The sequence below is a fragment of the Megalobrama amblycephala genome, linkage group LG1, assembly GCF_018812025.1.
Source record: "Megalobrama amblycephala isolate DHTTF-2021 linkage group LG1, ASM1881202v1, whole genome shotgun sequence".
NCBI lineage: Eukaryota > Metazoa > Chordata > Actinopteri > Cypriniformes > Xenocyprididae > Megalobrama > Megalobrama amblycephala.
The window spans coordinates 68,482,595-68,536,939 of record NC_063044.1 but is presented as its reverse complement, the minus strand read 5'-3'; the positions used below and the strand labels follow the sequence as shown (position 1 = coordinate 68,536,939).

The window sequence follows — 54,345 nt, the reverse complement described above, 5'->3', positions numbered from 1 at the left end:
AATGGCTAAAGACTCAGCTGCTCGGATAGAGCATGTCAGGTCATTCCACCAGCCAGGAACAGACCCCGGAGAAAGGTCCGTGAGAGTGATTTTGTGCCCCTTTGGGATGGCACCACAAGGCGCCATTGACTTGCAGAACGCAAGCTTCTGGAGGGCGCATAAGTCTAAAGTAGTGAGTTAAGGTATAGCGGTGCAGAGCCAGCGGTCGTTCTGTAGGCAAACATCAGAGCCTTGAATTGGATGCAAGCAGCTACTGGCAGCCAATGCAGACTGATGAAGAGAGGAGTGACGTGCGCTCTCTTCGGCTCGTTGAAGACCAGTCTTGCTGCAGCGTTCTGGATCAGTTGTAGAGGCTTGACAGTGCATGCTGGAAGGCCAGCCAAGAGAGCATTACAATAGTCCAGTCTTGATAGAACAAGAGCTTGGACGAGAATTTGTGTGGAATGTTCCGATAGGAAGGGTCTAATCTTCCTGATGTTGTACAAGGCAAATCTGCAGGGCCGGGCTGTTGTCGCAACATGATCTGTGAATCTTAAATAATCATCCATCACCACTCCAAGGTTCCTGGCTGTCCTGGAAGGAGTAATGGTTGATGACCCAAGTTGAACTGAAAGGTTGTGATGAAGTGTTGGGTTGGCACCGACCACAAGCAGTTCCGTTTTTGCAAGGTTGAGCTGAAGTGAAGTTATGCTGTGTCATCAGCATAACAGTGTTAGGAAAAACCATGTTCCTGAATGACAGATCCTAGTGATGACATGTAGATGGAAAAGAGAAATGGTCCAAGCACTGAGCCCTGAGGTACCCCAGTAGCAAGATGATGTGACTTGGACACTTCACCTCTCCAGGATACCCTGAAGGACCTACCTGAGAGGTAAGACTCGAACCACTGGAGTGCAGTTCCCGAGATGCCCTTCGACATGAGGGTTGACAGGAGGATCTGGTGGTTGACTGTGTCAAAAGCAGCAGACAGATCTAGCAAGATGAGTACTGATGATTTTGAAGTCGCTCGTGCCAGTCTCAGGGCTTCAGTGACTGAGAGCAAGGCAGTCTCAGTTGAGTGGCCACTCTTGAAGCCAGACTGGTGGTTGTCAAGGAGGTTGTTCTGTGTGAGATAAGTAGACAATTGGTGAGTGGGGATAGGGTCTAGCGGACAGGTAGACCCTAACAAGGTTGGACAAGATGAGCCTAACAAGGTTAATTGTTATAGGAACACACAAGGGTAACTTACAATGAAAGAGCTTTTACCCAAAGAAACTTTGTGTTAAAGAGGTCATATAATGCTTTTTAACTTTTTCATCTTTAGTTAGTCTATAATGTTGCTGTTTGAGCATAAAAAAGATCTGCAAGGTTACAAAGCTCAAAATCCACTCCAAAGGGAGATATTTTATTTAACAGAATCCACAGAATCAAGAACTACAACGGCTCATTTGGGCTACTATGTGTTTTTTTTTTTTGGATCTTGTGAAGTCAAAATGTCATTTAAATAATCTCCACCCACAGAATTTGCAAAAAAGGCGGTGAGGCCTGGTTGAGCTGTGTTAGAGAAGATGAAGAGTGTTGTCATTGTTTTTTCCACCCCAGAAAAAAGTTTGTCCTAAGGTAGATGAACTTAGAGTGGTTAAGATGTATTTTTAACACTATTCCTGAACATTATAACCCTAACGTTTGTCTGTTCTGCAAATGTTTACGGAGAACAGCTTCCAGAACCTAAGCGAATACAATGCAGGCTACGCACAAAAGCTTCTCCTGAAAGACGTTGCTGTTCCCATGTTGTTGGGACAGTCTGTTGTTTATGGATCACAACTTGTAAGTATGTCATATTATTTGTAGTGGGGTTTTCTGTTGACATATAGGGCAAGAGGAGAGTTTCACTACTTAGGACACTCACCTATTGTAAAGATTCGTCTGAAGGCCCAGTGAGGAGAACATAATTAGTCTTCATTTTGCTTCTACTATCGGGTAATGTCCACCCCAACCCGGTCAACTTCAAACACCTGACGAACTTAAATTTTCAAATGGATTACAATTTTTTCATCTGAATGTGCACAGTCTGATAAATAAAATGGATTCTTTAAGTGTTTGGGACGATTTGACCAATAAAGATATAATGGTCTTTACTGAGACTGGTTAAAGCATCAGTAACAAACAACATAGTTAACATCGATGCATACAATGTCTTAATTAAGAATAATAATTAATTCCTTACATTTATATAGCACTTTTCTGGGTACTCAAAGCGTTTTGCATATTGAAGGGGGAATCTCCTCAACCCCCACCAATGTGCAGCATCACCTGGATGATGGATGGCAGCCATACTGCGCCAGAACGCCCACCACACACCAGCTTATTGGTGGAGAGGAGACAAGAGTGATGAAATCAATCAGTGTATGGGGATGATTAGGAGGCCATGATGGATAGAGGCCAATGGGCAAAGTCTTCAAGTCTGACCATGCAAAGGAGGAGTTGCATATATACGTGGAATATACCTGCATACATTCATTCAGCTAATCAAATGGCTTTAAATAAAACTAATTATTTTATTCGGTCCTGACATTATAGTGGTTGAAAGTTACTGTCTTCAGTGGCATTTTATTTTCATCTTACCTCAATAAAGTAGCTATTTATAAGCGCAGTGCTGTTTTGTTTACAGCAGTAACCAAGGAAACGCTGTATGACTGCTCTTCCATAAGCGCCACCTGCTGTTAGAGAGTGAATTTGCGTCACATTCCGCCTGTCTACTTTTGTTTCATGGTTTTTGTGTGAAGTATATAATTTCACAAACACAAAGTCAGACAATTCTGTTTTTGACTGATAGATTTTTTATTTGATAGTTAAAAGATTAAAACATTTTGCCAACATGAGGTATCATGCCACAGTCAGTCTTTTTACATCAGTGCAAAACTAAGGTATGCAGATTAAAGGAACACTCTTCTGCGTAATATCATTGCTCCTGCTGCACCCATGGTACGGCAGCAAAGTTCCTTTATTATTACGCCTGAATGAGAGTATAGTTCCCAGCCATATCAGCCAAGAGAAGCGCAACTTTTCATTTTCCGTCAGTCTTAGTACATGATGTAACTACAGAAGAGTCAAAAATATCGAAACTCTTTGGTCATTTTTGAGCGAGATGCTAACGGTCTAATCAGATTCAATGAACTATGCTAAGCTATGCTAAAAGTGGTACCGCCAAACCTGGAGATCGGCTGAATGGATTCGAAAACGGTAAAACTCAACTGTTTAACTCTAGGGGAGTTGGAAAATGAGCCTATACTTTTAAAAAGTGGAGTGTTCCTTTAAGACAACTATTCATCAGCATGCATTGATTAATCCCATGTTGTAGCCCCACCCAAAAGAAAAAAAAAGAAAGAAAGAAAAGAAAAATAAGAGGTGCAAAATCTGTGCTGGTGTGACCAACTGAGAAACTGGCATTGACATTTGTGTCACACATGAACTCTGATTAACCAAACACACATATAGTATGAATAAACACATAAAGAACATCCTAACCTGAACCTAAACTGAAGCCTGTATGAATAAAATGCATTTCACAGTGTCCACAAATGGCGGATGATCTACGCATTTTCAATATCTTCATAAACCGGAACATTTATACACAAAAGCCACACCTGTTAAAATACGAAAAATTGAGGAGACGGGAGCAAACGTATCGCACATAATCCCCAGCAATTGTGAGGAGTCCTCAGCTCATTTTCAAAATAAGAGTACCGATCTCACTCACCAATAAACAATGATTTACACCTGACATTTTTCAGCTTCCTGTTACATTTGACAAATACAATATGAAAAATAGTATATAAAAAATAAACTCTTTCTTCCACAATCCCAAACACAATACCCAAAATACTTTAGGGTGTCACAGTAACAAGAAATAAGGAGGTGGGATGAGGGAAGCATATGACCAACACAAACAAAGACAGAGCTCAAGCACAAGACAAAGAAACATTACGAGACAAAACAGATACGACTGTGAGAGCAGGACCCTGACATCTCCAGCTTGCAATTGCATATTAATGGATGTTCTTGAATTCTTTGTTTTGTGCTTGAAGTGAAATTCTCTGAACACACTTGTTTTTGCATATGAACCTGTTAAAAAAAAAGAAAAAAAAAAAAAGGCAAGGTCAAAGGTCAAACTTAGTAAACACTGACATTTGGCTACTATTATTACACAACATGTATTCATGGCAATAAATAAATATAAAAGAACAATCTGTAATCTTACATTACAGCTCTGTGTGTTCAGAAACTCATGCTCCAGAGATTGTCTGAACTCCTTGTGTAATTTCTTCATTTCTTTGACCTCGTCACTTTCCATCATTTCATGGTATTCTTCTGCAGTCTGTGAAACAAACGTATGAATATGCTTAAAAACTGAATATAATCAACATGATATATAGATACTGACTTCAAAATATCTGGAACATGAATGTTCATTATTATGGTTTCATCTTATGACTTGATCTCAGTGATACTTGAATTTGATTGGCTGTTCCAGTACAGTCCAGCAGCACCAGGACTGTTCAGTGTTTGTGTCACAACACTTATCATAGTTTTTATCTGTGCTTTACACACTTTTCAGCATCAAGTAAGTTTTATGAGTGAGTCAATGAATCTCAAAACTATGAATTCACTGTTGCTCAGAGACATAGTTACTCAAACCTCTTCTTCACTGAAACGTTATAAATGTATGTTGGTACAGCGTATGACCTCACCGGCTCTTCAAAACATTCTCCAAGCTTGAAGGTTTCCATTCCAGGGAAAACCATCTGGCATTGGAGCAGGTCCCTCAAATTCACGGCTACGAGGTGCAAAAGCTCATCCTCGTAGGCAAAGACCCTTCCATCTTCACCCAACAGAAGCACCAACTGCAGACCAAACGCGTCACATGGGAAGTCATCAATGGCACCAATCACCTCCATTTCCGTCCGTTCTGGCAGGTAATAATCTTTCCAGGCTTCAAGCTGTTCTTCATCCCCTTCGTACACGGTTCCTTCCTGCCCACAAATTCTCAGAGCAGAACCTCTTGGTTTCAGGAGTGGGATCTTCAAGTCACGATTACGCTTTACAAAGTTTGCAATCCCACTGAGGTCCACGGCATCTAATGCAAAATTATTAGTAGTTAATAACAGATTAGAAATGACGAGAAATGACATGCAGACAAGGACATTTATGAGGTGTTACAGTATGCAGCAAGTGTGCAACAGTGAGTTTATTTCAACTTTTGCACACAGAATGTAAATTACACACAGATTTCATGAATCTCTATCAATCAGTTTTATTTCAAGTTTTGTAAAGTGTCCAGGAATAAGAGGTACGGATGAATCCTATTAACCATATGATAAATCATCTCACGCTCGTTGTCTTGATTGTGACTCTTCGTCCCTCAAAAGAGAAGTCTTCACACTCTCGCTTGAATCCTGATGGATCTGCCAGTGAATAAGTCCAGAACACATCATGATATTCACGAGATTTGTGCAATGTCTTCTCATCCGCATTTCCCTCTCCATGAACAGGGACAGATCCTATTCTTGCTCTCCAGTTTGAGATTCATTTGTTCCTTTCTTTCTATAATTGAACCACTTGACACATCTGACTGAACAGCATTTGTGCGAATAGACAGGGAATGATACTAAAACCGTATGTGTGTTTAAATTCATGTGTGCCTTTAATCAGAAATAAGCCCAAGTGTTATTTACACATGATAACACCAGTGAATGTGATGCTTTGTGTGTTTCTGACGTCAGTCATTTATAATAAGTGTACTGAGGGTCACCTTTCTTCCACTTGAGCCATTTGATGCCTTGGTCTCTTTATGAAGATTTGTTGGAGAAGCTCATGTTCGTCCAAGTGCTGATCCAGGTGGGACGCGTCTTCTCTAGCCGAAGTTTGCTGCGATCACAGGTTCTTCCGAATGTAAGAGGCATGTTTGAGAATCTCTCTCAATTTACAGTAATACTCTGTATAGACGATCTGTGCAAATGCCACAGATCTTGTTACTGGTCAAGATCTGCTTTCAGTATTTGCACACGTGCACTACACAGTCCCATTACTACAAAATGGGAGTCTCCAAAACATGACAACATTGCCGTCGATCAGCGGGCGATTCTTTCTTTAACGCAGTGTGTCTGTCAGTGAACAGCACATGCTCCATTACAGCTTCAAACACTGAGAGAAATGGCAGCTTGAAATCTCACTCATCCTTCTGTTACAACTAGCCATCTTAAAAGAGTTTAATGTTTATATTGTCTTTTCATTACACTTATTTTAATGAGAATTCACCTCCTCATGAGATTTTTAAAGAAAAAAAAATATACTGGTAAAATGAGAATATAACAGCTTATGCAAGCGAAGACATTTTTAACTAGTCCTTACCTTCTTTAATGAATGACAGAAATTCCTCCTTGATTTTTTCAAGGGATCTAATAGAGAAAAAAAAAATAGGAGGGATGACATTTTATAATACTCATATTTCAATATGCCTTATTATGATTATGATATAATTGCCCATGTCGAAGTTATGGTCATATGTACAAATATAGCAGAATGAGAACAATATATTTTACATCTGAATTCCATAAGCTGAGAAACTTTAATGTTAATGATTAGGCCTAAGTGTTACCAGGTGGAAAAGTAAGAGGGCAACATTAGATATAAATTATGCACAGTGTGAGTAGCTACTGACATCAAAAATGAAATACATACATACATACATAAACAAAATTAACATTTAATTGGGAACTTGCACATCCATCTCTTTGTTTATAGCCAGAAGTCTCAATGCACCAGCTCCCTTGTTCCCACCCCGTCCTTCAAAATGAACAGTGGTGGCGCTATTCGGCACTTACTTGTTTGTCATGCTTCAAACTGTTTTCAAGACTTCTTAAAGTTGTACTACATGGTAAAAAAAATAAATAAATAAATCAAACAATTTAATTATTTATAATGATTTTGTTATGAACATTTAGTAATAGTAGCCTTTATTTGATTAATTATTTAAAAGTAAATATTCAGCTGTAAGATCCTATTTATTAGATCATCATTAGAATTATAATATTTTTGGAGAAAAACAAAAAAAGCTATTACTATATATTTTTTGCACTCTCAGAAAAAAGTGTAAAGAAGAATTGACTGTCAAAAAGAGTATTTGGATTTGAATGACTAGATAACTTTCATGTGAATTATGAATCATACCTGGTTCAGGAAGGGGGCGGGCTGGGTGTTGTGGAAATTGTCCTAGATTACAATAATAATTGCAATATTTTAATAATATCAATGAATCCTATTCTAGGCCTTTTGATTTTTTTTTTTTTTTTTTTTTTTTACTTTTTTTTTAATTAGAACCACATTTCAGTCATTTCAAACAACAAAATCCTTGTTCTTCCTTCATGCAACTTTCACATAAACTTCATGTAACAATGTTCAATTCGACCTATAGAAAGTTAGGGTATAATATAAAAATATACTTAGTAATATAGAAATATACTTAGTGTAGTTTTTATGTTTTGTTTTTTTGTTGTTGTTCATTCAGTGTGACTAACTTTAAATTGCACATGCAATATAGTTTTTATAGCAACTACTCAAAATGACACAAGTCTAAGGTACATCAAACATACAAACCTGGCAGAAAAGTTGAGAATGTGTGCAGTGGATGAGGCACAGTCGACTGGACACAGTCCTGCAATATCAGAATACATTGCATATATAGAAAAAATCAAAACATACTGTATGCGTCTTTTAATTAAATCACTTTTATATTTTTGATATATTTAAAAAATAGACTGGCAACATAATTTGATAACAAAAAAAACAAAAAAAAAATCTTATTTTGCAGTTGGTCAGTGTGGGTCAGCGTATTTGTATAAAATTTAAATATAGTTACTGCACTTCCTTAAACATGTTTCTCAACTCATATACATGACAAGATGAAAACTAGCACTGTCAAATGTCACTGAAAGTATTTAAGCAAATATTTCAAAACCAGTTCTGCCTGACAGACTGGTCACAAGGAACAAAGTGAACACTGTTTTATCTTTCTTTCTTTTTTACAAGCTGCCTATCGTTTAATTTTCCAGAATTTCCGTATTATGTCAGTAATACATGTAATAACGGCAGAAACAAAGATACAGAATGTTTTATCAGGTATAAGCCATTCAAAAATGTGTTTTGTGTAAAATAAATAACAAAAATTTGTATTTAAGACAAAAATAATATTTAGTATTTAGTATAATATTTAACTCGATGTGACTCCATTTGGTCACACCAACAGCTTTTATATAGTTCAGGATTAGCACCCACAAGTACCAACTAAACACTATACACTGCTTTTTAGAGTTTAGATATCTGTAATGCCCCCAATGGTGTTCACTATCAAACAAGCTATTTATCGTTTTTATCAAAAACAAAGAAATTATGTCTTTGATTGGTTTGCTATAGAGTAGACAAAGGAGTATACAACATATGTAGAATCTATTTAAAAATGTAAAAACTTACCCAACTTTTCTTACAGGACAATTTTTGGTGATAAGCTGTACACTATAAAAATCTATGGGTGGTTACGAGAAACAAAGCCTCAGAGGGTGTGGTTGTTTTCCAGCCAGGTTTCATGACGGTGGAGCTCCAGAAAGGTGAGGTGCGCATGTGTTGGTAATTTTCCATCCAGAAACACATGCTAAATCACATTGACGTCACCTGTTGCTTAGGATTCACATATCTGAACAGTACAGGAGGAATTTCCTACACCCAACATAATTTGACACCCAATCTTAATGACATTCATTTTCCAGCCAAAAGTTAATGTTTAAAGACATGAACTGAAAATCAATAACTGGTTTCTATTTGATAATGTCTAATGTCAAGAATGCTCTGAAATAAATCGCAGCACATGCCAGGAACACAAAAAATGAATAATTGACCTTTTAATTGACATCATAATTTTAATGATTGAGCTGTTAGTTTGTTTACATTTTATTTTTGTCTAGTCAAGTGTATCCTTTTTTTTCATATGGGTAGATGTCACATGAGGAAGTTGTCACGCAAGTCAGTGAAAATAAGGTTTTGAGTCAAAAATATTTATAAATATTTATAATTTGTTCATATTATTCATTTAAATTATGCAGTAGCAAGCAGGCAGTTGCTGTAAGGATACAGAGACAAGCTTTGATGAACTCTTTAAGTGAAAAAGGCTTTCGCGTTTGGATTTGCATATCTAACAGAGCAGCAATTCCTAGTATTTTGTACAGCAGCATGGACAACAAATTCAGATTGCAATGTAGTGAATTGAACAGCAGTAGAACACTAGCATATGTTGCGGTTAAATAGAGACTGTGTGTACATGTTTGAGATGTGTTATGTGTCGACTAATGAGTTGATCATGCAATAGAGACTGATTTGATTTACACCTGATTCATCACAGATGATCTAATGATTCAGATTCACACAGTGAACGAGATGATCAGATGATACAGATGTCACAGGATCACTGCAATCAGACGCCCGTCCTGAACAAATCTAACACAAGAGGATAAAGTATGGTGTGTGTGTGTGTGTGTGTGTGTGTGTGTGTGTGTGTGTGTGTGTGTGCATGTACTCGTTTCAAAACTTGCTCCATAACCAGTCCGATGCTGAAATGACTAATGTTTCAGCAAAAGAAGGGAAGCCGGAGGAACATCAGGTTACAGCAGATCACTCATAATCTGATATTTTCTTCTTGAAAAACAAACATTAGGCCTAGAGTAAAATAAGTAGCTTCTTTACCAGACACTTCAAACACACTTTGCAAAAAAGACTCAATAACATATACATTTATAAGCTCATGACATGCACTACAAATCATTCTGCGCTGTTTACAGCTAGCTGCTCGACTTAAAGTACGCTTATCTTTGCACAGCATTTATGTGAAGCAACTGTTCTTTGTATAGGTAAATATTTATATAAAACATATGTATAGTCAGATGATCTCTCTTGGTAAGTTATATTATACTTGATATTACGTCTGTATTTATGTAAATATGGTGGTCCTGTCAGGCACAACGTTTTGTTCCACTGAATGTCTCCACAAGAGAGGAATGTTAATAAAGCTCAACTTGAACTTGAACTAAAGTTTTTGTCTTTATTTTATTAGAATTATTACTTGTGTTTTAAATTGATGAGTTTTCTCTGGTCATTTATGAAGGCAGCTCAGTCTTTTAATCAGAAGAACATCTTACTGAATTAAACAATCTGACCTTAAATAAATCACACCGAACAAACAGGACTGTGGTCAGACAACTCATTTTTATTTGAACTTTAAATCACAAGACAGTAAAACCACACAGTTTGAGTCTTTCTCTTTGACAGTGTTGTATATTGCACAGTGGCTTCACTGCAGTAATTCATGCTGTTGATTACTAAGAAACATTAACATTAATCATGGCTGCTAGATAGCAATATCATGCTTGTACTAATGTGTAAAGATACTATCACAATACACTTCCATAATATAATTAATAGTAATGTAATTACTAGGGCTGGGCTGAAAATATTGATTTCTCAATTTTAATCGATTCTCATTTTGATTCTTATTTCTTATTTAAATTCTTAAATTCCAAGATTTGATTTTTTTTTTCCTTCTTCTTGTTTGTTCTGAGCAGTTAAACTGAGCTCTGTTCTTCAGAAAAATCCTCCAGGTCCTGCAGATTCATTCAGCATTTTTCATTCAGATTCATTCAGATTCAGAATTTTTGCATATTTGAACCCTTTCCAGCAGTGACTGAATGATTTTGAGATCTGTCTTTTCACACTGAGGAAACTGAGGGACTCAAACTCAACTATTAAAAAAGGTTCAAACATTCACTGATGCTCCAGAAGGAAACACAATGCATTAAGAGCCGAGGGGTGAAAACTTTTGAACAAGACATGTCACAATTTTTCTTATTTTGTTTAAAAAAAAAAAAAAAAAAAAAAAAATCACTGAGTACTGTGGATACTGATTTAGTAACAGAAGATACTTGCATATTTCCCGGAGAAAAATTAAGTACAATTTACCTTGATCTTCAAATTCAAAAGGTTTCCTTCTATATCCACTATTTTCATATTCATTATTTTTACTCAACCTGTTCTTCAATATTTAATTCATGTTTGAATAAATCTGTCATTAAAACATTTGGCAGCAAGTGAAAATAGTGTTTTTTTCTTTGCACAATAAGTGTAAATATCTATTACACCTCAGTGTATTGCAGAACACTATAAAACAGTATGCTAAAAATAAATCATAAATGGATGCTGCCTTATTGGGGCATTAATGGTCAAATCCTAACCATATTGACCCTTCTGATCAGTAAAGGTCCAGGAAGGGAGCCATGTTTCTGAGTGCAATAATATGATTTTCTTCATTTTTATCTAAAATAAACTCCTTTTCGAACTGTGAAGGAAGAAGGGAGAAGAATAAGTTCAGATTAAAGACAGATTAGAAGTCAGTTTGGTCGCATCAGAAGCTAACGCCACCCGCCTCACTCCCCACACCACTGACCCTGTTACCAGACAGGTTTCCTTCATCCGGCTCAATCAGACAATGAGTTTCAGTGTTAATATAGAAACCTAATTATGTCATTAAAAAGTTAATTAATTAATAACTTTATTATTGGAATAAACACTGCCTTATGTGCAAGTAAAATGTTTGCATTCAAATCATTTTTTCATTTTAACCTGTAATATTACAGTAATGCGACTGACAGTTCCAGTGTAGTTTACAGCTTTAATTCAGAGACTCTATTCCTTGAGAAAATCTGACCTATACTGAGCCTGATAGATTATATATATATATTATATATATATATATATATATATATATATCCAAATGAATCAATATGAAAACAAAATCAAGATCAGAACTGAATTGCAAGCTTGTGAATTTGAATCCAATCGAATCATGAAAGCTCAGCCCTAGTAATTAGTAAAGATATGTATCACAATCACAATACACTTGCATGTACTAATGTAATTAGTAAAGAGACTATCACAGTACACTTCCATGCATACAGTTAAACATGCAGTAAATATGAACTAGATGTTTGTAACCAATCCTTGATCTACAGGCTCTACTCTTCAGCTTAATGCCTATAAATACCATCAGAACAGAAGATTAAGCATGAACATATCTCTCACTATATTCATCTAGTGTAAAAACACACCAAATAACACTTATTCTAACTAGAAATCTGCGCTTACACATGCAGTTTAATATAATGAGTTTATGAGTTCACATAACATTTTTCTATTAAAGACAATAGACCATTTAGATGTCCGTAAACAGCGGTAGCAGATTACACTAATGTATTACACTAATTAAGCAATGGGGTTTATCACCCTGTACTATTATAATTGTGTACTTTGCAATCATATCCAGGACACTGAATATGGATATCTGTCCAATGATTTTGTATTGCTGACCGAGTTACTGTCTAGCTGGCAGCAAGGACACAAAACACAGCTGTGCCTAGACAAGTCAAACTATTACATTACTCAGCATAAATGTAGACAACCCCGCTGAAAGTTCACAAATTCAGCAATTACGTTATGTGCAAATCAGACAGTATTAGTGTTCCTCGAAGATGACTATCCAGCACATCTTCTTGCTCAGTTATGTCAGCAGTAATCAGAAAAATAGGTTCACCATACTCATCTGTTGATTGAAAACAGCCTTTTACTTGCACCGGAAACATTTCATTTTTTAAACAACATTTTATTACTTTGAAAAGAAAATCCAAAACATTTAAATAGGTGTCATTGTTTTGACAATAAAGTCCCGGTTTCACAGACAGGGCTTAGGTTAAGACAGGTTTAGGCCTTAGTTCAAATCAAATCTGACTCAAAATCGTGTCGTTCTGTCAAACACTAGCACTAGTTTTCTATCCAACATGAACAAATCAGTCAAAGACTGTCAAAATACTAACAGTTGATGGCATTATGAAAACTGCATTACTGTCATGTTTCAGTTCTACCTGCAGAAAATATGAAATGTATAGTTTTTATAATTCAGTTTCTGAACAAATCAGATTCAAAGAGTTCTATTTTTCTCAGTGTCTGTGTAATAAAAATAAGTTCAACCCCTGACTATTCCTCCAACTAAGATTGGAATCTGCTATTTCAGTGATCTGCTAATTGAAAATGCGTATCAATTGTTTGTGTTTATATATATATATATATATATATATATATATATATATATATTTGAGCTGCTGTTGTTGCATAAAGTATAGGTTTTATATTATATTTAAAGATTGGAACATTGGGTCTTCATTTCTGACTTGCTGTGTTTAAGCATTTACAAATAAGATGAGAAAGATCCATGATTTTGGTATGAGGTAAGCTTATGTGAAATGTAAGCATTTAAGAAATGTGTTAATTGACTGTATTTTGTGTGAAAACGACATGAATTGTGTTAATAGTATGGCCACAACAGACGGATGTTCTGCTAAATGTATTTTTATAGTTTTGAAAATCTGACTACAGTTTGGACAAAAGTATGTTAGTAATTGGAAAAACATTTTTGTGTGAAAATCATACATATGAGGTGGTGAGGGGTAAAATGCACACAGTATTCATACAAATACTTTAGCTAAAATAATATATTTTTAATAATGTCTAGGTTAATATTTGTTTAAAAGAATAACTTTAGCAAAGTTTGTACTATTTTCTCTTTATTTTGATAAATAAAAGAATTAATATATGTTAATGTCATTAAAATAGGTCTATGTTAATATAATATAGTGTGGATATTAATATATAGTGTGGATGAGGAGCGTTTTTAAATGAAAACTGTTTTCAACACATACTTTTTTATGGTGTTATCCACACCAATGATTAAAACGCTGTCAAAGACACAGGAGATGAATAATAGACTTTTTAAATTGATTAGGGTGAATTCAGGGTGATTGACACTTTTTCCAGTTCATCTCAATGGCAAAAAGTGTCCCAATCACCCTGAATTCACCCTAATTATCTTGCTTTATTGCACTCTATATCAAATGACTATTTTTAACTTAATTACAAAGATGACCGGCCATGGTTTAATCTCAGAGCGGTTCTGTTCAAAGTAAATGCTGCGCGCTTCACTGCATGTGTTGTGAGTATTTCCCAGTCCGATCTGGTTTTTCATCTCAGGAATCTCATCAATCTCATCCGGACCTTCATCTGAAACTACAGAAGAAGATCCCATCACTCATTTATCAACATGTTTAATTAGATCTCACACCACATAGAAACGTCTCGGTTACGTATGTAACCCTCGTTCCCTGAAGGAGGGAACGGAGACGTACGTCAGTAGTGACCGACGAATTGGGATATCGCTTAGAGAGCCCTATCAGCTTCGTGTGAACTAAAACAAGCCAATGGAATTGGCGTGCGATATTTGCATAATGCGCACCGCCCCCGACAGGTGAATATAAATAGGAAGTGGATGCAATCGCACTCTGTTTTTCGCTGAGGAGACAACTGGTGTCCGCACTACAGCGAGGGTACAGGAACTGTGGCGACGGGACGTACGTCTCCGTTCCCTCCTTCAGGGAACGAGGGTTACATACGTAACCGAGACGTTCCCTTTCAGTCGGTCACGTTCGACGTACGTCAGTAGTGACCGACGAATTGGGATCCCAACTAAAGCGCCACAGTTACGAAACCCCTTCCAGTGCCCAGCGCAAGCTCGGCTACCCATAGCACCAGCTGGAACGGTGAAGGGGCGAGCTTACGCCGAGAGAGTTTACTGCTGTCTTACCGAATACCCACTAAGTAAACTAGACTACACTGGGGAAGCGAACCCGTAAGGGACGCTGCGGAGGCCACTACCTACCCAATGGGGGAGGAGTTTACGTGGAGAATACACATATGGACTGGCCCGGGGGGCAGTACGCATATGGGGTCCCTGGGATGGCTCCACCTGGGTAGGGGGAGACTCATCTGACAGGTGACAGCAGAGCTGGCTCTGCTAAGGGAAAGACACGGGCTCGCCGTAGGGAGTTTAGACCCGTGGACAATACACATATGGGACCGCTCACGTAGAGGGGTCACGACATATGGGCCCCAGCCAACAGACAGCGTCAGCGACGGATGTAGGCCTGGCATCAGACACTCCGCAATGTCCGAGCCGAAGGGGGAGGCGGAGGAACTCGACAGGGTTCGCCAAGCGGGGAACACGACTGGAGTAAAAGTATGCACGTATCCGGCCAGGGGGCGGGAATGGCATTGCAAGCCGACACTTAGAGCGGGTACAACACGTCTACCGACTAGTAGATGCGAGTACACGTGAAGATACCGGCTCTACACGTAGGCTATAAAACCTAGCGAACGTGTTAGGTGTCGCCCAGCCCGCAGCTCTACAGATATCTGTCAGCGAGGCGCCATGAGCCAGCGCCCAGGAAGAGGCCACCCCTCTGGTGGAGTGGGCTCTCAACCCGAGCGGGCAAGGCACGCCCTGGGATTCATACGCCAAGGCGATGGCATCCACTATCCAGTGGGCCATCCTCTGCTTGGAGACAGCCTTTCCCTTCTGCTGGCCTCCGTAACAGACAAAGAGCTGATCTGAGGTCCTGAAGCCTCGCGTTCTGTCCACGTACACACGCAGAGCGCGGACGGGACAGAGCAAAGCTAGGGCTGGGTCTGCCTCCTCCGAGGGCAGCGCTTGCAGGTTCACTACCTGATCTCTGAAGGGAGTGGTAGGAACCTTGGGCACGTATCCAGGCCGGGGTCTCAGGATGACGTGAGAGTCACCGGGCCCGAATTCTAGGCACGCTTCGTCGACCGAAAACGCATGCAGGTCCCCTACCCTCTTCAGGGAAGCCAATGCAACCAGAAGGACAGTTTTTAGGGACATAACCTTCAGGTCGACTGATCGCAAAGGCTCAAAGGGATGACCCCGGAGAGCTGTGAGAACCAGGGTCAGATCCCAAGAGGGTACGGAGGAAGGGCGAGGAGGATTCAGTCTCCTTGCCCCCCTCAGGAACCTGACGATCAGATCGTGTTTCCCCAGGGACTTACCCTCAACTGCGTGGTGATGTGCAGCGATAGCGGCAACATACACCTTCAGGGTGGAAGGAGACAGCCTTCGCTCCAACCCTTCTTGCAGGAAGGAAAGCACAGATCTGACCGAGCATGATCGGGGGTCCTCTCGGCGAGAGGCGCACCATTCGACGAACAGGTTCCACTTCAGCGCGTAGAGACTCCTAGTGGAAGGAGCTCTAGCGGAAGTGATGGTGTCTACGACCGCTTGTGGGAGATCACTCAGAACCTCCGCATCCCGTCCAGGGACCACACGTGGAGGTTCCACAGATCGGGACGCGGGTGCCACAGGGCGCCCCGTCTCTGAGTCAGGAGGTCCTTCCTCAGAGGAATCGGCCAGGGAGGGGCTGTCGCGAGGAGAATGAGGTCTGAGAACCAGGTCCGAGTGGGCCAGTACGGAGCCACTAACAGAACCTGCTCCTCGTCCTCCCTGACCTTGCACAGGAGTTGTGCGAGAAGGCTCACTGGGGGAAACGCATATTTGCGTAGACCCGGGGGCCAGCTGTGTGCCAGGGCATCCGAGCCGAGCGTGCCGCCGGTCAGGGAATAGAACCACTGGCAGTGGGCAGTTTCCGGGGAGGCAAACAGGTCTACCTGGGCCTCGCCGAAACGCTGCCAAATCAGCTGAACCGCCTGGGGGTGGAGCCGCCACTCGCCCGCAAGTGGAGGCTGCCGTGACAGCTCGTCGCCCGCACGGTTGAGCACACCTGGGACATGAGTGGCCCGAAGGGACCTCAGATGCTTCTGACTCCACAACAAGAGATGGCGGGCGAGTTGCGACATGCGACGGGAGCGTAGACCACCTTGATGGTTGATGTACGCAACGGCCGCAGTGCTGTCCGAACGGACCAGTACATGCTTGTCTGACAACAGCTCCTTGAAGCGGGTCAGAGCAAGACGTACTGCTAGCAACTCGAGGCAATTGATATGCCAATGCAGCTGAGGCCCCGTCCAAAGACCCGACACTGCATGCCCGTTGTACGTGGCCCCCCATCCCGTGGCAGAGGCATCTGTGGAGACCACAGCATGCCTGGACACTTGTTCCAGGGGTACTCCGGCCCGCAGGAACGAAGGGTCCGACCACCGGACAAGGGTGCGGCGGCAGCTCGGTGTCACGGGGACACGGAGCGTGCCGCGCTGCCACGCCCATCTCGGGACCCGGCCGCGGAGCCAGTGTTGAAGCGGTCTCATATGGAGCAATCCGAGCGGCGTGACCATGGCTACAGATGCCATATGCCCCAGGAGCCTCTGAAAATCTTTCAGTGGAGCCGCTGTCCTGCGCTTGAGCGAGCTCAGGCAGTTCAACACCGACTGGACGCGCGCCTCGGTGAGACGCGCAGTCCGTGCGACCGAGTCTAGCTCGAGACTGAGATAAGAGATCCTCTGCCCGGGGGCGAGTTTGCTCTTGTCCCAGTTGACCCGAAGACCCAACCGGCTGAGGTGAGCTAAAACCATGTCCCTGTGTTCGCACAACTGCTCTCGCGAGCTGGCCAGGATCAGCCAGTCGTCGAGATAGTTGAGGATACGAACGCCCTGTTCCTTGAGGGGAACAATGGCCGCCTCCGCAACCTTCGTAAAGACGCGGGGGGACAGGGCCAGCCCGAAGGGTAGGACTTTGTACTGATATGCCCGACCCTCGAACGCAAACCGCAGGAAGGGTCTGTGTCGAGGCAGAATCGAGACATGAAAGTACGCGTCCTTCAGGTCGATTGCTGCAAACCAATCCCGGGGACGGACGCATTCGAAAATGCGCTTCTGCGTGAGCATCTTGAACGGCATCTTGTGGAGATACCGGTTCAGGACGCGCAGATCCAGGATTGGCCGTAGCCCACCGCCCTTTTTCGGTACAATGAAGTAGGGGCTGTAAAACCCCGACTTCATATCGGCTGGAGGGACCGGCTCGATTGCATCCTTCGCCAGGAGGACAGCAATCTCCGCCCGGAGAACAGGTGCACTGTCCAATGACACCTGAGTGAAGTGGACACCCCTGAAGACCGGGGGATGCCGGGCGAACTGAATCGCATAGCCGAGTCTGATAGTGCGAATGAGCCAGCGGGACGGGCTGGGAAGCGTGATCCACGCCTCCAGACTCCGAGCCAGCGGGACCAAAGGCACCACAGACGCACCGGGGGTGGGGCAGCAAGGTAGAGTGGGACCCAACTCGGACGGCATGGGAGCGGCCCGGAGTGTGGTCGAACTCTGGGAGGCAGCAGTGCATATGGGAGACGGCGCACGGGGCGCGGGCTGCACCATCACACTGCCACCTGCTGGCGAAATGGGAGGGGGCTGCGAGTGGCGAGGCGGGGCCTGGCACACTGGCAGGCGCACCCTGTTGTGACCTGGAGTTTGAGGAAACTGCTCTTTTTGTGATAAAGTGGGTACCGCTGGACTCCGGGGAGCCAGCGGCGGTAGATGGACAGACATCACAAATTCCCCCCGGCCCTCCTCCGGGGGTGGGAGAGAAGGTGGAAAACTCTCCCGAAGAGCAAGATCCTTCCCCTCCAGGTTGCCCGTCTCAGGGCCGTGACTTCCTTTTGCGTTTGCCACCTGGCTTGGCTGAGACGGGCTGGGCACCACGTCCGCGACCGGCACCCTGCTGCTTGGCTGGTGTAGGCTGCTGCTTTGCCGAACCAGCAGGGGCGGAGGACGACGCAGGCGGGCGCCCTCGGCGACGGGCGGGCTGAGGCTGAGCCACGGGCGGGTGGGTGGAGGCAGCAGCGGACCGCCGTGGCATGACGTGTTTGATAGCCTCAGCCTGCTTCTGTGCGGCGGAGAACTGTTGGGCGAAGCTCTCCACCGCGTCGCCGAAGAGGCCGACCGGGGACAGGGGGGAATTCAGGAACCGCTGCTTGTCGGTTTCCCGCATGTCCGCCAAGGTCAGCCAGAGATGGCGTTGCTGGACTACCAGGGTAGACATCGCATGACCAACAGCGCGTGCTGTCACCTTCGTCGCCCGGAGGGCAAGGTCGGTGGCAGCGCGTAGCTCCCCAAGCAGTTGTTGGTCAGGCCCTTCCTGGGGCATCTCCGACAGCGCTTTTGCCTGGTAAACCTGCAAAAGGGCCATCACGTGCAGGGCTGAGGCAGCCTGCCCACAGGCGCTGTAAGCCTTCTCAGTCAGACCGGCTGAGAACTTACAGGCCCGGGACGGGAGACGCGGCTCACCACGCCAGCCAGTGGCCGTTGGACACAGCTGCATCGCAACGGACCGCTCGACTGGCGGGATCCTCGCATACCCCCTGGCTTCCCCGCCGTCCAGGGAGGTGAAGGCGGACGAGGGACCGGGCCTTGCACGAGCACTATACGGTGTTTGCCAAGACCTGGTCACCTCATCGTGCACTTCCGGGAAGAATGGCATTGGGGCGGGACGCTGGACATGACCAGCGCGACCCCCCCCCAAGTACCAATCATCCAGCCGAGATGGGCCGGGACAGGGTGGAGGGTTCCACTCGAGCCCGACACACAAGGCGGCCCGGGAAAGCACAGCCGTCAACTCGGGATCCGACTCGGCCACCGCTACCGTCCCGGAGGGCGGCAGCGCGTCCGGATCTTCCTCCCCCGAGGACCCTGGCTCACCTTCCGATGCAGAGATCGACATCCGGTCCGCCGCAGGCGCACCAAAGGTAACGGCTGGACAGTCCGTAGAGGGCCCAGCGGAAACCAACGGCGGCACGACGGGTTGCGGTGCTGATGAGGCGGCAGGGGCCCGCGGAGCGTTTCCGCTCGGCGGGGAAGCCCTGACCGTAATCCTCAGGTCACCCTTCCCATACACCGCCTTACCGTCATTCCGGCCCGGGCCGGAAAAAACGGTTGAACGGGGCATAGGAGAGGGGACCCCCGCTTCCTGAGACCTCAGGAAGGAGAGTCTAGACCTCAGCACCGCGATAGTCATATTCCCGCAATGGGAACATGAACCATCCACAAAAGCTGCTTCAGCGTGCTGAACGCCCAAACACGAGATGCAGCGATTGTGCCCATCAGCAGGGACCAGGGAACGACCGCACCCAGTAACGCACAGACGAAATGACATACTGTCAGGGTTCGTCTGTAAAGCTCTTTTAGAAGGGGAAAGATCAGCTCACTTGTGCTGAAGCACACAGGGAGTGACGTGATGCGCTCAGGTACACCACTCCCTGAACACACCGAGGAACCGGCCCAAATCGCAACACGCACACACACTTTTAGAGTGTTGCTGTTACAACAGCAGTTGAGAGCTTATAGCTCGGCTCCTCGGAAGCTCGCGACCTCGCTGGAGTGCCTTCACTACCAACACGAACAGCGCGCTGTTAATCCTCTTCTGAGGCAGTTTTAGTTTCAGTTTAAACAAAGTCTGAAGCAGGACACCAGTGTATGGCTCCGAAGCGAAAGACAGAGTGCGATTGCATCCGCTTCCTATTTATATTCACCTGTCGGGGGCGGTGCGCATTATGCAAATATCGCACGCCAATTCCATTGGCTTGTTTTAGTTCACACGAAGCTGATAGGGCTCTCTAAGCGATATCCCAATTCGTCGGTCACTACTGACGTACGTCGAACGTGACCGACTGAAAGGGAACTTGCATTATTGACAACAACTTACAATTGATAAGCATGTCCATGCTGCTACTCCTTTTGATCCATTTCCCTTCATTCTCCATCGTCAGGCCTTCAGTCTTCTGCAGTAGTACTTGAATCTCAACGTTTGCTTCTTTCTTGTAATTAAGACCATGAAAGCTTCCTCCAAATTCAGTCGGCAGCTGCTGATGATCTTGGTGTACATGTTCATCAATGGTCTGATCCAGATCTTCCGGTTCATTCTTGTTGCAAACAGAATCATGATATTTTTCTGAAATTCAGGATTTTTTTTTTTTTTAACTTTCATTCTCCCAGTATAGTGTAAAACAATAATTAAATAAATATTAAACACCATTACAAAACAAAAATAAGGTCTGTTCACATTAACTAGTCATAACTGGATTTAGATCAGAACATTAAACACCAACATGACTGTAATTGAAATCAAAAACATAAATAACACTTAATTTCAGCAATTTCAGCACTAAACAAAGGATGCTGGGAACTACCGATCTACATATTGTATTATCTTAGAACTGTACATTTCTGAATATAGACATAATTTGGACGGTAACCTCAGATCACTCTAAATCATAATGAAGAAACATGTGTTTTCTGTAAAGCTGCTTGGAAATGACATGTCTATTGTGAAAAGTGTTACACAAATAAATGTGAATTGAACATATTAAGGTTGGATATATTAATGTTTAGCCGTTGCTTTAACTCATTTTAAATAAATAAACTGAACACAAGCAGTAAAAATCAATTTTATCAGTGTACAGAAAGCTCTAAATCTATACAGAGTTATTTTGTGTCTTAATGAAGCTGATTTCTGTCAAGTTTCTGTCACTTCAGTCTAGTGTACACCGTGGTCTCTAGTATGTCTTGTTTCATGTTTAGAGCGTGGTGTTTGGATCCCAGCACTCGAGTCTAGTTCAGTTTCGAGTTCACTCTTCTGTCTGCATGTGTTGTGTTCTGTGTAACGCATGGTTCGTGTTTACATCAGCCGCGGGCTTCCATGGTATTGTGCTGTGCTGCATGCAGCTTGTGCTTTTCATTGGCTGTGTGCTTTCATTTTCCCATGTTTTGTGTGAACGCACGGCTTAACTTTGTACTCAATATCAGTCACAAGGACATCATGTCAGATATGCCATAGAGGAGTAAATCATAAATTATATTCACCTCTTAATGTCAGTCTCATCATTTAGTTTCCCTCATGGAAGGAAAATATATATCCCTATATATGAATGATAAATATATTGCATGATTTAACAGTATACTTGAAAATATACAGAAAAAATATATTGTGTAAATATATTACAACATATTGAATGATACATAAGGAATTGACGCTTTTCATATATTTCATATATATACGTTTACTAATATATCATACTGTATGTCATATTATATTCAGTAATACACTTAATATATAGATTCATATGTGATCAGATATGGTATTGTATGCATAATATATTGCAGATATATTTACTCATGAGGTATAAACACATATATGGTGCAATATATTATGCAAATCATTTCTTATATTTTATAATTATTTACATTTTAAATGTTTCATATTTTCAAGTTAACAAAAGCACCTTAAAGTTCTTGCCAAAGAAACTATCACTGTGCTATAGCGTTCACAGCTGTTATTTTTTAAATAAAGTTATTATAGTTTTAATGTTGTTCAGCGGATCATAACCTAACCTCAGACTCTACTCTTCAACATGGTGACCCTAAAAACTCACACATACCAGAAAACCTTTTAAATTCTAAAATAATATAACTTTAAACACTAACAGATCTCCCCCTATATCAATATTGTGCAAAACACATGAAATAGCACTTAATTTTAATATTTTCAGTCAGAAACAAAGCATGCTGGGAACTAGACGTATGTTGTAACCACTGATTGTAACTCATTGTGTGTATATATATGTGTGTACAATACATTCACATTGATATGGAAACACATATGTACAATATATGTACATAATAAAGGATAAAATTTTATGAATGTAATGCTATTATGGTCTTCATTTATAAGTATTTTATATGTATCAATACATAGCCATACATGGTCAATGCATGTATTGCAGTATATTGAAAAATATATGCACTAGTTTCCCATATATGGTAATGTATTATATAATATATTGCATTATATTTTGCAGTATATTCCCATATATTTTTGTTCCATAAGGGTATGTGAAGTCTGACTGACCAAATTAATCACTCGTGACTCAGCTGAAGATCTTTTTATGCAGCATGAAAGAGAAATGCCAGAAGAACAATTGTGATGATGAAAAGAGGCAAAATCCACCACAACTGATCTATACAAGCTACACAATGTAAAATCAGCTGATTGACAAGAAACAACAACACATGAATTAATGAGCTATACTTTACATATGCTCTTTCTCTAAACTTTGGCATCTGATCTTCAGTCAGATATTTCAGACTCAATCATCACCTGAACTCACGTGAATCTGGAGTGTGTGTCGATCCACCGCTGGAGTCTGTGTCATTAAACACTGAAAAACACATTCATAACCATCATGATTCACTTACAGAAGATTCACTTCAACACAGAGTCTGATCTGAATCAGGACAGATTGATGTGTTTTACTGAAGTGTCTCTCACCTCTGAACATGGTCTCCATTTCCAACTGAAATGAAAGAAAGAAGCGTTAGAGCAGCTTTTATAGAGGTTATGAAGGATTAAATATGAAAACAGATGAATAATTGAGTTGATTTACTTTTGATTCATCAGAGATGATCTCATGATTCAGATTCACACAGTCAGAAGTGACGAGATGATCAGATGAGACAGACGTCACTGGATACATCAGTTTGTGTGGATCTGATGGATCTGCGATCAGAGGCCCGTCCTGAACAAATCAAACACAAGAGGATCAGATAACGTGTGTGTGTGTGTGTGTGTGTGTGTGTGTGTGTAACAGTCACCTCAGTATACCAGCTCTGTTCACAGTCAGGATCGTTGAGTGTTTGATTCAGAATCACAGGCAGAATCACGAACACAAACCCCACTGCTGTCTGAATCTCTGCACACGACACACTGATGTTGGACATGATTCACTGCTGAAAAGAAATACTATTTTTAATCACAGAACAAATAATTGAATTGCATGACTTTTCTTACAACAAACATTTGAACATTAGTGGAAAGGATGTATTGTTGAGGATTTTAATATTAAGATTCTCATGATTCTCTCTTCTGTAATTTATCATCTGAAAATAATGTAAATTAAAGCTGCAAGCAGCGATGGAAGGGCCCTCGCACCCGGACTCACAGCCACCACATTAGGAAAACAGTGAACAGTGGGTGACATGCATGTAAGCGAGTAAATACAAGAGAATTATGGCAAAGTCATTTCAAAGTGCCACACTTCCTGCTGCCAACATGTGGCGCTTTGACCATAACTGAATATTGCAATGTCGATGTCTTCAGACCAGGACTTTTATCACACATGTGAAGTTTGGAGCAGATCGGACATAGTATGCCTGAGTTACAACAGCTTCCTTTTTCATGGCGAAACATCAGACTTTGTCAGGCCGCCACGGACACGCCCTTCAGTGAAAACTCAAGATCTTTGATATTTATCATCGCTAAGGTCTTAAGATTAGACTGACAACATATGATGTTGATCTGGTTAAATCTCCATGAGGAGTTAATCACAGTGTAAAACATGTCATTTCCTGTTGCCTGCAGGTGGCGCTATGACTGTAACTGAATATTGTTATGAAGATGCCTTCAGGTCAGGACTCTAATAAAGCATGTGAAGTTTGGGGCAGATCCGACATTGTTTGTCTGAGTTACAACAACTTCCTGTTTCATGGCGAAACATCAAACTTTGTCAGGCCGCCACGGACACGCCCTTCAGCGAAAACTCTAGATCTTCGCAATTTAACGTCTCAAAGGCCTTTAGATTAGACTGACCAAATATGACATTGATCTGATTAAAGCTCTAGGAGGAGTTCGAGTTTGTGTGTCACGGCCTATTTTCCTCTGTTACTGTGATTTTACTGGTGTGGCTATAATTGTATTTTGATCATTAATAAAATATGATTAATAATAAAATAATACATTTTAAATAAAATAAATTAAAAAAATTGTATAATATTTACTTTTTTTTACAGAACGCTTAAAACTTGATGGATTCAAAATGGTCGATATTCATATTCATGTATTTTATTGGCTTATGATTTATTAATATTACTCCATTTGCTCCATATATTAATCCTCATCATATTTTCAAGTATTTACTCTTTATTGTACTCCTTTATGGTAATTCTTCTTGTATATTTAAGAGTATGTATGCTTGTTATATTCAATAGTTCTTCAAGTGTTTCAATGTGACAGGTCATGTTGACACTTTGTGGTCAGATATTGGACGCCTGCCAAGTACTGCAGAAGCGATGATGGTTTCAGGATTAGTTGCTCAGTTGAACTTCATTGTATGAAAATATGTCTTTTTCCATCTCTGCAGACATGAGATAACACAAGATCTGCAATATTCTCTTAAGGGTGTCAAAACAACTCCTCATATTTTCATCTATCTTTGACATTTGGCCAGTCACTCTAACCTAGCCGTTACACCAACTATGACATAATGGATAAGTCTGTTTGACCTTTTCTTATTAGACCAAAACATAAGTTTGAGTGGGATGTAAGTTTTCCTGTGCTTATGGTATAAAACGGACTGGGTCTTTGATAGTGGGGCTCTTTTTGGTTTCTGCTTCATCTCTCATTTCATTCTGGCAATATCTTGATTTTGTTCCTTCATCTCGTCATCTGTTAAATATACTCTAGATTTTTATTATAAACTATTATTTACTTGATTCATTTGTTTGTCACTATAGTTTTTGCTTAATAAATGTATTATTCTCTATTCAAATATGATCTTGGACATTGCTGGACTGCCTGGAACTCATTGCCTTCATTGCCTGTTTTTGCATCAAAATTACTGTAGTTATTTTTACAGTAATTTTACTGTGGTATGAAATACAGTAGCTAGTGGATAATTGTTGCCATTAAGTTACTGTTAATTTGACAATATAAGATACAGTACAGATAATAATTTGCTTCCTAATCTAGCTGTCAAAAACCTGCCATTACTAATTATTAATATTTTTGGCTCCTTGATGAATTACTTTGTTCCTCTTGTACTTTTAATGAAGACTCCACTAAAAGAATAAATGTGTGAAATGTGCAGCAAGCTGAAATTTCAGCAGTATTTTTCCCTAGCAACAGACATGTGGTCCAGCACAAAAATGACACCGACTTAACATTTCATTGACACCTAATGGACACTGTATCAAAATGGCTGCAAACAAGCTTTCTTTTTCCAGGGAAGGGAGCTACAGAAGCTCCAGGTCGAGCTTGATCAAACATTTTGGGAAGAGAACCTTGGATGTGGCTTGATATATTTTTCTCTTCAGCTTCTTCTTCACGGGTTGGAGGTCATTTTTGTTGCTTCAGATTTAAACTGCAAACCCATCTTTGATTTTTCTTCCTTTCAGTCATCTTAAACACAAAAAAAGGTGTTGAAAGTTAGTAATATTTCATTTTAAATGTCATCTTCATATTACAACAATAAAAGCATTTTTATTTATAACGGCAGCAGCAACACTAATATTAACAATAAGCAAACTAATTTGGCAAAGTCTACTCTTTCTCAAAGGAGATCATAAATAAATGACAAAGGAGTTTTTATAAACTTAATCATTTAAGTTTTAAAAGGTTTGTGTTGTTTAGGCTAAATGAGGACAAATACTTCACTGGAACACATAGGCATACATTTTCAGGAACAAATACATCATCGGCATAACTGAGTCCATCTCATCTGGCATGCTGTTATTGATGCATTTATGCAGAACTTATACTCACATTGCGAACTTGAGTGAAGATAATTCTTTTCCACAGAGCTGTAATTATTTAGACATTTATTAGCGATATAAAGTTTATATGTTAATATAATTTAGAGGGTGTTAATAAAGGAGAGAATCTCGTTCAATCAAGGGCCGTATGCACTCTGTCACCCTTTCCCCCCCACTTGACGCCCTGTGTGTGATCTTTGACTTGTTCATTAGTGTGTCTGTAAGGTTGTTTTTTGAGTTGCTGTATGCTCATCATTGTGTCATTCTTTAATGGGTGGATGATCAGGAATATCCCAGTATGGTCACTGTATGTAGCTTTGAACGGGGGCCCTCCACAATCCTGGAATTATAAGGGGTTCAAGCAGAGCGATCTTCCCTATACACAAACTACGTAAGTTGCGTAGGGCTCCGAACCACCAGGGGGCCCCCTTGCTCACACTATATAAAATAAACATGACGATAATTTACCATAATGTGAATATTTCTTTATAATATGCAAACTTATGTGTGATGTCTACTAAACATTGGCGGAGTCATGCAAAAATAGTTTAATAATGATTTATATTGATTTAATAACTTTTTCGTTGTGCAGTGGGGCAGATAATAACATGTGTCTACTTTAAAACCAATGCCCACAGTCTAAAATTAGCTAATTTAGAAAATTATTGTTGTATTTTCGTATGTTTTCCTGTTTTCTTCACTCTAAAAAATGCTGGGTTGTTGATTTGGGTCAAAATGGACAAACACAACCGTTGGGTTAGAAATTGAATTAAAAACATGTAACCCAGTGGCTGGGTTTGTCTATATTCGACTCCAAATTTGGGGTTAAACAACCTAGCATTTTTTATAGTTTAACACGCTGTCATTTCGTAAAATCGTGCATTTAGAAAGCCAAATCGGCAGTGTGTTATAGTTTTTCTGACAGCTAGATGGTGCCAGAGCATTACTACTATCAAAAAGCATTTAGCTGTCAACAGAAATTTGGTTTTAATTTTATTTAGCTAATTGTTTTTACTGACAATTAAACATTTTAATGGGTTTCCCTTTACATATTTTTATACATTTTTCATAACTTGCAGTTTATTTCCTTGATGTTTTAATTTCATTAGCTATAGAAATTTGGCAGTGCACCTTGCGTAAACCTTTGTAATTATTGGTTCTTGCAATAATTAAGATTATGTAAATTTGGGGTTTTAAGAATGCACTGACAGGGGCCCCTTCAGAAAAAATTCTTTGGGCCCCAGAAGTGTAGGATCAGCACTGGACTCCGGTTTGAACATAAAAGGATGAGCAGTTTCTGACATTTTCAGTGAGTCTGGATGAGTTAATCGGAGCTGCTAATGCCAAGATTACACTACAGGATTTTAACGAGCTTGATCGCTAACAGGTCGGACTGTGATCGGGGGAAAATCAGCGAGTGATCGGCGCTCACCAATCTTTGTGTGTGAACTACTCAACAACACATCAAAGAGCCTCGCTGACGCATCGCCAACACCAGACAAATATCTAGCATGCTAAATATCTTACAGATGGTCCAAAATGCTGCTGTAAGATTGATTTCAGGCACACGAAAGTTTGACCACATCTCACCCATTCTTATTTCACTAAACTGGTTAACAGTTAAATTTAGAATTAGTTTTAAAATTTTTTCTTTTGTTTTCAAATCCTTGCACAATCAAACCCCACTATATCTCTCAGAGGCAATCTATATTTATAAACCCAATAGGTCCCTAAGATCCAGTAATCTTGGTCTCCTCACTGTTCCTAGATCCATTGCAGATGTGATCGAGCCTTCGCTGTTGCTGGTCCTAATCTATGGAACAATTTACCAGCTTCTATCAGAGCTTCACCTTCTCTGTCTGTATTTAAATGGCGGCTTAAAAATCATCTTATGTCAATAGCTTTTATCTAGCCATGTAAATCTTATTGTTATGTGGTGTTTCAATGTTTTGTTGTCTCTTATTCATTTTATTCTATCTGTATTGTACAGCACTTTGGATCAACAAGTAGTTGTGTGAAAGTGCTTTATAAATAAATAAAAGAATAAAGAAAGAAAGAAAGAAAGAAAGAAAGAAAGAAGATAGATAGATAGATAGATAGATAGATAGATAGATAGATAGATAGATAGATAGATATCTGGAGCTGTCGGCCAACTCAATATCCTGTGGTGTCACGTGTCGTGGTGCAACAGCCAGTGAAATTCACACTTACATCTATGGAAGCAGCAATAGCAATCCATTGAAATATAATTTGCTGACATTTATTCATATCAGAAACACATTGTGTAAGTAACTATAAAGCTCACTCACTCTATTGTTCTCCTAGTTCATTGGTTAATGGTGGCTGAAATGCATCTTTACACACAACTGTCAGCCAGCATGGAGAGCTTCTTGAGACTCCAGAGACACCAGCAGCTTTCATTAATAAGCCTTTATCTGACCGAGTTCTGCTGTGCTCTAAATCACTCACAAATCTTATGATAATTTGATAATCTCCATTCAGTTTCACAACATTGCACCATTTCATGCTTTTCATCTTCAGAAAGATCTTTCTTCCTCCCCATATTGCATGAGAACTGTGACTTGCTTAATAATGTGGAACAACCTCTAAGTATGGTTTCCATAGACCTGGCAAATTATTTAGTCTGAGATTGATACCAGTTATCTAAAAAGACATGGATAAATAAACAAACTTTTTCTTAGAAAAACTAAAATCTGAATGTTTATTAATCTTACTGATATGTCACTTGCATAATAATTTTAATGTGGTGCAAGTAAAAACGTGACTGATGAATGTTTATTTTGTCATTTTATATATGCCACTTATATAATTAAATTTTATATTATATATTTTATATAATCCTATTGCTCAGAATAATTGTGAATGATTATGAATTGTCAAATAGCCAGCACTAAGTCATTATTGATGGAAGATTGCAACAGCAGTGGGGAAGATAAACAACAATGTGGTATTCTAATTTGTGTTAGAGTTAAACAATTCTGGATAAATAAAAAAAATAAAAAAATTGTTTTCTTCAAATACAAGTCATGATTCTCCAATAATTCTGAATGGACAGCTAAACAAAATGGTGTATAATTAAGTACTAACTATATCCTCTTCTTGGGAGCAGCAGCTCATTTGCATTTAAAGGGACACACACAAAAACAGAGCATTTTTGCTCACCCTCAAAAAGGGACAAATTTAACATGCTATAAAAAATTATCTGTGGGGTATTTTCAGCTAAAACTTCACATACACACATCAGAGACTTATTTTACATTTTGTAAAAGTGACCTCATATCACCCCTGTCACAATGAGTAATTAAATGACCCCTTAAAAGTGATAAAATTGAGGAATATAATATTGAGGAAATAAAGACAAACCTGAGTGTTGATTTCTGTGTCTTCTGTCCAACTCGAGAGGTCCAAACTGCAAATGAAAGCCCTCTGCTGGTCTTTATATAGCACAGCACTTTCATTGAAATCACATGACAAAGCAGAAAGCATAGTGAAAGTGAAAGTGAAAGTATTTTGTATTTAACTATGCAAACACACACACACACACACACACACACACACAAATTAACCTTTATGTTATTTATTTTACAGATTCATTCTGTCATATCACTTCTAAGTGTACTGAAGACTTTGAGAAATCATTAACAGTAGTAGTTCAGCTTCTCCAATCGGTCCTAAGTGTACTTAACTGTGCTTTTTTGAGACACCATGAAATATGAACTAAAATGTGCTTTTAATATAATATCTCTGTATTTAAAAAAACATATTTAGATACTACTTATAGTACATTTGAACCCAGAGTGTACTACAAGTGGAAACTAAATATATTTTTTTAAATATAGAGATAGTATATTATAAGCACATTTTAGTTCAAATTCATGCTGTCTCAAAATAGCACAGTTGAGTACACTCCAAGAGCAAAATTGTTTAAAAAAAAAAAAAACTTTCACTTTCTTACATCATGTGACTTACAGGAACTACTTTTACTCATCCATGTATATGCCAGCTGAAAACTTTCCTTTTATCTTTTTTGAGAATTTTCATGAGAGCAATGAGTAAGATCTGTATTTGTGGATCAGGTGATACGTGTGAATTCATTGACTCATTTCTGAGTCATTCCTATTTGATTCCTTGGGATTTTGAGCCTGCATGGTTTTCACTGGTTTAGCATTAGGCGGATTTCACACTGGGCTTGTTTGCCACGGTCCAAGCCCAGGCTTGATTGTTCCCGGTGCTCCCCGCAGCGTTGGTCTGGTTTCACACTCAAATTGATTCCATCTAACCCTGGTGCATTTATCTTAATTCTCGTTTCGTTTACACTGCACACGTGCCCACATAGCAAACAGACTTGGCCCAAATGTGGCCTCATAATGGCACTGCTGGCGTGTTGCCGGCACTGGCATGCATCATGTCAGCCAACCGTGGGCCATGTGTGGCAATGATGGCACTGCATGCGTGACGGCAGACAACATTTGGGCCGATTGTGGATGTGAGGTGTGTGGCCCAGATCAGTGTAACGATTATGTGCCATACTCTGTGTACTGGACAATTGTAAGTATTTAGGCCTGCTATATTCAAGGCAAGATTTACCCCCCCCCCCCCCCTCTCTCTCCTCTCTCTGAAACAGATGTAATGATTTTAATAATTAATAATATTAATTGACTTATATATATGAGTCATTTGAAAAAAAATGTCCAGATTTAAAAATGATAGGCTACAAACAAAATATGATAAAAAAAAATATTTTCCTAACAAGATAGTTATTATATATATATATATATATATATATATATATATATATATATATATATATATATATATATATATTTCCCCTACATAACAGTTTATTTAAAAATATATGTAAAGTTATAGTTACAACTGGGCGGTCAACTATTGTTTATTTTGGCGCGATCTCCACGGTAACACCAGCTTTTCTGGTTGGTGGATGAGGTTCACGTGATGCGTCGGTTGAAATTTCTCCCACTGAAGGGTGAAGACGTCTGTCGGACAACCGCTGTTCTAGGTAAGTGAAGTTATGTTGTGTACGACCTAACATTAGATGTTATGTTATGTTAGATGTTTTGAATCAATATTTGGCCTTTTGGAAAGAATTGAACTTAAAATTTTTTACAAAAAAGCCGCCAAATGCGGTTAAAACTCGCAGATTATTTTGGTTATTATGATTAATGAATTCCATCACTCGTAACAGCTATCTTTAAAAATAGAATAACAACCCATTTTTGGCGCTTTTTGAAATACATGAAACTCGGATGCCACTTAGTTCTTTATTGAAGTGAATTTTGCCTATAAGGTAGCTGATTCACTGCCCCTTGAACTTGAGAACCCAGATATGAGGATTGACGCGACCGGGGTGAGATAGACCGGCCTGCAGGATGTCCGAGGCGCGGTGCTTCCTGTCCAGTGTGCGGAACAATGTAGCCCACTGTTGTTAAACAATCACAGCAAAATCAGCAACAGTAATTGACTTTTTTAACTGAAAGTGATTCAAAGGTTGTACAATCAGATTTAATTATATCTAAATCTAATCTCTGACTTTGATAATCAGGATAGGTCTATGTCTGATATTTTTGTTTTAGCTAGTAGACATTCTTAAAACAATAAGAAAGCAATTTGTTATTTCGTAAGCATTTTGCATCAGTCCTGTAGAATCAAATCTGGAATAATCATTGTGTCACATAAACAAAGACATGTTTTTGGTATTTGTAGGAGGTCATTGTTAGTTTACATTAACCTATGCAATAAGTAACTGTTTAAGACAGACCAGTACATTTTGAAATTAAATGCACTTTTTTTGAGGTGGAAATAAGATGTTATGCTTTGAATGCGTTACATTATCAGTACTTCAACAGTGCATTGGTTACTCTGTTTACACCACAGTTTCCATATCTCAACATTTTTAAGGTTTTTGTTTGCTAAAATGGTCTTATTTGTCATAATACTGTTGTCAAACTCTGACAAGCCAGTTAGTCATTCAGTAGTGCCATATTATTGGCAATCATTTCCTGTAAAAAACACCAAAGCAACCTTATTTTTCATTTGTTACCTACATTTATTTACAGTAGATGGATGAATGTTTGTATATGTATTTATTAATTTTGTAATATTATTTTGTCTTTTAGCTGCTGTGAGGAAAAAATTGTCTGACACCACCCCAGACAGCAACATAGTGTGGCCCAGATCCGGCCCACATCCGGTACATGTGGTTTACACGCGGACCAGATGTGGGCCGGATCTGGCCCGACACTATGTTGCTGTCAGGGGCAAGACTAATAGTCTGCTGGAATAAGGAGAGAGCACTTGTGGAGAAATGAGGGGCTGCAGAGCTGTACTTCACTTCCTGAGGACAGTCCTAAATAGGATCACGTTCTCCCTCACACATAAAAACATTCTGATGTGTAAATTTGTTTTAAGTATTTTTTTTTTAATTTGCTCTATATTTGTTGAGAGTAAAATTACATTATAATATCTTTACATGTCAGTGCTAGATTCATTCATATATTCATGAGGTGGTAATAAGATATGCTTTGATTGTACTAAATAAAATAGCCTTCACACAGTTACACAATTCTGAATGTGGTTATTATTATTATTATTATTATTATTATTATTATTATTATTATTGGCTTGTGCAATATTGTTAAATAAACTAATTTTGAGAATTTAATTTTCTTGTGACTCATTTGTTCACATGGTTTGGGTAAGATTAGGCTGGGTATGGCTCATTTTTGGGGTTTCTGGTTAAAGGGTGGTGGTGATATGGTTAACATATGGCTGAGAATTGGTACCAATAATAAAACCTGTATTGGCCCACTTCAGGGCGAGTTAAGGGTGATTAACTGGCTGAGATTCGGGCCGGTTATGGCCCATGTGTGACCCCTGTCTTTAATCCAGTTCTGGGCCTCTTCAGTTCTATGCTCTACCAGACATCGGAGAGCAGCACTGAGTCGTGTCATCAACGTGACATTCACTGGGCATGATCGGAGAAGAAAAGAAGTGCATCCTTTCCCATATTTTACTTATCCCCCTCCATGAATTTGCCGCCGTAAACACGTCTTTGTACACTTTCAAACATGAATTGTACAAATGTGGTTACTTTCTAATCTCTTCGCACAAACACTCATCAAGTTCACTGTGTTTTTCTCTTTTTTTCAAGCGTGTTGTTAAACCAGTCTTTTCACATTCTTCTTTGACGGCTGAACACTGTGCTCAATATTGTGTGTATTGCCACCTAGTGGACTCTTCTATACTGCTTGCGCATGCCCCGGGTATACTTCGGTCGTCCGTGTTCGTGCACCATCCGCATGACATAATTTTCCGGCCGCACACCCTGGCCGCGTACAGGCCAAATTTCGAGACCACGCGGACAGTCCGCGTGCAACAGCGCATGCGCAAGCAGTAAAGAGTCCACTAGGTGGCAGTACGCACATTATTGAGCACAGTGTTCAGCTGTCGAAGAAGAGTGTGAAAAGACCAGTTTAAAAACACGCTTGAAAAAAGAAAAACACAGTGAACTTGACCAGCGTTTGTGCGAAGAGATTAGAAAGTAACCATATCTGTACAATTCATGTTTGAAAGAGTACAAAGACGTGTTTAGGGCGACAAATTCATGGAGGGGGATAAGTAAAAATATGGGAAAGGATGCACTTCTTTTCTTCTCCGATCATGCCCAGTGAATGTCGTGTTGATGACACTGCTCTCGACTGTACTGCGCATGTGACGAATGCGGTCATCTGCACGCATCCATGGTGTAGTATAATTTGAAAGACGCGCAGACGTGACTGCGCGCGTGATGCGTTCGGGCGCGTCCGCGTTCGTGCACCATCTGCATGACGTAATTTGTCATGCGGAGGGCTAGCGGCCGGGGCGTGCAACAGCGCATGCGCAAGGAGAAAAGTGTAAAAGAAAGAAAGAGTAGAAAGAAAGAGTGTAAAACATGCAGATTCTTTACAGATGACCCGATGTGATCTGTGATACACTTTATTTCGCGGCAGTTATCTTAGAAATAACACAAAGACATATATATTTATTTGAATGTAATGTGTATTTTCTGGTTGTATATAATGATTGTATAACATAACTGTGTAATAAACGTATTGGTTTTTAAATTAATGGGGCTATTAAATGTGTGTAATAAATTATTTAGTCATAACAGGCAGGATTGACAATATTATTATTCTGAAACCACACATTCTGAGGGGATCCCATGGGTTTATATATCTGTCAAAATGTCGCGGCAAGATTTGAACCGCATCCAGTCGAACAATTCGAACCAGTCAGGCAGAAGCGAGGCGTGGAACGTCATCAGTGACGTCACTGATCTAAAGCGACACAAGCTTCGATAAGCGCTTCACTGAAAGCTTCTGGGATTTCTCGACACACGCTCCGAAGCCTCGGCACAGACCGTAAGATCACTAGTAAAGAGCGATTCAAAAACAAGACGAGTAAACTCAGAAGCATGCCATCGTTTTTGATTCCTGTTCTCTTCTGAACTATGTTGCAATGGGCAGCACTATTTTTCGTCTCCGATCCTGCCTAGCGAATGTTGATGATTGATGACACAAGTCTGGTAAAGAGTATAGAAAAATTGTACTACGTATATGTCGAACTCGGTCATCCGCACACATAGACGGATCATGCGGATGGTGCACGAACGCGGACGGCCGAAGTATACCCCGGGCTTTAAAGGTGCCCTAGAATCGGAAATTTAATTTACCTTGGCATAGTTGTGTTGGGGATAAACAGTTTAGGACCCTTGACCAGATATGTTTAATAAAGACCCGGAGTCAAAGTTTAAAATAATTAATAAATTGAAGAAAAATTTAATGCTTACATTCACATTTTCAGACCAATTATACTCTAACAGAGTCGACTAACTACATCATTACTAAGGTAAAAATGATTCTGATTGGTTAAGAGAAGATAGACAAGATTAAAAAATTTTCCACACGTGGACAGATAGTAAGAAGCATATCTCCCTTTGTCACGGTGATGACGAGGGGGACCCTGCATTTAGGTACTGGATGTCCTTTTGGCGTCATGACATGGCGTCTGCTGGTCTAGCAGAGTGTTAGTTGTCCACCAGTACAAAGGGACCTGCACAAAACTCTTAGCGCACATACACAGATACACATGATTCACAGCTTCTTCAAGGCTGAAGCTGATCTGAGCTCCGCTCTGAGCAGGAAACTGTGCCCAAAACATAGTGATAACATGTTCTTTTCTCTCAGTGAGAGGTACAGAGGAAAATAGATGCTTTAACATACATTGAAGAAGTCATTCAAATAATTTAACAGAAATATAAATGTAGACTAATAAAAATATAAATTGAAGCGGCAGTGGATTCCAGAATCCACCCCTTCAGTTGAATAACAAGAGTTCAGTACATGGAAATGACATACAGTGAGTCTCAAACACCATTGCTTCTTCCTTCTGATGTAAATCTCATTTGTTTAAAAGACCTCCGAAGAACAGGCAAATCTCAACATAACACCGACTGTTACGTAACAGTCGGGATCATTAATATGTATGACCCCAATATTTGCATATGCCAGCCCATGTTCAAGGCATTAGACAAGGGCAGCCAGTATTAACGTCTGGATCTGTGCACAGCTGAATCATCAGACTAGGTAAGCAAGCAAGAACAACAGTGAAAAATGGCAGATGGAGCAATAATAACTGACATGATCCATGATAACATGATATTTTTAGTGATATTTGTAAATTGTCTTTCTAAATGTTTTGTTGGCATGTTGCTAATGTACTGTTAAATGTGGTTAAAATTACCATCGTTTCTTACTGTATTCACGGAGACAAGACTGTCGTTATTTTCATTATTAAACACTTGCAGTCTGTATAATTCATAAACACTTTGTAAAGATCCATTTGAGGGTTATATTAGCTGTGTGAACTTTGTTTATGCTGTTTAAGGCAGTCGAGAGCTCGGGGGTGGGGAGGTCGAGGATTTAAAGGGGAAGCACACTGAATCGGCTCATATTTAATGATGCCCCACAATAGGCAGTTAAAAAGATGAATAAAAAAAATCTATGGGGTTTTGAGCTGAAACTTTAGACACATTCAGGGGACATCTTAGACTTATATTACATCTTGTGAAAAAGCATTCTAGGGCACCTTTAAATGTGCAGAATTTTTATTTATTTTTTTATTAATGTGGTGTTATTAGGCTACAGCAGAGTAAACGACAACTGTGTTAACTGTATGTGTGCCACATGTAGATGGTTTTCTGCTGTTTGCAAGCAGCCTATTTTGAGGACACAGCTGATTGCCATTAATTTCCCGTTTTAATTGCATTTGCAAAGCACAAATACACTGCAGGCTCGCTCCTGCTCAAATCCAGAGTAAATCATCAACATTGTCACCTCTTATGTGTTTTACTGAAGTAAACATATTGTAATTGGTGAAAACGCATGCGCAGGTTACTTTACTTCCTGAACAAGAGCGCACTTTGTGCTTTCAGTCCGTGTTGCTTTCATATTCATGCGGACCACGGCGCAGTTCGAGTGCAGCCGAACTCAGACCATCTCCTTCAGGTAGATCGGGTTCGGTACCCCGGTGCGCACCCGGGTTCTTTTCATGCGAACTTTAAGGCTTAATATAATTTAAACGGAGGAGTTATAGAAAAATTCACTCACAGCTGGCATAAAAAATTGGATGACATGGGGGTGAGTAAATGATCAGGAAATTTTCATTCAGAATACTTAAGTATACTTTTATACACTGAAAAGTGAGCAGGATCACACGAAAATGCGTATCAATAATACGAGTGTGCAATGTCTTGGAATGTATTCACCAAATGAGTTTTGATACGCTTTATGGCGTATTATACACACGAACCCCACACCCATCTTACCCAAGAGCGTGTCATAAAGTGCGTATCATATGCACGCAATTTAGTCCAAAGTCGTAAATAGTAGGCTACACTCAGAAGTATACTATTAATAGATTGATATTAGTATACTTACTACCTTAGTGTACTTGCTTTACTCTGTCATTCATTTGGATGAAACACATAATTCTTCTGGCTTCACTTGAGCAACATGATCCTTGATTATTTTGTCTTAACTTAATTTCTTTATCAATCCAGGCTCATTTACTACTTCAAAAGGTTCAGTGGGGTTATATTTTGGCTTTACTTAATTCAGATTATACAAGAACACAATGATTAATGTTGGCTATTATAAAGTGTATTTAACAAAACCAACAATTTGTTGATCTAGACTTCTGTTCAGAAGCACTTTACTGTTAAACTGGGACTTGACACAGCTCTTACTGTTGCGCTCATGTTGATTTGATTGCTTCTATAGTCGCTTTGGAGAAAAGTGTCTGCTAAATTACTAACTGTAAATGTAGAAGAATCAAGAATGTCATTCACGTTTGAAACAACACAAATGTGAGTAAATGACAAATGACCGAATTATCATTTTTGTGTGAACATTTAAGTTCACTGAACAAATGAAATATATGTATAGTGTCTTGTCACAGATGTATTTATCTATGTTGTGTTTTAGTGGTTTCACAAGTACAAATTTAGTGACCTAGTATACAATATATAGCCTATATTTCAATCATGACACCTCTTGGAATGAATGTAAACAGCATTATTAATGTACATGGAATGTACATAGAGTAGGAATGAATATCCCTGGCTCTGCTGAATTATTTTTATCCCCAGTAGGGATAATAATAATAATTAAAAAAAACTATCACCCCAGGTGATGCTACTTCACAAACCACCAACAGAGGATATCAAATACCAAAACGATGAAATTAAAACATCAAGGAAACAAACTGCAAGTTACGAAAAACGTATAAAAATATGTAAAGGGAAACCCATTAAAATGTTTAATTGGCAGTAAAAACAATTAGCTAAGTAAAATTAAAACCAAATGTCCGTTGACAGCTAAATGCTTTTTGATAGTAGTAATGCTCTGGCGCCATCTAGCTGTCAGAAAAACTATAACACACTGCCGTATTGGCTTTCTAAATGCGCGATTTTACGAAATTACAGCGTGTTAAACAATAAAAACAAAATGCTAGGTTGTTTAACCCCAAATTTGAGGTCGAATATAGACAAACCCAGCCACTGGGTTACATGTTTTTAATTCAGTTTCTAACCCAAAGGTTGTGTTTGTCCATTTTGACCCAAATAAACAACCCAGGACACCTGTTATTGCTGAATTTATTGCTTTGTCAAGAAGGCCAAATAAGAAAATGAAAATGTTACAAAAATATGTAGCCTACATACTTCGTTCTTGGCACCTTTTTCTGTTGCAGAAGGATAGTTTAGTTTTGCAGCCATGTCACAACGCATGTTATTATCTGCCGCACTGCATGACGAAAAAGTTATTAAATCAATATAAATCATTATTAAAATATTTTCACATGACTCCGCCAATGTATAGTAGACACCACACATAAGTTTGCATATTATAAAGAAATATTCACATTATGGTAAATTATTGTCATGTTTATTTTATATAGTGTAAGCAAGGGGGCCCCCTGGTGGTTCGGAGCCTTACGCAACTTCCGTAGTTTGTGTATAGGGAGGATCGGCTCTGACTTTACATGTTTTGTTACAGTCATTGGTTTAAAATGCTGAAGTAGGCTACATGGAGTGAGAAAAATATATTAGCTTTCTAAAAAAATAAAACACACCACATTATTTCAAACAATGATGTCAATCAAGACGAAGTTTTCAGAAAAGGCACATAATGTTTCTGTAGCTTCATTAATGATTTTTCTCACTGAATCACACTTTCCCTTCGGCTCCAATGACATATTCATCCTCCGGGATTTGCTGCTAATCCATGTTTCAAAAGAAAACTACAGCAACAACGCATAATAATCATAGTTTTCACATGGAGTAATAAAGAAAGCGCTTAACCATTGAGTGCGTTTCTCTCATATCCTGTGTTGATCTGCTCATCATCAATAAGCTGAATATGATCTTTTAACATCACAGTTTGAATACATTAAGGCAGTTGAAGTGTTACTGCATGTTAACGTATAAAATGCTGGTGTTAGTGATTGAAATACTGCAGCAGGAGCTGATCACGAGCTCTCATATTTGAGTGTAGCTGCTCTAAATATTAATAACAGATGGTTAATACACAGGCCTGTGCTGCAGTTCTGCAGATGTTATGTCCTCCAGGTCTCTACATTAGTCACAGGACTGAAAACTATAAGAATAGAAGCAACAATCACCTTTAATACTGTGTGTTTAAGCTTATGTGATAAATTCGGCCCTGTCTAAAGTGACCGGTTTGTGCTGCTGTTGGTACTGATTCACTTTCTCATCCAAATTCACTCAAATGTGTTTCAGGCGTGTCGATCACTGAGATTTCTCTTCCGATCCTGACTGTAGGTTTCGTCTGAGAGACTGTAGATTCAAAGACATTTCTGCTGATGATGGTGTTTCCAGAGGCACTTTCCCCACATCCGGTTTTTCCCAGATGGATCTGGTGTTTCCCCTTAGGAATCACATCAATCTCATCCGGATCTTCTCCTGACACTACAAAGATCACATCACTCATCAGCATCACATCACATTACATCACATGAAGTTTAATTAAATAAATCTGAATACTCGATTCTGATTGGCTGTTCAAACCGTGTTCAAAAACCTTAAGTCGAGGTAATCAGAGTGATGCTAGTTTCACTTCAACTTAAAGATGCTATGATATGTAATAACCTCAAAGCTTCTGCTGAGAAAAAAAAAGATAAGCTAAAAAAATATTTAAACTCAAATGAATATTTATACTTATGTGACAATTAGTCATGTAAATATGATCCAAACAGTTATTATTACAAAATAAACCTCAGCTTCAATTCGGGCTAATAAATATTTACATGAAACTATTCTCTTAATAATATCAGTGTTATAATATAATAGTATTATTGAAATAATTGACAATCAGTGTTGGGTAAGTTACTCTAAAAAACTCTGAGCTACTACGTTAATTATTAGCTATATTACATCTTCACCAGTGTAATTACTGTACTTATTACTTTTTCTAAAAAGTATTGCACCAATACAAAGTACCAATACAAGGATAGACATGAAACTGACCTTTCAATTCTTTCAAATAAATATAAAATTATTTGTGAACTGACTGAAGTATGTAAAGGGAGAAGGTTACATTACAGCAATTACACTGTAGTCACACCCAACACTGCTTACAATTGATAAGCTTGTCCATGCTGCCACTTCGTTTGACACATGTCCCGCTGTTCTCCGTCCTCGTTCCTTTAATCTTCTGCAGTAGTTCTTTCATCTCCATCTTCTCTTTATTCAGATCTGGATCCAGGAGATCTGGACAATCAATCACAAACACCTGCTTCTCTTCGATCTGTCTGTCTTCAGCTTCATGCCTCTTTTTCTGTTTAAATCTCTTTTCTCCAGACGAGTTTTTCTCAGAACCATTTCTGCCCATTAGAAGAATCTGCATCACTAGATCATCTGGACTGGAGCTGATTGCTGAAAGAGACAAAAAACATGAAGAATCATAGACCTGTAAAAAAAATATGGAAAATAAGTCATTTTTCTGCTTGGTGTGAAGGTGACGCTGCAGGCGCGTGTTCTGCATTTGCAAAAGAAAAATCTTAATGCTGGTTTGCATTGTTTGAAGACTTCATGTTGTCCAGACAGAACACTGAAGTCTCACTTAAATTATAATCCACATTTTTCTCTTTACTGAATGTGCATAAATATGTGGTTCTGTAAATGCAAAATAGAATATGGATATAGATATATAGAAAACACCACACAGCATGTGTAGCTTATTTGACAAATTACTTAACAATAGATAAATAAATATAACTCTTTTTCTTACAGTACTTATATAAGTTCGAATGGATTTCCAATAACAAAACATAAAAGAACTGAAACTGCAGGAACTGCCCACGTGGGCGTGGCTGCTGCGCATGGTCTGATAAAAACAACATTCAGATAAAAACAACTTTAGAGCGCATGCGCCGCCCGCTCTCAGCCAATCTGACAGGAAAACAACTTTTAAAAGGCAGTGAGTGTGCAGAGAATTACATTCCAAAAAAAGTAGTGTGCAAAAAACATCACAGTAGTGTGCAAAAAAAAACAAAAAAAAAAAACATCTGTATGCAAAGAACTAGTGTGCAAAAAAAAACATCTGTATGCAAAGAACTAGTGTGCAAAAAAAAAACATCTGTATGCAAAGAACTAGTGTGCAAAAAAAAACATTTGTATGCAAAGAACTAGTGTGCAAAAAAAAAAAACATCTGTATGCAAAGAACTAGTGTGCAAAAAAAAAAAAAAAAAAAAAAACCTGCAAAAAACGTTAGTGTGCAAAACCATTGCAGTAGCTACTGTTGCAAAAACGTACAAGTGAAACACATTTCATAATTTCATACCTTAAACGGATCCTTGTCCTAACTAAATCCGAAGCAAAATAGAACTGAAGGAATCTCTGCAAAACTTGCAGGGAAGGAGCGTGTTGACAGCTAAAGCACGACAGAAATACAGTCTGTTCCCTACTGAGAAAACAGGGAGGAGCCTGGAATACAAACATCCACCAGAGGGAGGAGTAATGTTATATAAGATTTCTGCTCGATCAGTTCTTCAAAAACTAATATAGTGACAGAAGTAGGCTACATGTAATTCTGCAACTTATTTGAAAGTAAAAGTTGAGCAAAATACTTAACTAGAGTTAAATAGTAACTCTTACGCAAGTTCTGTTTTTATATGGGGTCAAAATCTGACAGAACTGAAAGTGATAATATTCGACATGCCTCTGATGCCAGGGTTTTGTTAACATTCTCAGCTTAGAGATAGTTGACAATGTTAACAAAACTCTGGTGGTATGTCGAATATTATCACTTTCAGTTCTGTCAGATTTTGACCACGCAAAAAAAAAAAAAAAAAAACTACAGAGATTTTTGAGTTTTACTCTATTTATTTATTTATTTTTTTGCCAATTTAAAATACAAGGGAAATTCAATTGGATAAACACAGTAAATTAAGTTTAGTTTACTAAAAAATTATTTTGCAACATCTGACTACAAACAAGTGCATTGTTTCCAGAATGTGTTAAGAGATTTTCGGTTTGTGAAGGCGGAGCATACATGAATATTAATGAGTTTCGCAGACATGCGCGATTGCACGTGCAACTGAGAATTTTAGTTCACATTGTATCTCAAGACAATAGTGGATTATTCTATAAAGGTAACTATATTCTCAGCGTCGCGGCTGAACACTACAGTTGTTTACATAATGTTTTCATTAGTTTGCACGATTTGTGCAGTCGTCTGTAACTGAATAACAGATTCTTCGTGTATCAGCAGAGCAACCTTCAGCTATCATCTTCAATGAGTTCAGCTCGTTGCTCTTCCTTTGTACCTTGCAATGTTTTAAAACTCAGTATTTTACTAGTTATTATCATTACATCACTGCCTGTAACAACTGAAATAAACCTGTTTAAATGTTTTTGAGGACTCATATCTATTCTGGTATTGTTCTCTTGTTCATTTATGATGTAGGCCTATTGCTCTTCAAAAGGATTATACTGTGCCTGTATTCAGGATTCACAGAACAGAAGGTTTGAAGAGCAGTATTGAAATAGAAATCTTTTGTAACATTAGAAATGTCTTCTTCTTCTTCTTTTTTTTTTTAAATCCATTTATTAATTCATGTTGAATACAATTCATCCTTGTGGAGTTCAATTCTTAAAAAAAAAAAAAAAAAAAAAAAACTACAGTGATTCCATACATTTTAATTTATATACATATATATACAGCTATGGAAAAAATTAAGAGACCACTTAACATTGATTTCTGAACTTGGAGTGGTCTCTTAATTTTTTCCATAGTTGTATATATTAATGCAAATGCATTTGTGCAAATAATTTGGGGGCCACTGTATGTAAAAAGATTGTGTTATAGAAAGTATTTAAAAAAAATTAAAACTTGTTATTAAAATTCAAAGGGTGGTAAAAATGTAATTTTTTGAACTGAGAATAGTTTATGTGTCAAATTTTCATATATTAAGGGACTGCTAGCTAACATTTGTTGTTGGCAAGATCATGGCCCATCTTTTTTTATAAAGACAAAATGTCATTAAATGTCTCACACACTATCATAAGTTCACTCATTCCCGTTATACCCAACATCCAGTAACAAAAAAAGAAAATCAAGGCCATAATCCCATCTTTATTCCAGGATTTGTTAATATATGTTTTGACACAGATCCAACAGTTTATTCCTTTTATTCCCAGTTAATTAATTTTTAAATTCATGAGGTCAAATGTGCCCCTAATTAAAGCCCCATGAATATCATGCATGTTTATGAACATTAATGACCAGTGAATTCAGGTTGACTGGGACACATTTGGCCACTGATATGACTGGGAAAAAGTTTCCTGGTCAACCTTAATATATGCCAAATAATGAATGTTTGTGTATCAAAATAAACTGTCCATTTATATCACTGATCATAACTGTATATCCAGGAGTCACACATGGTCAAAACAACAGATGGCAGAGAATAACAAAAGGTTGCAAAAGTCTTTATTAGGCCATTGATTTTGGACATTATTCCTTTCATTTCCAGAGGGATGACCCTGTCACAATATCACCCTGTTTGAACTCTGTTTTGCAGCATTTCCTGCCAGTCTCTCATCATAGTTATGCATTTGGATTCACAAGCTTGCGATTCAAGTCAATATCAGTTATTCTGGATGTACTGTATATCAGGTAAGCTACAGTACATGGCACATTTTCTCAAGAAAAAAAAAAATCTCTCAGCTAATGCTGTAAAATGGGAATCAGTTGGTACTACATTAATATTAAAGGTTAAATGAACCAATTTGTTTAATGACTTAAATTACACTAAAGAAAATTTTAATAATAATAAAGATATAATATGCTTATTTCTACTCCATTTATGTATAAACATTTAAGTGGTGGCTGTCAAATTTATGGGTTATTCAAACATGCATAGGCTATTGAAGAACATTAAAAATTATATTTAAAATCTAATATGGAGCAAGTAGGTGTACGACAAGGTTGCCTTCTGTCGCTCTAGAGAACCACTGACAAATAGTGACAAGCAGATCACAACTAAGATTGAAGTCGGAGGACAAGAACTGGAAACTGTGAGTCATTTCAAATATCTGGGCTCTATCATCAGTGAAGAGGGGTCAAAACCAGAAGTTTTAGTGAGGACAGCACAAACAACAGCAGCTATGTCAAAGCTGAAAGCTGTATGGAGAGACAAAAATATCTCTAAAAACAAGACTTCTGCGTGCACTTGTCCTCTCAGTCTTCTTATATGCCTGTGAGTCCTGGACCCTTACAGCAGAGTTGCAACAACGAATTCAGGCACTAGAAATGAGATGCTATAGAATCATCCTTGGCATCTCTTACAAGGACCACATCACATAAGAAACAGTGAGAAACATCATCAGTATGAAGACCTACTTACTGCAGGTAGAAAGAAAAAGCTGAAATGGTACGGACATGTCGTCAGAGCCAATAACCTGTCCACAACAATCCTCCAAGGTAGTGTCCCAGGAGGCAGACAGAGAAAGAAGTGGGCGGATAACATCACAGAATGGACCATGAATAGCTTTGCAGAGACACAGGCACATGCTTGAGACAAGTAGAGAGACCTCAACAGCGACACGGTCACCGTGATTTTGCCAAGTAGGTCATGTTTCTGGATCAACATCTTTGTTGATCCTTGAACAACATTCCAATCAACCAATCAGATTTTTAGGGACAAGTTTACTATTTATGTCAAGTTTAGGCTTGCAACCAGGGTTAGGTGCTTCTACGTCAATTTTATTCACCTATCTTTCCCCTCTGATTTTGGGGATAACTTATGGGTAGGGTTAGGTTTAGGGGTAGGAATAGGATTAAACTAAATTTTCAGACAGGAATGTTGTTCCAGGATCAACAAAATCACAGTGACTGACCCGATGCCCACACCAGGTCATGGGGACTGATGATGATGATGACTAGCTTTTTTATTACCATCTTTCCGCTGTTGAACACTGAGTAAGCTATTACACGAGACATGATATGGATTTCAGTAAGTTGTACTGTATATTTTAACATACCTTCAGATGTTCATTCATGTTTATTTTGCGCTGTAACTGGTATTAAAGAGAGGAGAGGATCAGTTTACATGCGTGTCAGGCTGCAGCTTCTTTTGAACTGAGGCATTACAGCGATCTGTCACGAGTCGTGCCACATTAAAGAGCGCCAGATCCGTATCCTCTTGCTTTGTAAAGTGGATATACGGAAATCCTTTTTAGTGGGTATATGGCATATACCTATGTATCACGTAGTGTACACCACTGGGGGGTTCCCTTTAGGGGGAAATCACGGGGGCCCCATGCAATTGAATGCTTTGTGTGGTGGGTAAACACGCTACTGGCACTGATGTGTCAATTCAACTATCCCCTGCGAAGGACTCCTTCCCTTTCCTTTCCCTATGTATAGATAAAACATTATCAAAATGATTCCAGTTCACATAGATGCACAGAAACGACTAATAATTCTGTATTATACGGGCCAGACAAGTAATATGGTGATGTCTCTTTGTAAAAAAGACTAAGCGTCTGCACACATACACATTCAAACGCACATACCTATAGACTAAACACGTAAATGAATGACAAGAACACATTAAAAGTCTTCTGTTTTCAGTTAAAAAGGTGTAATTTAAAGGGTTAATTCACCCAAAAATTTACTCCCCCTCAGCCATCCTAGGAGTATATGACTATCTTCTTTTAGACAAACACAATCAGAGTTATATTTAAAAATAAAATAAAAATAAAATAAAATAAAAATATCCTTAGTCCTCCGAGGTTTATAGGGGAGAGCGGGGCACAACCTAAAACTTTTTGACTTTCTCAGTTTGTGTAAATCTACTGAGGATTCATGGAATTTCTTTTGTTCCACATTAATTTCACATGTGTCCGGTACAAATATGTGGCTTTGTTTCATTAATAGTGTATACTTTTTACACCGAAAGAAGGGAAGTGAAATGTGACATCATGCCCGATATGGATGTATTGTTGATACATTCTGTGATACATTCTATTTCATTAATGTCACCTATAAACATAAAAAGCTATGTTATATATATAACATATATAGGCCTATCATAAAAATAATAAAAAAAATGAACAGTGTTCTCTTCTGTCTGTTTGTGCTACAAACTTTCATAATAAGAGTCCCCACTAGGGCAGCACAACCATGCTCTGACATTGTTACTCTTTATGAAGCAGTCTTTTGCACAATCAGCCGTGTCTAAATGCAGAAGACCCATGTCACATGATTAAAAAGTTTCATTTATTAATACCGTTTTTTAAGATCGCTGACCTTACTTACCTGTTTGGACGTGCATCAGGTGAACTGGGCTCGGCGAACTGAGCCTCGCTGGTGACGTCATTGCAGTTGAAGAAGATGTGTGGTATCTGGACGCATTTCAATGCTTTTACTTAAAGCTGCAGTCCGTAACTTTTTTGGTTAAAAATTATCCAAAATCAATTTTTGAACAAGTACATAACCAGCCAGTGTTTAAAACTATCTCATTATCTTGTCTCAATTCACAACAGTAAGCTTGTAATAATGTTTTATAATAAGAGCGACATGGCGGATTTCCACGGGAAATTCAAGCATGCAGCAGTTCGTCTGTGCGTCATTACGTCATGTCCGTAAACAAAGGAAGGAGTCCCGTTGAGAGGCTAAACGGTTTTATCACGTGAGGATGCTGCCGGTAGCGGCACATTTATAGCCTTGTCTAACAGCAGCTGAAATAATTAAACTTATCATTTTGATGGCGGATTGTAATCCAGAAAGATCCAATCATCAGTGACAACTGGAGATTCACCCGTAGTCAAAAATCAAAAGACTTCGGACTGTGGAGTGGCTACAGACATTGAAATCTACAGGTAACGCTAATGTAAGACTAATGCTGGACTGTCTGGACTGAGAAAGGGCCTCTCGTTGAGAAAACAAAGGAAATTAACATTCAAACTCTCTCTTGCAAAATTAGCATCCCCATTTGAGACGTAATCAGTCGATCACACCTCAGCAATGTCTTAATCTACATCTCCCTTCCTTCACACCCTCTTCCCCCATCTCTTCTCTCTACATGCAGAGATGACATGAAATTCACCCAAAATCTATATGGTTTAGTGTGAACAGTTATCATACAATACTATACATGTTTGGTATCATTTGAAATGTCTCAGTGCGACTGGTACAAGGGTCTCATTCCCATAGAAGTAAACCAGGAGGTAATAAAGGTTTAAAGATTTTAAGAGTTATTTTGCCCCCTATAGTGGGTGTGTCCACCTTCACAGGGTCTTTCATGCAAATGCACTTCTGTCCCGAAAAGGTGTAAACTACTCAGTCTGGGACCCTGATTAATGCAAATTACTATTGTGAACTCATGTTTCCATTTGAAAGAAGTTTCTGTCTTGGTCTGAGTATTTAAGGCAGGAACACACCAAGCCGACGGTCGGCCGTCGGGCAGTTTTTCTTCGTCGGCCGACTAAGTTTTCTCGGTGTGTTCTGCACCGTCGGCTGAAGTTGGTCCTCGTCGGCCTTTTTTCGGCCGATTCGAAATGTTGAATCGGCGTTGGAGCTCGTCGGTCCGTCGGGCCATCTCATCATTCTGATTGGCTGTTCAGCTACTGCCGCCTGCTGTTTCGGAAAGGCATTTCATATCACGCAGGCGCAGAACTGACGTGCTGCTTAGCCGTCGGCTGTTTAGCGTCGGTTTGGTGTGGCAGGGCAACTTTGGACACAGACGCTGCCGACGTGAGCAAACCCCACAGTCTGCTTTCGTCTCCACTAGTTTGTCGGCGTCGGATTGGTGTGTTCTGGCCTTTAAAGAGATGTTGCAGGAGACTCAGGGCTCGATCCTGTGCAGATGAGCCCAGCAATGTGCATTTTCCTAATGTCAGGTATTCATCTTTTACTCTGTTTCTGAGCATTTGATGTTTGTATTGCATCTTTGAGATGCCCCCCCTACTGAGGATTCAGGGAATTTCTTTTATTCCACATTAATAAGGGTCAAATAAGTCAACACAGACTTATTTGAGACTTGCATGGAATTTCCTCACTAAACTCCAGCATGCTTTTAGTGGGAAAAGCTGCCCATAACTTCTGGTCTATGATCAGCTTTCTTCTTAATAATAGCATATTGGCAAAACATAATTGGCAAGCGATCCAGTGCTTATCTATGATTATGCTTTAATGTTCATTAATGTGCAGTCAGCTTTATGGATTATTATGGAGCTTTGTGAGATGGCGATGAACTGTGATGAGTGAGCCCCTGCCCATTTAATCATTATAGTAAAGTGCCCTTTCAGTTATATTGTGTGATTTTAACCAAGGAGGATGTCCTCTCAGGAATGTGATTTTAACTGAGGGGAACCCTCCAAACCGCTGGATGTACATGTAAGAATAAAACACTCCAGCACTCCTAAAATATGATGTACACAATTTATAAATCCATAAATCTGTCTGAGAGGGACAATGTCAATATTTGCTGCGATATTGTATGTATTTATTTGTTAGTTTATTTTTTATTTGTTGTTATATTTATTATATTGCACTTAAATGTATGATCTCTGAATCAACTGACTATTATTTCTGGAATTTCATTGGTTTAAATCAGCAGAACTGAATGTTAATCAAAGACTTTTCATGTCTAGATGTTTTGTATTGATCATTGTGCTGATCTGGTCCAGTTTCTCGCTGATTTTTGTTCTGTGTGTGTACATCTTAAAGGTCCCCTATATAAGCGGAATAATTGACTCCAGGACATTCAGTTATTAGAAAATAATGCATACACGGACGCTTTGCATCGTGGCCGTCGTCAATTATTCCTTACATAATCAATGAAATGAGCAACAGGTGTAAAAATACCAAGAAAACAAACTGAAAATGAGGTCACAGAACTAAAAAAAGAAAAAGTGATAAACCCACCCAAATCCAAAACAAACACAGATCACCCATGACAGGTGACACAATATTCCATTGTTCCATGTGGTATTACTATTATTTTGTTTTTTTATTATTTCATTTCATTTGAAATTGTTAAGAAGCAAGAAATATTTCCAGGTTTACAGCTGGTGTTCGACACATTAATAATATTTTACTTGATCCACAGAACATTAAACTAAACAAAGACTGTCATGGTGATGAAAAAAGTCTGTCTTAAATCAGATTATGCATTAATAGTATGAAACAGCATTTATTTAATAGCTTTTACTTTATAGCTGGTCTTTTGTCTTGATGGGTCATCAAAGAGTTTGTGATTCTCAATACTCAGAGATATACAGTTTATGTTTTTCTCTTCAAACAGATACTTTAGTTCAGATGAGTTTAGTTTATTCCAGTATTCTGAAGTGTTTAATTAGGCACTTTGTTTGTGACATTTAGCTGTAATTTCTGCAGAGATTGTGCTGATGGAGAATTCAAATATGTTTCTTCCGATGAATGGTGTTTCCAGTGGCTCTTATTCCAGATCCTGTTTTCCCAGCAGAAGCCAGCCTGATCTGATCTTTCCTCTCAGGAACCTGATGAATCTGGATCTTCAGCTGGAGATTCTTCTGAAACTACATTAGAAATATCAAATAAATCTCTGATTCTTCATTGAAAATTAGTGTGACATGCTTGTGACTTTACCTGGACTGTGCTGGAATCACCTGCCTAACTCAACCCGAGCTGCTGACACTTTAGCCATTTTCAAGAAACTGAAGACACATCTTTTTCATTAACACTTGACTCATTAATACTATAATATTCTACTATATATATATCTATATATATATATATATATATAAAAAACTTGCTACATACTGTGCTGGGCAAACCGGGGACTGGTCACAGCACTTGTTGCCCTACACTTGGTTTGATTTCTTCTATTGCTCTCCTCATTTGTAAGTTCACTTTGGATAAAAGCGTCTGCTAAATGGTTAAATGTAAATGTATCTGCCATAAGTTTGTATTATTAAAGTCATTTACAACAAAAAACAACTTACAATTGACAGTATTGACTTTGCTGTTGCTCCTCTTCATTCGTTCCATGATAAATTTCCCTCCGTTCTTCATCATTATTCCTTCAATCTTCTGCAGTAGTCCTTGTATCTGACCATCTGATTTACTCTTGATATTGAAACAGTAAAATCTTCCTCCACATTCAGTCAACAGTCGCTGGAGATCAGCACGATCTTTCTGTTTTAGATGTTCATCAGTGGTCTGTTCCAGATCCTCCAGTTCGTCTCCATATGTGAACAGAATCATGATGTACTTCTGAACTTCAGGACCTAATAAACACTTAATGAAATCCAGGATCTCTTCCTCATTTCCCACAGGTTCCTCTAGAGGAACAGTGAGCAGAACTGAACTGAGACCTGCTGAACATCCAGAGACCAGCTGCTCTTTCAGCATCTCCAGCTTCTCTTTATTCAGATCTGGATCCAGTAGATCTGGAGAAATAATCACACACACCTGCTTCTCTCCGATCTGTGTTTTACCATCACACACTTCAGACTCATACTCTTTAAACCTTGTTTCTCCCAATATAGTGTTTCCTGGTGAGCTTTTCCCAGAAGCCTTTCTGCCTATCAGAAGAATCTGGATCACTGGATCATCTGGACTGGAGCTGATCTCTGACATTTCTGAAATAAAAATATGAAATAAGATCATTGCAGGTCAATAGTAAGAAGAGAACAAATGCCTATGTGTCACAAACAAACATTAATATTGTTTTGTTAAGTGTGTAAATGAGTCTTAAAGGAGGTGTGCGTGAACTTTATTTCCACTGGAATGAACATTACTGTAATCCTTCAAAAAACTCTCAATCTATATGAAGTTACTTTGTGTCTTCATGGGGAAAAATCCCGGTTAAATTTGAGACTACTACACCATTAGTGTGGCATAACATGTCTGATAACACTACAGCCAAAGTGCTTCTGAAATAAATGGAGTCCAACTTTACTAACTCTGTGTCACTGGGAACCAAAACTGATGGTTGGCTGTAGTTTTCAAAGATATATTGGTCAGTATTAGACCCTTGACTTGGGATTGGCAGAGGATTTGAGTAATAAAGGGAAGAGATCCCTATTTAAAACATAACTGACTGAAATACAAATGTGACTGGATCTATCAATAAATCTATGACTGGGTTTGGTACCTGCTTTTTAGCCAAAACAACGAATGATGCAATCAGAAGCAGTATTGCATCATACAGACTATTGCTGGACAGTGATAAGAGATGCTCAGTTTAATGAACACAATAAACAAGCCAAGAAGCACAGAAGAAACACTTAATGCTGATTTTTACAAGTTTTACTTTCACTTTCTTAGCTCTGCGCCATTGGTTCTGATCCCTGTCAATCATATTTGGAGGCGATGACGTCATCAATGGGAGAGGGGAGTTGGCGTCACTCCAGTGCGACTCATGGCTAATCTCTACTGATGCTCACTCGTTCAGGGAAAGATAACTGTCAGCCTTCACGTGCTCTTGGAATCGTAAATGGGCTTATAGTTTCCTAGTTTTAAAGGTCCCGTTCCTCGTGATCCCATGTTTCAAACTTTAGTTAGTGTGTAATGTTGTTGTTAGAGTATAAATAAAATCTGTAAAATTTTAAAGCTCAAAGTTCAATGCCAAGCGAGATATTTTATTTAACAGAAGTCGCCTACATCGAACGGCCAGTTTGGACTACATCCCTCTACTTCCTTCTTTAATGACGTCACTAAAACAGTTTTTTGACTAAAGCTGCGTTCACGTCACCTCGTATTTACCGGTATCTTGAAATGACAACACGTGACGTTATATTCGGAGCTGTTCACGTTCTTTGACTGGGAATTAAGCGTTTCCATGGCACCACTATCAACGCCTAAATGAATCTACAGCGGTCAGGTGGTACAGCGGCCACGTGGTACATGTGGGAGCTTTCAGAAAACTCCCAGCTTACCAGCTGTAATTACGAGCTCTACGAGGACGTGAACACTTTTTACAAGCTAGAATCTCGTAACTACAGGAATTACGAGGCCGCGTGAACGCACCTTAACCTCCGCCCACAGGAATACACAAGAGTTGCGTTTGTAGAGTGTGTTTGTCGCCATGTCGTCGAAACGCTGTTATTTTCATCCCGCAGTCCAATCACCGGGTCTGATTCCGGCTCAAATTGATAGGGTAAAATTAAAGACATGTTTACAATAACACTGAGCGCATGCATCTCCACGTTATGGTAAGAGGCGTGACCTTTCCGGGCAAGATGCGCTCAGAGCTGTTGAATCACAACACAGGAACCGCTGGCACAATCAGAACTCGTTACGTATTTCTGAAGGAGGGACTTCATAGAACAAGGAAGTCATCAGCCCGTTTTTATGACAGTGGAAACAGCGGTATACAGATAAGTAAATTATGTGAAAAATACTGTGCTTTTTTACACGCGAAACATGAACATGTTATATTGCACACTATAAACACAATCAAAGCTTCAAAAAAACACGAAAAACGGGACCTTTAAAAAATCAGACATGAACATCCTCTCAGGTCAAAATGTGAATGTGATGAGCTCGTATCACGACTTCAGATGTGGGAAGTACGAAATTTCCGATACCATCTTTTGGTGTATGAGTTTCCCACTGTATCATTGTAAATAAACACTTGCTGCTTTTGCCTTTAGGCTTTGGTTTCATTTGCTTGCACTGGCATCGGACCGAAGTCAGACCCCGATATTTCATGTTATTCTCCGCCATATCCCTTAATAACGCCAGGGGACGTACCAATAGTAAGGACGGTAACTATGTACCGTGAATGTGATAAATGTGTTTTTCCTTCAGCCTGACTGGTTTACCTGTGCTTCTGTTGTAAAATGTGTCAATGAGTCTTGATTGTGGGGTTTATAGATGTGGTCAGAAAGGATGCCGTGCCCCACAGTTGGGGAAAATGAAGCATTTTCATTTGCCTTCTTTTTTTGTAGTTTACAGATAAACATAAAATTAGTTCTGGATTTATAACTACTTCATTTGAAGTGCAAAAATTAAATGCATTTTATAACAGATTGTTTCCATGTTTTCATTGAAAAAAGCAAAGTTTTGAATATTTGTCCCCATTTTCCTCATTAGAATGAATAACACATTTCCCCTTTTTTTCATTCTAAAAATATTCCTGACTGACAACAAACTTGTCCCGAAAAATCTAAGAAACATGCAGATAACAACTCTATCATATCAGAGAGAAAAATCTATTTAACTACGACAATATTTGTTCAAATACAGAATGACATAATCTACAGTCGCTGTTCATGTGAAGATATTCTTACCTGTAGGAGATGAAGGTCCCTCTGCCATCTTTAGTGAATGCAAACTCAGAATCCAGACAGTTTACGTGTTCAATAGAAAGATTCTTAGAAAACAAATACTGTAAACATTAATAAATCAAACTATTGATATGCCACATGGTTCTGGAAAACCCCGAGCTGCTGAGTTTACTTTACTTTCACTTTTTGTTCCTCATGTTCCTCATATCATCAGGCACCTTATTCACTACAGCACTGACCAAACTCACATGATCTCACATCAAACACAGAAACTGATGCTTTCTGATCAAACCAGCTTCACACACTGAATACAGAAATGAGAAACACAAGTCTAAAGCAAGACAACAGCAGACAGAATCAAAGAAACATTGTCATAAGAGATAAGCTCAAAAACGTTATCCATTCTGTCAATAATAATAATCTTCTGCTGATTTATTTTATGGACAAAATACAAATGAAG

General features: G+C 39.2%; 3 protein-coding genes and 1 long non-coding RNA gene across 7 annotated transcripts; 1 reads left to right on the top strand and 3 right to left on the bottom strand.

The window, feature by feature from the left end:
- Positions 1-3,175: 3,175 nt before the first annotated feature.
- LOC125247919 lies at positions 3,176-8,608 on the bottom strand. Its single transcript, XM_048159473.1, has 8 exons — positions 8,509-8,608; positions 7,636-7,693; positions 7,210-7,251; positions 6,864-6,909; positions 6,391-6,437; positions 4,731-5,116; positions 4,241-4,357; positions 3,176-4,104 (listed from the first exon to the last, which is right to left on the bottom strand). The coding sequence occupies exons 4-8, from the start codon at positions 6,872-6,874 to the stop codon at positions 3,964-3,966; spliced, it is 702 nt and encodes a 233-aa protein (XP_048015430.1). The 5' UTR covers positions 6,875-6,909; positions 7,210-7,251; positions 7,636-7,693; positions 8,509-8,608; the 3' UTR covers positions 3,176-3,963.
- A 4,832-nt stretch (positions 8,609-13,440) lies between these two features.
- Positions 13,441-29,967, bottom strand: LOC125247771. Of its 4 annotated transcripts, none has more exons than XM_048159251.1 (9): positions 29,887-29,947; positions 26,513-26,550; positions 26,032-26,149; positions 23,569-23,703; positions 23,361-23,492; positions 23,246-23,270; positions 23,085-23,135; positions 20,624-20,869; positions 13,441-14,193 (listed from the first exon to the last, which is right to left on the bottom strand). In XM_048159251.1, exons 4-9 carry the CDS (start codon positions 23,692-23,694, stop codon positions 14,018-14,020), a joined length of 756 nt encoding a protein of 251 aa, XP_048015208.1. In that variant the 5' UTR covers positions 23,695-23,703; positions 26,032-26,149; positions 26,513-26,550; positions 29,887-29,947; the 3' UTR covers positions 13,441-14,017. The 4 variants fall into 4 exon arrangements, with proteins under 4 accessions (XP_048015208.1, XP_048015224.1, XP_048015216.1 ...); XM_048159267.1 differs by having other exon boundaries at positions 23,569-23,700; XM_048159259.1 differs by lacking the exon at positions 26,513-26,550 and having other exon boundaries at positions 29,887-29,967.
- A 7,117-nt stretch (positions 29,968-37,084) lies between these two features.
- On the top strand, positions 37,085-43,015 carry LOC125248815. The gene is made up of 2 exons (XR_007180389.1): positions 37,085-37,220; positions 39,881-43,015. It is a non-coding gene; the product is annotated as an uncharacterized LOC125248815 (long non-coding RNA).
- A 7,012-nt stretch (positions 43,016-50,027) lies between these two features.
- On the bottom strand, positions 50,028-53,925 carry LOC125275748 (immune-associated nucleotide-binding protein 1-like). The gene is made up of 3 exons (XM_048203030.1): positions 53,889-53,925; positions 50,611-51,233; positions 50,028-50,168 (listed from the first exon to the last, which is right to left on the bottom strand). The coding sequence occupies exons 1-3, from the start codon at positions 53,914-53,916 to the stop codon at positions 50,028-50,030; spliced, it is 792 nt and encodes a 263-aa protein (XP_048058987.1). The 5' UTR covers positions 53,917-53,925.
- Positions 53,926-54,345: the final 420 nt, after the last annotated feature.

Bases quoted from the DNA above. Each gene is read 5' to 3' on its own strand.
- LOC125247919 (XM_048159473.1), bottom strand. The intron at 5,117-6,390 runs GTAAGGACTAGT...ATTTTGCATTAG, and splicing joins TCTGTCATTCATTAAAGAAG to ATGCCGTGGACCTCAGTGGG. The intron at 4,105-4,240 runs GTAAGATTACAG...TTTTTTTAACAG, and splicing joins TGAACACACAGAGCTGTAAT to GTTCATATGCAAAAACAAGT.
- LOC125247771 (XM_048159259.1), bottom strand. From the start codon at position 23,694: ATGTCCAACATCAGTGTGTCGTGTGCAGAGATTCAGACAGCAGTGGGG. The intron at 23,493-23,568 runs GTGACTGTTACA...TGATTTGTTCAG, and splicing joins AACAGAGCTGGTATACTGAG to GACGGGCCTCTGATCGCAGA. The intron at 23,271-23,360 runs GTAAATCAACTC...CTTTCATTTCAG, and splicing joins TCATCTCTGATGAATCAAAA to TTGGAAATGGAGACCATGTT.
- LOC125275748 (XM_048203030.1), bottom strand. From the start codon at position 53,916: ATGGCAGAGGGACCTTCATCTCCTACAG. The intron at 51,234-53,888 runs GTAAGAATATCT...TTTTTATTTCAG, and splicing joins GGGACCTTCATCTCCTACAG to AAATGTCAGAGATCAGCTCC. The intron at 50,169-50,610 runs GTCAATACTGTC...TTTCTAATGTAG, and splicing joins TGAAGAGGAGCAACAGCAAA to TTTCAGAAGAATCTCCAGCT.